Source organism: Diplotaxodon limnothrissa, linkage group LG7 (genome assembly GCF_057381915.1).
Source record: "Diplotaxodon limnothrissa isolate DT_005_m linkage group LG7, D_limnothrissa_male_GT1.1, whole genome shotgun sequence".
Lineage (NCBI taxonomy): Eukaryota > Metazoa > Chordata > Actinopteri > Cichliformes > Cichlidae > Diplotaxodon > Diplotaxodon limnothrissa.
In genome coordinates, this window is record NC_140602.1 from 16,352,704 (window position 1) to 16,424,792 (window position 72,089).

General features: G+C 40.3%; 3 protein-coding genes across 3 annotated transcripts in view; all 3 read right to left on the reverse strand.

Moving 5' to 3' along the window:
- The window catches only part of LOC146628078 (tumor protein p53-inducible protein 11-like), a 46,535-nt gene extending 44,781 nt beyond the window's left edge, over positions 1 to 1,754 (reverse strand). The window contains exon 1 of the mRNA XM_085359344.1: positions 1,642 to 1,754. The gene's annotated coding sequence lies outside the window, so the exon portion shown is untranslated. The remainder of the gene's footprint in view (positions 1 to 1,641) is intronic.
- Positions 1,755 to 20,671: 18,917 nt separating this feature from the next.
- LOC146628079 (tripartite motif-containing protein 14) lies at positions 20,672 to 27,519 on the reverse strand. The gene is made up of 7 exons (XM_085357560.1): positions 27,285 to 27,519; positions 24,641 to 25,584; positions 23,425 to 23,520; positions 22,274 to 22,522; positions 22,149 to 22,171; positions 21,634 to 21,788; positions 20,672 to 21,497 (listed from the first exon to the last, which is right to left on the reverse strand). The coding sequence occupies exons 1-7, from the start codon at positions 27,517 to 27,519 to the stop codon at positions 20,953 to 20,955; spliced, it is 2,247 nt and encodes a 748-aa protein (XP_085213686.1). The 3' UTR covers positions 20,672 to 20,952.
- An 11,047-nt stretch (positions 27,520 to 38,566) lies between these two features.
- On the reverse strand, positions 38,567 to 57,642 carry LOC146628080 (LHFPL tetraspan subfamily member 3 protein-like). The gene is made up of 2 exons (XM_085359517.1): positions 57,216 to 57,642; positions 38,567 to 38,820 (listed from the first exon to the last, which is right to left on the reverse strand). Exons 1-2 carry the CDS (start codon positions 57,640 to 57,642, stop codon positions 38,567 to 38,569), a joined length of 681 nt encoding a protein of 226 aa, XP_085215643.1.
- Positions 57,643 to 72,089: the final 14,447 nt, after the last annotated feature.

Here is a 72,089-nt window from a genome sequence, read left to right on the forward strand (position 1 = left end):
GATGGGGGGGGGGAGCTCCATTCATGAGAACAGCAATCCAGTGATGCAATTTTAAAGGCTTCAAGCTGAGAGGAAAAGCCCTCATTTGTCTCCTCGTGTGACATTTTGAAATATTAGATTTTTTGCAAAAGCTTCTGAGGCGCTTTCATCATGCTGCTTTTTGTCTGACTCATACCAGCATCATGAGTTAGGTGTTCAATCGCTTGTTGCCTTGCAAACAAGGGCGTGTCAATAAGCACGCATGAACCGAGTAGCGGTATCACTGAGGGAGGGGAAGGGGGGAAAAAAAAAAAACCAAACAAACAAAAGAAACCCCACCCACACACACACACACACACACAACTCTTCACCATCTACCCTTCCAGCTCAACATGTTCAGCAAATTCAGCAGGCAGAAAGTGGAAAACGCACTTTTAGTTTAGATTTCAATCAGCAACTCTCAGGAGAAAAAGAAGCGAGACTTTCCCCTCAGACAACTAAACACTCACAGCATGACTGTTTATTCAGCATCTACTGAGGGATTGCTGAACTCTGCTTGGGACAAGTCTTGACACACCAATTACTAATGTGACCCGCAGGCGTTAAGCAGGCTCCCACACACTGAGGGATTTTTAATTTCCTACAATGAGGGGCAGCTCTTTAAACACACGTCAAATCAGTAGCCATGCTTCATCTTAATTCATCTTAATTACAATTTCAAAAGAAAGCATAAATGTGGACAGTGTACACTTGCAGAAATTCCTTTCATTTTTATATTACAAACACTGCAGCACACTGAGGCATGCATGCATGTGTCCTCTCTTCTCTTTATAATAAACACAGCTGCTTCTGAGGCATTTCTCAAGAAAACACATTTAGATGTCATTCTAATCTGCCAGTATAGGAAGATATTAGTTTGTTGTGGCTTTCAATGCCCAACCACTCTAGTTAAAATGAGTTTCCACCTCTGTCATTAAGCCAATGCCTTAACTTGTTTAAAAATAATAATAAATGTATAACGAAATCCATAAACTTGGAAGACTGCTATTTAAAACCAAGCCAAAAGAAATACAGTATAGACTGTGTCGTGTTGAATAACGACAGTAAAATGCTTTTAAGCCGGATAACCAAACAATTATTAGCTGCTCCCAAACATGTACTGGGTGGGGTGCAGCAGCTCAGACGTTGCCACAGATAGTTAGGAAGCTAATGTATAGCTAAAAATTAAATACTAACACAGCCTTTTATCCTTATAGCTTCAACGCTACGCTAGGAATAGCGTTAAACTTAATGAGGTGGGGTTTGACAGAACTGTTCACCACTTTCAACTTCATTGTCCCCCGGCTGTGGTAGCATACTATTAAAGCTTTTAAGAAAGTTGAAATAAACGACTCATACAACAGGGGGAAAAAAACTAACGGGTGCGAACAAAATTTAAAAAAAAAATAAAAAAATAAAAAAATAAACCTCTTTCAGGAAGGAAAGAAAAGCTTTCCGAGTCATGCAGCGCGTAATGACTTCTATTTTATCTGACAGTTAACAATTAACTCTCCGAGACGAAAACAAAGCGTGAAGCATCTTAAAGTAAAACTGTAGTTCGTTAAAAAGGAAGAGGAAAGACGGGAAATGTGCCCAAAACACGAGGACGTGTGTGTAACTTACAGCTGGAAGCGGAGCGGTATCCAAAGTTTGCCTCAGAGGGAGACGTAAGCTGCGGTTACAGCGGGAGAGCAGAGCGGGCTTTGTGGAGGTTCATCGCAGCGCTCGGCGCTTTCACAGACCCCGGAGCAGCAAACAATCGTCAACCGCGCTACCGTAATAACCGGCGCTCACACCAGGGCGCACACGCACATTCTTCTACCGTAATACACAGAGTAGCAAAAGCCCGCCAGAGTGATCCACAGGCCAAAAATTTTAAAAGCAAAATAAAGAATGGTTTAATGAGTGTGCTGATCTGTTATTCGCGGTAAGTAAAAACATAAAAAACCTTGAAAGTATTTTTACTTCATTTGTTTGTGTTTCTTTCCTAAGTTAGTCTTTAACTTAGAAAAGTTAAGTCTAGTAGATGACCAGTGGCTCCCTGTGACTTTGGGGAAAAAAGAGAAATGTGGCATTAACGTAGTTAAAGTACAAAAAAATCACATAAAACCCACTGCAGGGTAGTCATATGCGATTAAAGATTATAAGTGCCACCTACAAGTAATTCTGTAAGGCTAAATGTGCTTATAAGACATTTAGCAGCCTTAATTCTGTAAGGCTAAGCAGCTTGAAAAGAAAGCTGCTGGACTTCAGTTTTTTGAAGACATTTCCACCTCCCATCAAAGAAACTTCTCAAGTTCAAGGTCATTGAACTACCATGGCGAGTACACAAACACATGCTTAATAGACTGCTTCAACTTCATTATAAGGCTCATATATTTTGAAGCTCCATAAAAATCTTGGGGATGGAGGAAAATCTCCCAAAAGGCCTATTATGTATAGAAATAAAAAATAAAATTAAAGTCATTACAGGCCTTAAATCTTTCACAGTAAGAGGTAAAGTGTCAGGTAAACGCACATCAGAGCTGTTGCCATTTTAATATTACTGTTTTTCAGAATCACAGAGCAATAGCAAATGCTATAAACTAACTATGCAGCCCTTCACTTTCATGCTGTTGACTGGAATTAAGCTAAACTGCCTCATCGCCAAAATAGATACCCAAGTAGAGAAAATAGAGTAAAAATGAATGCATGCTCCAGAATAAATTACGCACAAAAACTAGGCACATAGAGAGAAAGCATATATGGAGATAAACTATTATTATTATTAGCTCGTCTGAATAAACAGTTTGCACAACTATTTGATCAGAGAACCTTCCTCTCAAAGAAAGGCTCACATTGATTAGCCTGCCCAAAGAATATGCTAGATAAATGGGTTTTTTCCAGTTGCTGAAGACTTTGTGTAAACTCCAAATGTTATTTAAGTGAAAAAAAAATCAACACTAAGAAACATAAATAGGCTATACTGTATAGAGCCTATGATACGAAAGAAATCAGAGAGAAAGCGAGTTGCTTCCTTTGCCTCAAAGTTTTCCCCCATATTTATGTTGTGATTCAAAGCTTTTCCCCTAGGTTGGGAAATAAAGTAAACACCCCAATCCCAAAAAACACCCTGCGCACTCACTGATGGCATGCTTCTGCAGAACTATGAACACTTTTATTTTGGTAATAACATTTCTCTGCTCGTACTTTACTCATACTTTACAAGCTATATGTGTACACATATGTACAATTTTGCAACCTCCTATTTCCTCATACTATTTTCACAGCTTACAAGGAAAAGGGCAGGTTTATTTGTTTTTATCTTCTGCCTTTGTAACAGCTTCAACAATACTCATCCAGGTGCTAATAAAACACGCTGCGAGCTTTGAGGTGCTGCAGTGTTGGAGGAAGTATCTCTGAGGATTTGCCTGATGTAGCTGCCAGAAGTGAAGTAGCACACATTAATCAGAGCGGCTTCACGTTGCAACGTAGCCCACACAGATTTCTCTCACATACAGCACAGGAAACACAGGTTTCTGTACATTTTATTGCAACACCACAGAAAGACGAAATTAACTGGATGTGTCACTTTTGGTGCATATTCCCCCCCCCCCCTTCATGTTTCCATGAAAAATGCCAAGCATCACATTTCTGATTTGTGACTGCTCGCGTAAACTCCAGTTAAACACTGAAAACAGACTCGAAGCCGACGTGAGACAGATATCGTCTTCCATTAATAGCAAAAAATGTTCGCTTAAACACAGCAGGGTGTTTACGTTAACTAGTAATCGCAGTCATGGAAAACATCTCTGCAGATCAGATTTATTTCTGTGGCATTTTTGCTCGCCTGATTATTGCACACACACACACACATGCAGTTCCACGGTTCAGCCGGATATTGGTTACTCAAGGGAAACAGTCACATTTGACACTGAGCAGTGACAGGACTGGTTGTTACAGGTAAATGGAAGAAGATGGTAGGTGTTGGAGTGAGCAGATTGGTGTGAGAGGACTGAAGATATGGGCACATAATGAGGGAGAAGACACTGATGGAAAGCCACAATGGATTGAAATAGAGATTTTTCTCTTTTATCCTGTCCATTTTTCAGTGCGTGCCTTTTTTAGCCTGCAGACACAGGAATGCAAGCATGTTCTGTGTGCAATTTGAGCAATGAACAAGAGAATATGGGCTCTAAGAAAAGGGGCTGGTATGGGGGAGGCATGTGTGCTTTGTCTTCACCCACACTCAAACCTGTCAAACAAACAACACTCTTCTTACACCCCCAATGTGTAGCGAACCAATCAGGTTCCAGTATCACAAAACTCAATGTTTCTGCCTCCTGCCAACTCTTTTCCATATGGGATTGACTGGAACAAGGTGTTTGATGAATGTGGATAAAGGCACGGGGCTTTAAAACCTATCTTGTTTTCTCTCACTGATTTTAAAAGGTAGGGTTCACGTCAACAAAGCAATTGGGATGGCAACGGGAAGAGAAACAGTTTTCTGTTTTCACTGAAGATAAAAAGATTAAAATAAAACATATATCATGTAATCCTGGAAAATCAGGGTTTGTAGCCAAGACAGCTCGATTTCTTTACTAAACAAGAGGATACAAGGCTAACAAGATTCATTAACAATGATGGGGCACACATGGTCCAGATAACAAATCCTTAAAGACTAGACTTAGGCCATAAGCATCATATACTAAACACCTCAACAGCCCCAGGTAACATTGGGGTCTTGTTATCAGCTCTCTTCCAGGCACCCTACGTCCTCATCTAATCAAGTCTGACAGCCTCTCAGGCATTAGTCCTAAATTCTCCTGCTGTGCTTCATCTCACTTCATGTCCTACGATTCCAGGGTGTTTTAAAAAGCACGATGACTCCTCGCATATGGTAATCCTGTTCCCTTAAAAATGTATGAAGAGATTCCAAAAAAATAAAAAAAATCTTCCTTTCCCCTTAATCCTTCCCTTTTTCTATAGCGAGCAGGATATGCTGTTAAGGAGCAATGCTGTGATGGGCTATTTGCTTTATTTTGAGGCAAGCATCGCAACAGGAAAACTGTGCAAAATCGATGAGAACAGTGACTTCCTGAAAAGGAGCCAATACTGTCCACAGCCAATAATGAAAGCTGAAAGATATGATGAAGAAGACAATGAAAAAAGGAAGAGGTGATTTGATATGTGAACTTTTTGAGCAAATGTACTGGAAGTTATTGATTCTGGTGGATAAACCTCCTTGTTTTTAGAAGCAATACCCGATATTTCTAATTATTAATACAACTGTCCCGGTCTCCTCTTTCTTGTATAACAAATAAGAGGGTTGGAGAGGTTTCTGCTGGTTTGGATGTTTATCAGAGAGACTCGCTCACGAGGCTCGACTTCGGTCCAATAGCTGCTCAAAAGTGAAAAGAGGCAAAGGTCAAGTATTAGTTAAATGCAGTTTTGAGCTACAGTGCCTCTTCCCCACCCATTCTCTCTGCTTACAAGCTTGTTGACCCCTCTCCCACCAGGTTGGACCAGCGCACAGCGAGTTAATCATTTCCTTGGCTCATTCTTTGCTTTCAGATTAATCATTATTTTCTCTATCTGATCCTGGCGTGAATTGGAAGAACCTATAAATTCAATAATAATCAGGTCATAAGCTGAATTACTGCTCCACTGAATAGTGTCCACACAAAAGGTGACAGAGAAGAAAAAGAGAAATGCTGGAGCAGTTATCATTGGAGTACACAGATGAGGTATTCCAAAAAGCCAGAGATCTGCAGCCAATGAGATTACACAACAGAGTTCATTTAAAAAGACTTCAAGCACATGGAAATAATGTTTCGATACAAAAATGAACGCTCGGTGTGCCGTATTGTGCTGCTGCTGGGGGGGAATCCAACTAAATATTTAAGCTTCACTTCTTATGGAAACAATAGGGTTCCCTCTTTCAAGTGTAATTAAATTTCCTCTTTACTCCAGCCAAGAGCTATTTTGAGACTCGTGTGCCTATTTGTTCCAAGAAGGATAAAATATTAGCAAAAACATAGGTCTACTTTAGATTTAATGTGATGATGAATCACATTTTATATGATGTATGAAACGAGCTGAGCAATTTCTCAAGAGCGTTAGGAAAAAAATTGAAAATAACAAACAAACAAGAAAAATGGGTTCTTTCATTTTAGGTGCCTACACATCTCACCGGTAAGAAATGCTAACAACTTAATTAAAAACAGATTAATTCTAATTAATTCCAGTTTGAAATGAAAAGACTGTGCCAGCTGAATGGCTGGACTCAAAGCTTACAAAAACCAACAGTGTTCGAACCTTTTTAAAGCAATGAATGCAGGTATAAAAGATATTTTTAAGTCTTAAAATACCAATATTTGTTCAGTTTAGGGGGAATAAAGCCAGGGCTGTGCAGTGTTTTCTAATGGATCAACACGCTCATCGCCTTCTAGGATGAGTATATGACTTCCTGCACACAGCTACATGCGTTGTTTACTTAATATTTCATCATTAAGGTAGAAAACTGCTTGGTGGATCATTTCACAGGCAATGTCGGTAAATTTCTCCACTCCTTCCAAAAGCACAGAGGATAAATGAACACCAATGCAGCATGCACGGAAACGGAGAGCCGTTTAAATATTTTATTAGGCCACTTTTGTTTTGCTGGTAGGCTACAACACAGTGTTTAACGAGATACCACTTTGTTGAGACTAGACCAAAATACTTTGGAAAATACTGCACGGATAGACAGGCAAGCCACCCCCTTCCTGCTCACTTTGATGACTGCTTCACGTTTCATGTCAGCCCACCACGATAACTCCGCTGTTTAGAAAAATGTCTCCACAGCTCTTAGCCACCTACGTGCTTGTCCTAAAGTTTACACATAGCCAAAGTTGAGCAACATATTTTAGGAATATTTAATTTTTTCTAAAAAAGCATAACAAAAACTAACAATGTTTAGTGTCAAGTAAGATCAGGTATTTAAATATACCTGTTGAAAATGTGCATCTTTCAGCAAAACATTCAAACTGACAGGTCATTCGATAACCTGGGTTATCTCCTCTCAGTGCAATGTTCTGTTGGGAAACCTTGGATCCTGGCACTCATATGGATGTGACCACCCATGGAAGGGAAAACTACACAAAAACAGTTTGAAAACTTCAGTGGTTCATGGATGTAGTGAAGGAAGATGCTACGGATCAGGTGAGATGAAGGCAGAGGATCTGCCTGATGACCCCCCTAAAGAAATCAGCCAAAATAAGAGAAGGGGACCAAGTTGTTGACTTTGCCTCAGAACTACCTGACCTGTCTACAGAGGTCACATCCAGCTCAGAGGATCAGCTACCAATGTCAGGCTATTCCAACAGGGGTTATAAGTGCTTTGAGGACATGTGAGCTACTTGGGTAATATGACAAAATGAATGGTTTTAATGTTATCGCCGATTGGTGCATGGTCACCGCATAATCCATGTATTATTTCACCAATATCACTGGGAGATGGTTAATGGTTCATGTTATTATTTAGTTCAAAGCACCGCGGAGCCACTAATGTAGCCATAGAGTAACTCGCCTGCATGAGCACACACAACATTAATGTGTCATTTCAATATCAAACAGCTGTTAGCAGCTAATAGGTTGAATTGTCAACAAGTGAAAGTGCTTGGATGATAAATGTATGCAGGAAAGAAGGAAATAATGTAGCCCTCCATCAGCAATCAGTGAGCATTTGATTAAGACCAAATAAAAGTATAAAATATGTGTCAGTGAGACACCAGTGAGGCAAGAAGATAAGAGCGAGCAGCAGAATATAGCAGATTTAAAACATTTTTTTTTTAAAAAGTCCAGCCTGGCGCCCACGATGAACTTTTAAAGTTGGGGGGATGAATAGGAACAGACCTGCAAGCTTCGATCTGGTGCCGTGAGTGTCTGAACAAGGTTTTCTTTGTCAGAGTTCACACCTCAGCAAACACTTCACAGTTCAGTTCAGTCCTGTTTGCATCAGTAGGAAAGTGGCATTTTGCCTCGGTCCACAAACAAACGTGTAAAGTTGCATTTCATCTTACTTAAGCTCAGAAAGTAAACGCTTTCAAAAAAAATCTGCATTTCAGGAACACAATAGTCAGTAGAACCTTTAAGTCTCCACCAGGCCCAAATTGGGCCTTGAAATACAGCTGAGCAGGGTTCAGACAACCTCTACTCATCAAAGATGTTCTCATGTAAAGGCACACATTGATTTGTTCTGTACCCTGCTGACGGGGCGGGCGTTTTATTGATGAGGATACGAAGACTCGGGGAACTGTATCTTTCTTTCCTCTCCAACAGGAGGTGAAATAAGATCCAGGCTGACACTCTGCAGGTCCCTTTGCTTCCTGGTGGAATATATGACAGCTCTACAAGGATAAAGAGGGACAGGAGTCTTATCATATACTTCAGTTCGCTCCCTGCAGTTCTTTATGCGCAGGTCAAGATGCTCCTTTGAAGCAGAGTAAAAACTAAAGGCAAAGTCCATGCAGGCTGCTGCTGCTGGGTCGAACCATATTTGGAAATAGTTCTGAGTCTGTATAAACCTCAACAGAATGGAATATTTTTCATTTTTTTCCCCAGTAAAAGCATGTCAAATCAAATTTCGAGCGCTTTAAAACTACAGAAGCTGGCAGGGAAACAATAACTGTCTTGATATCAAGAAACAATGCTGCATGAATAATAGAAAAATACACAAAAACATGAATGTTTACTCGTGGCTTGGTTCTGTGGGTTGTAGTGTAAATATGTGCTTTGTCCTTCAGAGTGAAATATCTCAGCAAATATTGCACAGACATTTGTGGTGTCTCCCTCTCTAGGTTTAGATCCACACATAAAAAACATGCCACTGTGATCAGCCTGAGCACTTTATGTTTTACTACAACCGTCCAATGTCTTCATGCTAACGTGCTAAACTTAGATGGTGCTTGGAACAAAAAAAGGACTAGCTGCAGAACATCAACACGTTCAGATTATGACCGTGAGCTTTTTAAGCTTAGAATCTTATCCTCCAGGAGCAGCTATTGAGACTTTCTTATATGCAGAAACATTAAATGTGAAAATACTGAGTCAAATCAACAAAATACTTCACTGCTCTACCTTTCTGACAGCATCCATATCTACGTCTGCAACCCGATGCTCCAACACTTGCCTCTTTCACTGCCCTACTTTGTGATTTAGGTTGTTAAGATGAGTGCTGTTTCAGTGCTTTGTTAAGTATATTACTTTTACATAAAATCTGTCGCCTAATGCATTGGTAAGGCACTCAGGGCACTCCAATGTGCCATACTGTGTGGCAAACACCACCTACACATTTGTGATAAAGTCAGTTGAAATAAAAAGATATTTTGTGCAGCTGCTGAAGTGCAATAAAATCTACCCATGCAGTTTGATGCTGCCACGCTGGTCCTGGCCAGCTCGTTCTCCTTTGTAGAGGTGATTTTTATTCATTCTCAGGTATATAAATGACAGGCAGGGATGGAAGAACGTGGGCTAAGAATGTATTCAGCTGTGACCAGCCAGCTGCCCTCGGGGACACAGACATTATTCACATTTCACCAAGAGGCTAAATTTGAGATGTGAATAAATCACTCAAGTCAGCAAAAGCTCGGAGGAGATAAATGAGAGTGTGAAGAGGAAGCAAGAGCGAGCGAACTGTGAGAATTCATAATGGGCCAAAAGATATTTGAAGGGGGAGAAATAGCAGGAGAGGTGAAGATTTCATTCTAATGAGCTTGCTTCATTTTAAGAATTGATTATACATCTATCTATCTAATCTAATCTAAAACATCTGCGTATTACAAAGACAAATACTCCACAGTCCACTGAATGGTAGCTGTTGAAAGGCTGGACTTAACGTGATCTGTTTGCAATATGTGAATTATTGCTTTTCATATAGACAGCCATAATGTCATGATTCATATCGAATATTTCCGTCTGCAGGCTCACTAAGCAACATGCCAATTACCTAGAAAACTGGAAGCTGTTCGCCTCCATCAGCAATAGAAAAACACCCCGGCTAGTTGAAAGAAGGCTCCGGAGGCAGGCAGGAGGAAATAAAAATGGTGATTGAGGATGTATTGCTTTTACACCTCCCAAAAAAAAGAGGCCTGATTGCAATGGGCAGAGCTGATGGCTTCATCTCCCGGTCACAATGCTGCTGTGTGTAGAAATGTCAAACATTTTTTCATCCACAGCATCTCTTACCGCTTGTCAATCTGCTTCGAGTGAAGAGGTCTCATCACTGACATTTTGATGGTGTAGGTGTGAGATAAATGTGATAATACTTCTCCCAGATTTCCCATTAAGAGTTATGTTCGTGTAATCAACGAGCGTTTGCGTGTATTGATTGTTTCGTTTACTGTAATTGATTTATCATAGCTGATATAACCCTGCATGTTGTTCCCCAAAGTACTTTAAAACATTATTAGACCAAATGCAAAGCATCCAGCGGGTGAGCGCCAGACTGCAGAAACCAGTACCTAAAATGTCTACAGACACACTGGCCTGTCTGCCTTTTAATAACATGCTTTTGTCCAGCTGTAACATGTTTGGAATATGCTGAATTCCTCGCCAGGAGTTAGAGGGGATTCAGACTGAAATAGCCCTGCAAGGATGGTTTGTTGCTTAAAGATGATTTGTGTGGTAGTAGAGTCAAAGTAATGTGCTTAATAGCTTGAAATGAGCATAATAAGGGATCTATTATGCTCAGTTCAGCCTTCACATTTTAATTCTTGAACTCTACAGCTGTAACTTTTCTTGTGTCGCAGTTCAACATCATCTGTACCATGTTTCACTGGATCTTGGTGAAAGCGCACAGTTTAATCACTCTCAGAAACACGCAGGATTTTTCTGTTTGTTTGTTTTATTCTTCTCCCTTTAAGTCAATTTTCCCCTAATTGGTTGCCTCTGGGAAATAGGAGGTTTGTACAGAGGGTGGGTGGAGCTTAGCTGTGTGACAGAGATTACTTTTTCTGCTCTGTTTGACATCAAAAAGAACCAAGAGCTACATCTCAAACTCTAAACGCCTCTGTTGGCATATTAAATGTTAAAGTTCAGAACCGTACAATATCTTTTTCTTTAGAAAAATATTGAATAAGTATAGTTTGTTTTGAATGGCTACCAGGAAAAAGCCTCTTCTCTCTATAACAAAAAAAAAAGATGGCAGCATGACTTAGGTTTGCAAAGCTGCGTCTAAACAAACCACTAGACCTCTGACACAATGTCCTTTGGACAGACGAGACAGAGTGGAGATGTTTGGATATAATGCACAGCACCATGTTTGGCAAAAACCAAGCATAGCACAAAGATTTCATACCATCTGTTGAACACTGTGGTAGAGGGGTGATGATTTGGGCTTGTTTTGCAGTGACTGGACTTGGGTACCATGCAGTCTTTGAGCTGACCATGAACTCCTTTGTATGCCAAAGTATCCTAGAGCCAATGTGAGGCCACCTGCCCGGCAGCTAAAGCTTGGTAGAATTTGGATCCTGCAACAAGACAATGATCCTGAGGACGGCAGCAGAATGACTAAAAAAAGAGAAAAGAATCAAACTGTTACAATGGCACAAAATCCAAACATCAACCTGAGCTGTGCATAAAGGAATGCCTGCAAATCTCACGAAACATAATCATCAAAAAATACCTCCACATGTAAGATACTGATAACATTTTCCAGTTTTAAGTCCTGTGAAAACTTTCTGAAATGATCTGAAAGTCTGGCCTATGTCTAATATCAGCATGTACCACTACATAGCTGTACAATACAAAGGCGTAATCAGTCCAGTAGGTTTTTGCAGCTCTGGAAAGTGACTCCTGTTGTATTGTTCATCACAAAAGTTGTCACGTAAAGAATAGAAACACGACATTCCAGGAGGTATGAATGGGCACAGGTATAATCCAAGCACCTGGAAGCACATTGCTGCACAGCCCACATTGCAATTAGCTGCAGCAAAAGTTAGCAAAGTTACACTTGTTGCCTGATGACGCTGCATTATTTCATCAAAGGCTTTCGTACACTGCTGTGTCAACAGACTGGGTCCTATTCTAATGAATAAATGCATTTTTATGCAGGGCTTGAGTCAGTCGGCAAATCAATGCAGTCTCATTTGTTCACTACAGCCAGTGACCAGACTGCTTAGCAAAGCAAATAAACTGGAAGTAGTGGGCTGCAGCTTGCCTCTTCCACAAAATAGCAAAATACACAAATGTATACAATCTCTGAAGTATGAATTTTATAAATTTGTTATAAAGTTCTTTTTAAAGTTGAAAGCAGTCAATGCCAATACCTTCCAGGCCCTCTTCCTTCTAAAGTTATATACTCAAACACATCATTGCCAGATTTTAAATGTTAAAAATCAATCACATGGAAATATCCATAAAGTTGGAATAAGATTAGGTGCCAAAGGTTAGACTCATGAAGTGAAATCTGCCTTTTAAACTCTCTTATATCCAGGGTCTGGTTTTCTGTTTGCTCTGAAGTATGTGGTGCCATCACGCCAAGATCTAAAGAGCTCTCCAAGGATACTTGAGTCTGGCAAAGACTTTTAAAAGATCGCCAAATTATTTCAAATAAATCAATATGGATTTCAGTCATCATGCAAAATTAGCCCAAGACCAGACTGATGGAAAAAGAAGTTTCCAGGAACCTCAAAATTTCACAAGACTAGAGGTAACTCTTACAATGTTTGGTGTCAAAGTACATTTTTGTTTAACAAGAAAGAAACTGGATGAGTCTAAACTGTTTGGGAGGTGCGCCAGGGCAAAAAATAACTGCTGTCAAAACATGAAGATTAGAAGAAAAAGAAGAAAAATATGTTAAAAACCCAACGTTTTAGAAAACTTCTTTGGACAGACAAATTTTAAAAGTGTTTAGGCACAGTGACAGGAAATAAACTAATATAATTTGAGGCCAGTTTGGTGCTGCTTCTTTGCCTCAGGGACTGGACAGCCTGCAGTCATTTATTCATCTGTGAATTTTGTCATATCAAGTCGTGCTTAAAAATAACGAGGCTGTCTGTCTGAAAGATGAAGCTGAAGCAGAAGTGGAGCTTTCAACAGGATTATAAGCACACTAGAAAATCCACCAAGAAAAGCATCAAAAAGAATAAATGGAGGGTCATGAAATTGTGTTGAAATGTTTTGTTGGGAATTAAAATGCAAGAATACAACACCCTTAAAACATCAAACTTGCAGGTGAGGGGATCTTTAAAGCAGGATTGGTCAAAATGTCCAGTTAACTGATGTCACAGAGCCATTAAAAAGGCACGAAGTACAAGAAGTAAGGATAAAAGGTATAAACCTGCTTCCAATTTCCATGGATGATCTTACTTTTCACATGACTTCATGATGCAGGTCATAGGAGTCCATGTCTGTGATTGAAATAGCAAATTATAAAAGGTCACTCATCTAAGACACTCTGTCTTTGACTGTCATATTAATGAATTAACAGTAGTGGAGACATTTTTATTTGTGAATGTAGTCGTAGACAGTCAACAATTAACCCAATACAGGAAACATAAAACAGTAGAAAGACACAGAAGGTCTGTTTCTCTGTATCTGAGTATGGAACAGCCAGCTTTGGTCAGAACAAGACACACTTCTAGAGGTTAAAGCAGAGACATCAAGAGCCACTCCTGTTTCTGCTGCTGGAAATGAAGTTGATTAAGATTAAGTGCCAAGAACAGCCTCATCTCTGCAAATACTGTTTAATTAAATGCTAATAAGGTCAGTGCAGTGTGCCAAAGGACAACAGATGGACAAAAAGAGCCAAAAAGTTTATAAAGGAGCACAGATGGTTGGAAAGAAAATCTGTCCAACTCTTCGCTGACTGACAGTTCAATGAAGTGTAATTATCATCATGGATTAAACCCAGCACATTTGGCACGCCATATGAAGACAATATTCTTCTTCTTAGCATAATATAGGGATTATCTTTCAATAAAGCCAACGATGAACGGGAGTAAAATGTAACATGAGACACAATGCTGTATCACAACAGAAAGCAATAATAAATAAATATGTATAAGGGACAGCATGTATACACAGTTTTGGGGAGAGTTTTCATACATGCACTTTGGGATTTGTTTTGTTTTGCTCCAGGACAGTTGGACATGAAAAGTGGAGAAGGCAGAAATACAGGTTGAGGTCAGGCCAGTCAAGTTCTTCCACACCAAACTCACTCATCTATATCTTTATGGACCTTGCTTCATCCACTGGTTAGATCATGTTATATTGGAACAGGAAAGGGCCGTCCCCAAACTGTTCCCACAAAGTTGGGAGCGTGAAATTATCCAAAATGTCTTGGTATGTTGAAGGATTAGGAGTTCCTCTCACTTGAACTAAGGGGTCAAGCCGGAAAAACAAACCCACATCTTAATCCACCCTCCACCAGATTTATACTTATATTTAATGCAGTCAGACAAGGAAACCGCCAAACCCAGACTCATCTGTTAGATTGCAGGAGTAGAGAAGCATGATTGGTCACTCCAGAGAACACGTCTCGACTGCTCTACAGTCCAGTGTTAGCGTACGTTACAGCACTGCGTTGACTCTTGACATTCTGCTTGGTGATATGAGGCTGCGATGGAGCTGCTTGGCCATGGAAACCCAGTCCACGAAGCTCTCTACGCACTGTTCTTGAGCTAATAAACAAAGTGGAAGCTAATTCCCAATCATTTCCAATTAACAGCTGAAGGGTATGAGAGCAATTGTGTGACTTGCAAATGTGACAAAACAACCAAAAACTAAGAATTTTTAATCTCAGAGTTAGAAACTATAACAGGCAGCAACATGTAACTAAATAAAACATCAAGCATACTGAACGTCAACCTCTCGAGACAGCCTGAATCCCTTCTACTAACACGTCCTTGAACGAGACACTGAATCCCAGTCACTTCCTGAGGCTCAGTCTGAGCCTCTGACCTGTATTCTGACCTTCCTGCTGAGGGGCAAAGTGAAAGAGCAGCAGGACACATATATAAATAAACGATGTGAAAGATACTGCTGATATTCTGAGTGATCATAGACTGGGAGAGTGGGACGGTAGGTCGGATGAGGAGACAAACTGGCACCGCAGCTGACAACAAAAAGAGGGTAACTAATGGTGCTGCTGTTTCTTTGTAATCTGCTACCATGTCAATCGTTGAAGACAGAAATAAATTTACATTATAAAGAATCTTATTGTTTGCCATTCGAGTGTCTGCACTGTGCGTGATTCTTAATTCTCCACAGAATACAGAATAAAAACGTTCTTTGTACATTTCCATCATAGCGACCAGCCATGCAAACAGATGTGAGATTTGGATTTTTATCACTCGCCCAGCCCTGCCTGTCGGACAGATGCAGCGATAGACTTTCTCATGAAAGTCGTAAGGCGTTCATTCTGTAGAAAGTAAATTGATTTGCCTGGGGAAAGGTGAAGGAAGAAAATAGGCACGCCACTCAACAATAGGCTCAGCATTTCTTGTGTCTCAGATTTCCACGAACTGTTCCAAGCCTGGCAGATGACCAAGTCAGACACGTGAGTCTCCCAGCTCACCTGAGCTCACCAAGTGTTGCCATGCCAACAGAAGACATGGCCACATGGGTAATGTACAGACTGCACCAACCACTGGTCATACTTCACATTAAGTTTTTATAGTTCCAAAAATTCTATGGTTAAAATTCACACAGAAAAACACAACACAGAAAAAATGTTTTTGGGGAATGTGTGTAACTCTAACATTAAAGAGTTATGTGACCAGTATTCTGCCTATGATATTTCCTTAGCAGGTACTAAATTTATATCCTGAGATAAAGAGCTCATAACATATCAAACCATGATTTATTTGATAGTCACACCCTGACTTTTTTCATGGGAATTAAAAAGGTAAGTGCATTCATTCATTAACTGATCATTAGCAGGAAAGACATCAGCAATAATCTGAGAAACAATTGTTGCTGCCCACCAATTTGGGAATCCACAAGTGGGGGACATTCAAGACAACTGCCAATCTTTGTAAGAGTTTCAGACTTCCCAGCAAAATCACCCCAAGGTCAGACTGTACAATCCTTCAAAAAACCCAGCAGCTACATCTCAGACTCTATGGGCTCAATTTACCTTGCTGAATGTTGAGGTTCATGGCAGTAAAAGATTGAACAAGCAGTCTTTTTCTAATTGTACTAGAGAAAGACTTGCCTCTCAAAAAAGAAGCTGCATCTGAACAAAGCACTTCTGGAAGAATGTCTTTTGGACATCTCATCTACATCTCATACCAACTGTAAAGCACGGTGGTGAACGGGTGATGATTTGCGCTTGTTTTGCGGCAACAGGGTCTGGCCACCTTGAGATCACTGAGTTGACCATTAACTCCTGTGTTTAGTACTCTAGAGTCAATGTGAGGTCATCTGACTGACAGTTAAAGCTTTGCCTAAAGTAGGTCAAGGAACAGAAGAAAGGACAGAAATGAAGCAGCAAATATACAACAGATTGGCGGAAAAGAAAATAATCAAGGTCTTGCAATGGTCCAGTAAAGGGAGACTCAGAATATAATTACTTCAAGTTATTGCTGCTAAAGGTGGTTACACAAGTTACTGAATTGTGGGGTGCACTTGTATTATGACTGCACATCTAGTTCAAAGTAGTTGGACCATTTTGTTAAAATAAAAATGATTTAAAGGTGACTTATTATAGTCATTTACATCGTGATATTTATTTAGAGTAGCTTTGCATGATGGACAGATCAAAACCTTTAGAGGGGTCACAATAACTACCTCCTGTCTGAAAATTTGGTCACATAATATGAAGTTTTCATTGTAACAGAACAAAAACAGTAGCAGAGCAGAATTAAATACAATTTTAAACACAAGAATGAGTTCTTTAAGGTTAGCTTGATTCTTAGGATAAGACTATTTTTTGTAGTTATGCTCTAGTCTTTTCACATCACTGGCAGGCACTACAGTAGCCAGTAATGCATTCAATTAAAAAGACGTTTATTCAGCCTGTTTGAAGGAAAACATCAGATCAAAGACTTTTTTTAACGAGCACCCCATGACACACGTGTCTTCTTTACACCAAAACTGAAATTTAGTATCTTTGGCTACAGTAGCTAAGTTTTCTTAAATATAAAATAATCAGAGTATTTGATAGATGGATTAGAAAGCACAGCTGCACCATGAGAACGTTTCTGTTGCAGAGAATACTTTTTGCATCCAGATTGTTAGAAAAGTGTTTGATAATTGAGGAAAAACCTTGAGGACAACAGTGAGTGCTGTTTCTCTGTGATTCATACTGAAAGGTTATACATAGGAAGTGTAAAGAAAAACCATAGAGACACCTAATTATGCCATGTTACTGTACCATAGATGTAGATTTTCATATGCTCCAGGGAGCTACAGTATCCCCATCAGTATAATGAGAGTGTTTGACTTATCTTGAGCCAAGAGGTAAAGGTCGACTCAGGCACATTGCCCCATGAAAAATGCAAATTGAAGTGGTTACTGGTCCTAGCTCAGTAAATGAGGCAATTTGTGCTGCACGGTCCTATTATTTCCAGTTCCACAAAGAACAACCTTTGATGTGACCTAGAACAAATTTAAATGTTACCAAATATCAAACTTTGAAAGCGAGCTTGTTTAACTTTTAAGGGGGCTAGCACAAGGTCACCAGCAAATAGAAAACAAAAAAGGAGCGAGAGACACAGCGGAGGAGGAGTGACATTCTGTGGCATTAAGAAGACAGTTTAAGTGGAAGTCTTGCTGCCTTCCATCTGTTTGACCATCTCTGACCCTCAATAATTTCATGCCATTCCACTTTCTTCCCTGATAATGATGATAGATAAAAGCTTGCCATAAAAAGGGAGAGTGCCGAGTCAGAAGTCGGAGGTCTTGCAAATAAGACCTGTTTTGACCCACTTATGGTGCTACTTTACTATGAACGAGCAGAACAGAAGAAGCATGTTCCTACATTTGCACAGGAGATTATTGCAAAAGACTTTTCTTAATACTTCCCCAGGTCTAGAGCTCTTCGAATTAAGTATTGATTTTAAAAGCTGATTTGAAATTGAATGTAAATAGCCATGCGAATGGCTTTCTTTACTTTGTAGGTAATCTGTTTAAGTCAAAAAACTATTGGATACAAACAATGCATTTCCCAAAGTAAGCTCATTACTTTCCAAGTGCTTATAGTCATTTCTGTGCCTTTTCAGTCATATCGACGGAATTAAGTAATTACCGTGCACTGACATGCCACTGACATGGTAATTAAGGGATTTGATTCTATTCCCATAGATACAGCAGCCAGATATAGAAGAGGGGATCTTAATATGAAGACATTTTGACAAGTAGACACTTTGGCTGTTATGTTTTAGATGTGGGAAACAATGGGGATCATTAATGAAGACCCCGTCCCTTTATTTAGCCACACAGAGATTTTTAGGGCTTCACATCACATTCATTTTATTTCTTAAAGAAGATGTGCCACGTTGTTCTACACCAACACACTATGTGCTCTCAGCTTATCTTATTGAGGGATAACAATTCCAGAAAAGCTTGCTGAGCGTGGCTGACAGACCACTAGATGGACAGGGAGAGGAGAATTTAATTATCCCGACTGTTTAAGCCTCCTCCTCCTCTTGATCTCTCACAGAAATGTCTCGCATCCTGCCTCCGTGTGCAGGCTAGAAACGACTGAGAAATAAAGCAAAACCCACGTAGGGTTTGTGATTACCTTTGGATCGTGTGTCTGCAAGTGTGAAATTGCTGTCATGCTTGGCTGGAGCACCTGCTCAGATTCAGGTTTCTTAAATGTTTGAAATTACATCAATAAAAGTCAGAAGAAGCTGTTGACATTGTGGGGAAATGTTTTTGTTCAACTATGTAAAAAGAACTGTAGCAGTTTTCCCCAGGCCCCATTTAGACTTTGATTCGTTTTCAGTTATATTACATTTTAGGGCTGGGCGATATGACCCAAAATTCATATCTCGATATTTTTTAGCTGGATGGCGATATAAGATATATATCTCGATATTTTTTTTAAGCCATAAAGTAAGAACAAAAAGAGTTCTTAGTCAAAGCTGTGTCCCAGATGTCACACAGGCACTTTTATTAACATACAGCACAGATGTACATGAAAAATTACTCAAAATTAAATTATGAGCATTCATTAAATAATAATGCTCCATAAATAAAAGAAAACAAGGTTGTTTTTGTGCTAAACAAAGAGCTCACAATTGTGCAGTCAAAATGTAAACTAAAAGACGCTGAGCGTAATAACAAAGACAGACAGATTTCACAGCTGCTCTGTTCCCAAGTTTTACTGTGTGACTGATAGCCTGGAGTTTGAAATCCGCTTCATAACCGCGTCTCTTACAGGTGCCATTTATGGTCCTTATACACACACAATACGGTAATATTACGTTGATGCACAGTACGTATCACTCCGCGAAGCTCCTCGGTAGCCGTAATGCGCCGACAATCTATCAAGCGGTGCAGCTCCGTAGCTTACCAAAGTCGTACTCAAACATTTTTGACAGATTGCTGAACGCCGTGTACCACATAAAATCGGTTCGCGGCCACCAAGCACAACCAGAATTCATACATAAGGCGCGCTATCAACTTTTGAGAGAATGAAAGGATTTTAGGGTTAGCGCTGTTAGCTCGTTAGCGCGGTTAGCTCGTTAGCATGTTTAGCTCGTTAGCACGTTGACGCCGTCCAGCCCCACGCATGGGGCGATGCGCCCCATGCGTTAACGGAGATTTGCCGTGTCCGTCTTGTCGCTGCCTGCACGTGAAGCGATGGGGTAGGAGGGGGAGTTGTCTTCAGTGAAGGCGAGGCGGAGTAACGTTGCGTAGAGACAAAAGTGGACGAAAGAGAGGCAAACTTGCGGCTCCACAACTATAATTATAACGTAACATAGACTATATCGATATAAAGGATATTGTCACATCTTATATCTCGTATAAAAATATATCGATATGTTTTAAAAACTCGATATATCGCCCAGCTCTATTACATTTGCTACTTTAATAAGTTTGTATCCACTGTGATCCACAGACAGCTGTCCCTGAACCACTGGCATTCAGTCGCTCGACCAATCATCCAGAAGGAGTTTATGTAAATACCACTTTGATCCCACTCAATGACGTCAACTGCGCAGACCCCTAGTCAGAATAAATGAGCCACAGACTTTGCAAAGAAAAGGACAATTTAGCATCTGCTTCGGTCTGCCATCCTATCAGGGGTTTGTGTCAAAGGCAGTGTTTGTTGTCAGTAAAGCTCCCATGCTGTGGGAGCAGTGAAATTTAAAAGTTAACACGCCAACTGTCACCTGTTGTGGGGAAACACATCACCCACTCGCACACCTGTGTTTCTATTTAAAGGCCCATGGGAAGAATCATGGCACGCAGTAACGCAGCTTTGGAAACTCTGACAGTTTATTCCAGTAGAAAGACAAATGAGTCACAACAGGAGCAATAAGGATGACAAAGACGAGATATGTAAAGTACAATCTGAAGATTTAAAAAAAAAAAACAAATATTCAAAATAGAAACACTATCCAAAATATTTGTGTATTGATCATCATTGATAACTTGCCTACCACTTAAAAACGTTCTCATTTGTTGATACATCATCTCAAAAAAAAAAAAAAAAAAAAGATTAAAAAAGTGTGGTCTTTCTATTAAAAAAAAAAAAAACTACCAGTGATTGGCTGTTACATGTAAGGTATATTGAATAGGATTTCTATTTATTCCAGTTCTTTCAAATGATGTAAAAATCACATTTACAGATCTTTGCAGAAGTCAGGGATTGTATGCAGTGTAGGACAGATCTATCATCCATGAGAAAGTTACACAACAGCACATTTTACTAAAATAGATTAACACTTAAAAAAGGCACCACAGATTGATGAAGTTTGTAAATCAATCAGCAGAACTGATATGGTGCTTCTGTGCAGTTTAAGACTTGAACAAATCACAGATAGACAAGTGTGTTTTAGACACAGAAAAGGCTGGGTAAAGAGGATTAGTAAACCTCTGCTTGTAGGAATGCATTAAAGCTAGACTGCCCCCTGGTGTCACATTAAAGAATGATAAAATACCATCTTCAAAGTCAAGGAACACTCCTACCCTTTGCAGTCCATCTGAATCCACAGGAACTGATACTTTATTATGGAGGGCCTCTACCTTCCTTTTGTCACAGGCCAGGCACCAGGAGTAACTGTTGAACCCCAGACGAGAGTTGTCCTTTTGGCCTTTCCTCTCCATCTGAGCCTCACACAGCCCCACCTTCCATCGACCATCATCCACGGACACGCTCACCTCCCAGTACCAACGCCCCCCCTCCAGTGCTAATGAGGAAAGGACCTGTGGGAAGGAACTGAAGCGAGCCTCGTGCTCCATGTAAGCCTGCTGAGCATCGCTGTAGGTCACCGTTCTGCTGTTATCAGACAGCTGCAGCTTAGGATGGGCCGTATCTGAATCCAAGAGGGGTATGGTGCCATCTGTGTACACGATTAAAGAGGAAGAATTTAGATGAGAAAATTAAGACTAACTGAATATCCTAACATGTATTTAGTGCTGTGGCGTAATTAGCTGTGTGAGCTGTATAAACAGTAGTATAAACAAGACATGACTTACAGAGGAGCCTGTTAAGATCTCTATCTTTGCTTTGTGTATTGATGACAACTGTGTCCAGTCGCTTCTCTGTCCACTGCTGCAGACACCTCAGCCGGGGACGATTCACTTCCTCCGTGGCCTCAAACTGCTCCACATAGCTCCCCATCTCACCACTCCTGATGAAGGAGAACTGAGTCAGTAATGAGCCCTAAGACTATCGTGCAGCAAATTGCACATATAAATCCAATCTCCATTTCTTAGATGTGTGTACTTAGTGTGTGGGATTTGTACCCACAGCACAAAAGTGTCACATCGCTTTCCAAATCACCATCCCTGCTGATTGCATTGCAAAAGAACTTTTAAAGTCAGCTTTTACCAACTAGGGTGAGCTAACTAGTACTTTCATTAAAATAAAATAAACGACTATGCAGCATGTTTACAAAACTGATTTTCTGGGAGCACATTCAGCTAGTGAAATGTTCAACAAGCGGACAATTTTACTGCTGCAAAGCAGAAGTTAAAAGCATATTACTTACAGCTGGGCAATCTTGCTGTATTCCTGCAATGTCAGAAAAAAGAAAAGGCATTTTACTATGCAAACATTAATAATTCAGCAGTAAATATATGCATATATTTTTTAAGCCAACAAAAATGATCTGACCATGATGAAGGCCTGGTCCTTAAAAGAGTTGTCGCCTCTGGTGTCAGCCAGATTCTCCAGCGTGTGAAGGCCTTGTTGGATGGATTGAAGGGAGCTATGGAGGTGGCAGAGTTTCTCCTCTAGTCCCCCCAAAACTCGGTTCTCTTCCTTCTTCACACACTGAAGAGCCAGTTGCTCCTCCTGCTCCAAGGCCTCTTTGATGGTACTGTACTGCTGCTTCACTCCTGCTTGTGCTTCACTCAAAACCTCCTAGACAGGACACAGTATAAATATATGTAGTAGTATTGCAGTAGTATTGCATTTCTTTGCTGTTAGTTATTACTCATTTCCGATTACTAGTACACCGTACAACACTTCAGAAATGCAAAGATTTCAACGTAAGATGCTTTTCCAGTCTATTTAAATTTCAAACATGGCATTTTTATGTTTTCCTTTTTTGTATTAACTGGTTTCCTCAGCTCAAAATAAAATCCAGATTGAGCAACAGAAATGACTCAAGGCTGCCTCCTAAGAGTCGGAAGGAAGTGGCAACACTTGGTAAGTCGTAAACAGAATGGTCTCTGCAGAAGAGTTTGCACGGTCAAAATAACAGGCAGGGAGACGGACATCTGCATGGACCCTCACAGTCATGGTAACATTTATCCCACTTGGACTTTAGCATACTTGCAGATGGGAAAAAGAATTACTTTAGTACGGCCACTCACTTCAGTGTTAGATTCTATTTAAGAGTTGCTGCAACTTAATAAAGCTTTGTGCTGCAATGTAGCACCCTGGGACTAATGCCCTAAAAATACAAAAAAAAAAACAGCTCGTCAATTAATCACTTGAATGAATGACTATTACTCAAGGAGAAGTATTTAGTTGGGGGCAGCAATCAACCATGTAACCCTAACCTAAAAACCTTAAGCTTAATTTCTTTACATTCTCAAACAAAGCCGCCTAATATTTGTATTACTTGTATAAAGTCTTCCTATTCTGACATGAAACAAAGAACTGGAGAAGTTTATTAACTAATTTTAGCCAATTATATGCACTTCTATAAAAACCCCTTAAATTTCAATGCAATGGGTGTGAAAGAAAATCTCTTGTAATTCTTAGCGGCTAAGCAGAACGAACATATGTATATTTAACAACATACTTAGCCAACTCACTTTGAAAGTCTCTTTCTTCTGAGCGAGCTCAGTCACTCGGTCCTTCACTTGCTGCTCAGCCTCTTGCAGTTGTTTGATCTCTTCTTTCAGGTTTCCCTGAGGAAAAATGTCCACAAAGATTTAAAAACAAGTCACGAGTCTATGGCTTTGATTATATCTATATTTAGCCACAAGTGCTGTATGCTCACAGCTGGACAGTTACATGTTTTTTGTTCTTCAGGCTATGTTCTTCGCCACTTTGAATTTGAAGCAAAGTAGTTTGAGCAGATTCTCCAAAATATAAAGTCCCAAGACGTATTTTGAGAAAAGCCTAAAATGATGAGGGTTATTTTTAATAAGCTGGTAGCTTAGATCAACTGAAAAACATTATTTTGTACTAAATTAGATACAAATGGCTGTTGCTTGTAAAACCATTAAGGTATCCCTCTAAATCTCTGATTGTCATGTTCTCAACTTTGTGAACCATATACATTTTCCATGTGAATAAACAGACCTGTGTTTTATCTGCTAGGGGCAACAGTGTAAATTGGAAGATAACAGACTTCCTACAATACATCTAGAAGTTACATGACGAATGATTAGTTAAAAATGGCTGTCAAAATAGCAAGTAAACTCATAGGAACGGTCATTCTATATTCAAATAATCCGCTATCATAAATGGTCAAACAAAAGACTGAAGATACATGACCACACAGAAAGACGAGAGACAACTAGATAATTTTGAATAAAATTAAGAAACCAAATATCAGGAAACAGAAGCAAAGATTACTTTAGAGACCGGCTCACCATTGCCAAATATAACCCTGCTTACAGATCATTATGGGCACAAAAAGTGATTACAGTGGTAATGATTTTGTTTGTTGCCTATCTGCCTTGTGTTTGTGTGTTAGACTGCGTTATTCTTGCAGTGTTTGTTTTAACGTTATGCTTGTCGGAACAAGCAGATGAGTTGAAATATTTTTGGATGTGTGCTTCTTTTATACTCCAGGGGCGCATTAACGCAACCAGTCCAAAGTTAACCCAGCTCAGCACCTCATCTTCTGATATCTATCAGATCAAATATTTCAGATGCTCGGTCACTGCAAGGGATTTCCCACAAAACACTATATTTTTGTTTTTACCCCATGTGTATCTGTGTAAGTATTCCTCATCCGATTATCTTCAGGTACTATGCATTGAAATCAGATCTCACGTGCATTAAGTCAGCAGCACTCACCCTGAGCTCTCTCTCTGCCTCCCTGATGCTGATGCATTCGTGGTCACGATGGGAACCTATGACGGTACACACAGTGCACACACACACTGCACACTGCCGACAGTAGATACGGTTTATCTCGTGGTGATCCTGACACCTCCAGAGGGAAATGTCTTCCACTGGAGAAACCAGGGTGTGATTTTGGAAAACTGGGGTGTCCAGGTGGGGCCGCAGGTGCTCTGAACACATGGAGGCCCCGCACACCAGACAAGTCTTCACTGCAGACTGACACCGAGTTTTAGGACAATAATGACAGGGCACAGGGCTGGCGCTTTTGTTTTCTGCCCTGGAGAAGATGCCAACATGACTTGAGGATCCTGAAGCAGGTAAATTAATTTTGCTTGGAATCGGAGATGACTTGCCAGCATGGTGCACAGGAGGCTTATCTTTTCCTGGAGTTGAGGTTGCAGGAAAGGTGGGAGTTGACAAAGGCTTCTTTGGTGTCACACATACCCCAGTTACTTGCGGGTCTTTCTTGGGGGTTGCAGGAGGAGGTGCATCACATATGTCGACTTCATTGTCAGAGTCATCCAGTATGATGGCCTTTTCTGATTTATGCTGGACTGAGATGGCTTGTGGCCCACCGCTTGCAGATGCTCCATTGCTGTCAGAGTTCTCCTCGGAGGATGAGTCATCACCCTCTTTAGATTGGGAAGATTCTGGTTCTACTACTTTCTTAGATGTTTCCACGGCAGTTGACTTCCCAGTGTTATTTGACAAGGAAGTGGTGGGAATCTCTGTGTCACTGGGCCATGCACGGGGGCTCTCGACAGTTGTTCTCTTTGCTTCAGGCTGTTCAGGTACAGGTGCGCTGGCCTTCCTCTTTCCGAGGAGTCGGCTGGTGAGCGATGGCCTCCTTAAACTCGAGTCAGATGTACTTTCTTCATTGTTACTGGTGGATGAACCTTAAAAAATAAATAAAATATAAGTAAAACTGTTTTTAAAGAAGGCTGAGTTTGTACTAACTACTTAGGAGTTCTGTGATGATGTTGCCTTGTAAGGAAGGAAGGTAAGCAACACAGATGTAACTGTTCAGTGCATTAAAGGTTTAAAGGTGCTGCTTACACTCATGATCACACGTCAGAAACAGACTTTTAACCCTGCTGTCTATTTGCTTTAAAAGAGTTCAAACTTTGATCTCAGAGTTTTAATTGGACTTTCATCTGTGACACTGTAAACAAATGCCGAACACTGCTCCCATTAAATTACACAAGAGCTAATGCTTTGTTTAAAATATTCTGTTTTAAACCTTGTGACAGCAAGAAACAAAGGAAATTTGCTCAAGAACTGTAATACAATCAAATTCTGAGGTACCTGTATTTCACTTGAGTGTTAAATGTTATACTACTTCAATTAGACTTTATTTAAGAATGCATTATGGGTTTTTACTCCCCCAACTTTTATATGAAAGGCATTTTACTGGTGATTACTAGGTGAATAAGTTATTTAACTATTTACAGCTTTCTCGCTCTGTGTTAGTCCTGGCAACCAGGATGTACCTCGTCTTTCACTCGTTGTCAGAAGGGTTAAGGATAAGCTCTAACACTCCCGTAGGCCTATGTCGGATAAGTAGTTAAGAAAATGGATGGACATTGAAATGCTGAAAATTGTTGCTTAGTACTCAAATCTAAATCTAACAGTCTCACAAAAACAGTTAAATATGAATATTTCTAACTACGACAGATTAGAAGATTAGAGCCCAAATGGTATAGCAGTTGGCAATGATGTATAATGTATCATAGATAGAGTGGTAGTCCTCTGTCTGTTGTCCTTTTTAACAACATAATATAACACCAAAGAAATGCTAGAAATAGTATTATTGATTTTCTTTCCTGCAGGCTCCATCCACTGTTAAGCACATGTATTTGTTTACCTTTATTTACCAGCACATCCCATTGAGATCAGATTTGTTTTACAGATGAGACCTGGCCAAACAACATGACACAAAACGCAACAACTTAGCACTGTTTGCAGTAGGGATGTGCATGCCTACTCGACTACATGACCAACAGACAAGTGGTGCGTTCACCTGAAGCTGCCACTGGTACAATTGGGCTCTAAAAAAAAAAAGACACCAAAAATATAGTCTTTTAACCTAAACTGTGAGTTCTTCATTTCACATAATCCATCAATAAATGAATACAATCGAAAAATATGTTACTTTATCTGTCACTGGTCATACATGCACATAACAAAGTTCTGGTTTGCTAAAACCTTTTTTCCCGCAAATTAAAGATTAGACCATCATGTGCTACTAGTTTTATAGTACTTTTACGTCCCCTAAGGTTGATCAAATGGTATCTTCCATTTAGAAAGCGCAACCTATTTGCTATTTATTAAGGTCTTTGGATTAGAAGTAAACTAGTGAACATTTACTAGCTACAGCTAGAATGCGATTATAAGTATGCAGTAGTCTGTCTAGTTGTCTAGTTTACAGTACTGAACATATGCGTAACGCCCATTTTGCTTGTGAGCGGGAGACCTCTGACGTTAGCAGCTAGCTAGCATTAGTTTATAATCCCGCTTTCACGTTTGTAGTTTTAAGGGCCGTTATTTCACTCGTCCGGTTACAATTTAAATGTTAACCTAATCACCTTAACAGTACCTGCAGTGCTGCGAGGCTGTGCTTGTCCTCGTATCAAACTGCTATGAAACGGCAAAGTCTGGTACTCGGTTTTACACCTCCACTCCGGACAATGGTACGGCCCGTTCGGGTTAATGCTCCACAAGTCTCCAATGCATCGCTGGCAGAAACTGTGGTTACACTTCAGAGTAACCGGGTCCCGGGTCAGCTCGGTGCAGAGAGGGCACCTCGCTGGAGTATCCAACGATGCTCCCATTTTGTTTTGCCCTGTTTACTTTCTATTTCCGCGACGACATGCAGCAGAGGCGGAGCCAGATATTTGAATCTCGCTTTCCCCCTTTGGCAGGGAGTTAAAGGTACAGTCTGTCGAATGCAGATGCATGCAGATGTGATATCTGCTCTGAAGTTTGATCTTAATTTAATTAGCACTTTTTTACTCTACTTAAACACTGAAGCGCTTAATACAACATGCCTCATTCACCAAGTCATCAACCTTCTTAGATGGCCTGCTCTCCATCCGGTGCTACACCACCCAATTTAATATCTCAGAAGATGAATATGAATACAGCCTTTTTATGCCAAGCTCATTCTGTGGGATATCTTTTCCACAGTGTGCTCTCTGTCCCGCATCTCTCCTCTCAGCCCCAACCTTCCCCCCAAAAACAGACGGCTACACCTTCCAGAGCCTGGTTCCACCAGAGGTTTCTTCCTGGTAAAAGGGAGTTTTTTTTTAATTCCCACTGCTGCCAAGTGCTCACTCTTAAGGGTTTATCTGAATTTTGGTGTTTTTTCATTATTGTTGTAGAGTCTTTACCTTGCAACATAAAGCGCTTTAAGGCAACTGGGTCTTTTATGTTGTGCGATATTTTAAAAAACTAAAATGAAGTAAGCAGCACTTTTTATCTTTGTCTAGAATATCTCAGATAGGATGCCGAGGTATAGGACTGTATTGGAGTTTTGTCCCTCATCTCCCTGTTCCACAATTTAAGACCTTTATCATGGTTTAAGTCCATGAGTCCAATTCTCTGTCCAGTGAGTGAACTTGCAAGTCACCACAAGGTCATCATAAGCTGTACTTGAGCAAATATGATGAAAACTACCCCAAAGAAAAACCACTGAGGTGACAACAGATACCCAGGTACTGGTTTTAACTGACTTAAGTTAGTGGAAAGAAATTCTCAGAGTATTTGGGGTTTTTTGCTAGTTATTTTTTTTTATTTCGCACAAGGGTAGGTATGTCGAAAAGAAACACACTATGTGTGAGTTTCATAATATGCTCTAAATTGTTAGAACTGACAAATGTGTTGAAAAGAGATGCAGAAAAAAAAGTTGATTATCAGACAGAACAGCCACTGGAAATAAGTTACCAGAATTCAAAACAGTAAGAGCATAAGAAAAATAAGACTATATGAAGAGCTCCTGTTATCCTTAATTTACTTAGCAAGGGTGTTGGAAAAGTTGAATTTAAATGACCTATACATGTCTTTGGCATACTAATGCAAAAGCTGTACACACATACTTTGTTGTGTGTTTATTTTTCTGATGTATCCCACATTGTCCCACACAAACACACGCTTGCCCTACTTTTAGTTTGTTGGGAAATTGCCGCCCTAGTTCCTGTGCAACTTCCTTCCAGTTTTTCTCTTCGTTTCCTTCATGACGCATCCTGTTGCAGCGAGTTTGACAGAAACTATATTTTACATTAAATGATCTGTGTTTAAAAAGAAAAAGAAAAGAAAAGAAATGTACAGTGACAGAAAAGCTCAACATAACACTTGATCATTCAGTTAAAATAAGAATTACTGCAGTGATTTTATGCCCTCACACACTGAGCTGCACTGGAATATAATTAAATCTAAATGAAGCTATTCTTCATCTCACCCCCGTATACCCCACAGATTCCCATAAGGCACATAAGCCATACACAGCACAACTCCTGAGTTGAAAATCTGGCAGTACTGAGTGCTTGAAGTCTGAGCTGCCATAAGGGGGTTGTTGGTGTTAAAACACTAGATGGGAACAATAATTCTCTTCTTTCTTTCTTTCTGCGTGGAATTTCTTTTGCTTTTGCGCTCAAAACATGTGAGACGGATAAAAACAGACTATTGTGAGTGAGAGGTTAATCTTTCATAATCTCATAGTGGTTGTAGCTCTCAAACATAACTGCATTTTTTATTTGGGTTGCCTACAACATGAAGTGAGACGTGGCCTTTTATGGCAGCTGAATTATTAAGGAAAGTATTTGGGAAAAAACTATTACCCTTTTACATTTATAAATAAATAAATAAACATAAATATAAATAAAGAAATACATACATACATTTATTTTCAAATACTAATGCAACCGCTAAACACTCTATAATTTTCCTTCTTTTAAATCTAAATTTGTTCTTTCAAAGCTTTTATTTTGTAGTAGCAGCTTTATCTCATTCAGTGATAAAGAGTTCAGTGTACTGGCTCCTTAACTTCTATTTGCATTTAGTTTTTTTTAGAGTGTAGCTGTCGCAAAGAAAATTTCCAGAAACAAGACCTGACCCAAGTGTACCCCGTGCACTTGCAGATGTGACCATATCACTGATGTAATTCTGTTTCTTTTCAAAAGAAAAATTATAATTATGAAAGAGAACCCTATTGAAAAATGCAGTCCCTTAAAACTATGACACTGGTTCGATATTAGTTCCTTGTAAGTCCCAATCCTTCAAACAGCAATTCTTTCTGCCACTCTGTGCTCCTGGAAAATGAAGGAATGATTGCAAAACCAAAACAGGAAGATGGTGATTGTTTGTTTTGTTAGTAGCTATTGAAAGCTTACCATAGATTGGTTGGATTGTAAAACAACTGGAATAAGTGTGGAAATTCTACCTGCAAAGGAAGAGCAGCTCCAATATGGAGTCAATTAAGAAGTTTAAAGCAAGTGTTACATTTTTAGTGTCACTGAGTTGAGCGAGTCCACTTGGGTTTGAGTAAATTTCATCACTAGACATTGAAAGTGAAACTCTGCATAGATGTCCATGTACCCATTAATCTTTTGTGACCACACTGACTTTTCTGCAACACTGTACATTACAATGCACCCATTATGCATTCATCCATACCATATCCCTCCAATAGAGCTCTTTGATCCTAGCTTACTGGCTGACTTGTACTTCTGAGTTTGTCTAGTAGTAGAATTAAGGCCTGTCTTCTGTTTAACCAGCTCCTAGTTTGGATTCCTACTCTTCCACAAAATGTCTTCTGTCCTACATCTCTCCCCTCACCCCCTGCTGGTCACCGCAGATGGCTGTCTCATTGTAAGGTCTTTACCTTAAAATATAAAGTGCCTTGAGGTGACTGCTGTTGTGATCTGGTGCTATATAAATAAAATACAGTTTAATTGAATCCTTCTTCCAAACTCCAAGCAGATTTGAACAAGTAATAATGAGACTTACTAACCATCTAAATGTATACAATGCAACAGAGAAGCCCAAGTCCCAGGAGAAAAGATGCTCAAAAGTGAGCTAGTTTTAGTTTTATTAGTAACTAAATCTGCATAACCTAAATGATACAGTGGGTAAATGAACGGACAGGGGGGAGGGTGCAAGGCTGCTTTAGCCATTTAAACAGCAGAGAATAAACCATAATGTGTATTTTTTATTATTATATATACTGTCACATGTCTCATCCATTTACATGGTTTGCCCTTTAAAAACTTCATAGCTTTGGTTAAAATAATAAATTTTAAAAAGCACAACAGAGATTTACAGTGAAAACCTTTATTAAGTGTTAATATTATTTTTTAAGGAACCTCTTCCAATGCTGTAAGTTAATCATCTTTTCCATATTTGCTAATTGGCATCTACAGAATATCTATTTACACAAGAACACACCCACAGGTGAGGCTGGGACAGGCCTTACTAATTCATTATTACTTGAGTTCAATACTCAGGCACACCAGTCACCCCACGTTATACTCCCACCCCCTTTATGTTACCCTGTATGTCCCAACAAAGCAAAGAGACAAAAGGAGTCAAAGAGGGAGAAACAGAAAGAGACCTGGACTAAGACATAGACCCACAGATTTAGATTAACAACAGGACAACTGTGTGTGAGGCTGGCATATTGGTTCACTAGACCAACAAACTATTGCACACACCACATTCACACCAGCACTCACATACGTGCATGCACTCCCTCAAATACCCACTGACCTCCTTACGGTATGCACTCATACAGAACCACACAGTCATACAGTAGCTAGGAGTCCTGCAGCAGTCCTAATAGCCACCATCACAGTGTAGATACACAAACTATAAAATATTAGATTTCTTCTTAAACTGAAGCGCTGTGCAAAGTTAGCTAGCGGGGCATTAAATGGACTTAGTTAAAATACCTATAACATCTTAAATATTTACTGTACATACTTTGTAATACAAGTTGTGTCTGTTTTAGGTGACAATATTCTTATAAAAGAGTCTTAAATATCCTTTTCTCTAGTAAAGTGAGGGGGAACAAGGGGGGTGGGGGCACATAAGCAAATAAAACTCTCTTTTAAGTGTCAAACCTAAACACAACAGATTTACATAAACCCGATATTATCTGAAAATGAGAAGTTTCTTCTTTTCACAAATAAAACATGATAGGCATTCTGACGTTGACACACACAGCTAAGTGTTAACATACTTTAATACTTGTAATTACAGAATTTTGTTTATTTTTTGTTTGAATGTAAAATCTTGTGTATGAGTTGTAGTCAATGTTCCCTCTAAGCTGCGCGGGTGCGCAATTGCGCACTGCTGGCACGGTCTCTGCGCACAGAAAATCTGCGTTGCATACAGAAAAAAAATCTAACCTGAATGAAATTAAAATGAATACTTTAACAATTCTGTTTTGCCGTGTTAGTCAGTAAGTACTGGCTGCTCCTGTATGGGATTACAACGATGCCACCTTATCCCATAGTCCAGCCAATAATGTGATTCACATTTGTATATACAAAGCTAATCAACGTCGCTGACAGGCTATGACAGCGTCCTTATGTGCCGACACCGGTGTTTTAGCTAGCAAAGCGGCATGGCGTCAATGACAACGTGTACAACCACTGGAGATGTGAGCAGGACAAACGGAACAATTGACGGAAAAAGTGTTGACTTTATACCAGTTTTTAAATTGTGTTGATAGGCCATGTAAAACCAGAGTTCTGATAAAAATATCTGCAATGTTTGGTTTTCTTCCTGAATACTATCGTTGTTTATATTTAGTGCAGGAAGAAAGGTAAAAACTGCGTTTTATAAGGAAAACGCTCGAAAGCCCTTTCCACCTGTGAGCAAAAACAAAACCAAAAAAACCCCACTCCTTCCTATTGGTGGAAAAATGTACCATGTCGACCAATCAAAAAATGATATGGCAACATGGCATTTAGTTGTTTAGGAAGAGGGAAGTTTTAGGAGTGACGGCGGTGTTTTGAGATGTGAGAGATTTGCGACATTTAGCGCAAATCTTGTGCAGTTAGTGTGTAGTGTAGTCAATAGTTTTGTTGTGTGCGTCAGAACAATGAGGTGACTGCTGAATGTTACAGGTGTTACAGGAGTGATACATCTCCTGTTGTCAGGCCTGCAGCTATCAGGCTGTTGTTCTCCTTTATCTCATAGTGGACAGAAATTATTTGTTGGAGTGGCACAAATGATTTGTGTGGCATCAGATTTGATGCAGAACAGCTGATTGTTCTGTAAATAGTTTGTTTATTTAAAAAACCGCCTTGGCTGCATTTTGGGTAAACAGCTGCAAAAAATGTTGTTGTTTGCATAACTCTGTTACTTTTTTAAAGAAGTAACTATATAATTAATTGCCCAACATTGGTCATTATATACTGTATTTTGCAGACAGAGACTTACAGGACTCTCTCCCAGACCACAGACTCATACTCATAATACAAGTCAGAGCTTTATAAAAAGAAAAAAAAAGAAAGTTGTGTTTTCAAAATTGGAGTTCAAGTTATTTTTACTTCCAATAGTGTTAACATGCTACACAGGTCATGAACAAGATTTCTTTTTAATTTTCATTGTAAGTGGGCTAAAGCAGTTAATTAAAAGTAGTCTAACATAAATGCTGTAATTTGATTATTTTAATAAACCGTGTAACTTGGATGGATTCAATGCTGCCGTGACCACAGTGCACACGTCTGCTGTTGCTCACAGAGGTCCAAGGGACCGCTCAGGGAGTTTGTGCGTTCGCTCAGACACGTGAAAAATTAGAGGGAACATTGGTTGTAGTGTGTGTGTGTGTGTGTGTGTGTGTGTGTGTGTGTGTGTGAGTGTGAGTGTGTGTTTGTGTTTTGTCTGTGCTCACAATGCAAGTGTACAATGTCAACCCTGTGTCTTTGCAGGTAGGTAGTGGGTAGTCCATATACTTGTCGACAGATTAACAGTCTCTGCCCCTTGCCATGGTCTATGAAATGTTGTGCAAGGCTCGGACACATTAGGATAGAAGTGCTTTGGGCTCCATCTAAATGCTGGGGATGACGTTAGGACTGTGAGCACAACGGTGAGCACAACATCAAAGGTAGGTTACATTGGGGTTTTTTGGCAGGTAGTTGCAAAAGGCAGGCTGGCTGGTTCAACAGAATTCCTTTCCACCACACACTCGGACCGCCTCCCTCCTTTTTAAGCTGATGTTGATCGACTGGTACTTTATGAAAACAGACACGTGGATCTTCGGGAACCTGCAACAAAGAAAGTGAAAGACAAAGTGTATTTTGCAAGCTATTCCAATTTTTACAATTGTTATTCAAGAGTTATGCTTACACATACGTACACCATGACCTTGTTAAGATGAATAATTCTGGATAGGGAAAAAGCATTTTATCTATACTTCATTGCCTTGCAGAGCAAATGTGTGCAAATTATGCTTAATCAGCAGTGTTGCTCATTTGTCTTTGTTCTGTTTTGCATGGCTGCATGTAGAGTATTGTGAAAATAATCACTGAGCTGTTTGTTGCTTTTAATTGTTACTCTGCATGCTTTGTGAACTGTTGCTTGCATGCTTCTTTTTAATCCTTTCAGTAAGGTATTACTCATTTTTGAATAGCTTAAACACTGTACATCGGTAGGACTTTATAGAATTTTATAAATGCAAACCACTGATGTGCTGCAGCTGCACTGATTCACTGATTTTTTTATATTCATAATTGCAGTGGTCGTATTTATGCATAAAGCATGGTTCATTTGACACGTCCTGACACATTAGAGCCATTTATGTCAGTTAATTTCTCAGTTCGCTGTCCATGTTTTTGTTATATATTGCCTGCACGTGCATCTTTGTCTTAAGACATTAAAATGTTTTTTTGAGTACATTTGTACGGTACTGGGGTTCTTTTTGGTAAATGGACTGGTTCTTATATAGCGCTTTTCTACTCTTCTGAGCACTCAAAGCGCTTTACACAACTTGTGCATTCACCCACTCACACCCATTCGCACAAGCACATTGTTCTAAGTGCTTTCTAAGTAACATTCACACACATTCATACTCCGATGGATGCATCGGCGAGCAATTCGGGGTTAACATCTTGCCCAAGGATATTTGGCATGCAGACTAGGGGAAGCCAGGAATCGAACCACCAACCAGCTTAGATGTGCAGTTCATGACAGAGGGACCAACAAAGCCACACTGGCTGACTTAAAAACAAATGTTGGTTGAAGGATGGGATGCCATGTAGCTCAGGCGGTAGAGCAGGTCATCTACTGATCGGAAGGTTGGTGGTTCAATTCCTGGCTTCCCCTAGTCTGCATGCCAAATATCCTTGGGCAAGATACTAACCCCAAATTGCTCTCCGATGCATCCATTGGAGTATGAGTGTGTGTGAATGTTACCTAGAAAACACATAGAAAAATGTGCTTGTGTGAATGGGTGAATGCACAAGTTGTGTAAAGCGCTTTGAGTGCTCAGAAGAGTAGAAAAGCGCTATATAAGAACCAGTCCATTTACCATCTTAGCATGAGGAGGAGGTGCCAGGCTGTTGTGGCTGTGTACAGTTCTTCCACATGCTACTGAGGCAGCTGTGTGGTAATTGAATACAATTGTTAGGTTACCAATGTCTCTTGTTTCCTCAGACTTAAATCGCCCTAACCCTAACCATATGTCACACCATTTAAGGGGGAATAAATAGATTTCCAATAGTAGTTTTATTGCCAAGAAGCATTGTTATATCAACGATTTGTCAGCAGCAGCTGTGTTGCAAACTATTTTATGTGTTTAACCTCTTCATATATTACAGTTTTATCTTCTTGTGTGACATTCTTGGTTGATTAGATCAAGGGTATCGAACTCCAGGCCTCAAGGGCCGGTGTCCTGCAGGTTTTAGATCTCACCCTGGGTCAACACACCTGAATCAAATGATTAGTTCATTACCAGGCCTCTGGAGAACTTCAAGACATGTTAAGGAGGTAATTTAGCGATTTAAATCAGCTGTGTTGGATCAAGGACACATCTAAAACCTGCAGGACACTGGCCCTCGAAGCCTGGAGTCCGACACCCCTGGATTAGATGTTGCCAGTGTCACCTCTTTCATGTGAATGTGCAGGAGAAACTGTCGGTTAACTGGGTTAACGTTATCAGGGTGATAATCAGCTTGAAAACAGAACAATGAGCACTTATCCTGATTGCCACTGTTAGGCTAAGTGAATCCAGATAACAGAAAGATATCCTGGGTATGCTGAACTCACTTTGTGCTAGAGGACCCAGGACACAGCATAAGAAACAAAAAGCAAGCTGTACTGCAACTCTCCTGAGAGTTCATGAGAAAGCACCACCAGGTAAATAAACAAAAAAATATCTTCAAACCTAACTAAATACAAACAAACCCACAAGCGACACAGAAGGAATAAACAACACACAATCCAACAAAGGCCACAGAGAAGACAGGAATAGTTAAACACAAACATCTGATTACTGATGGGAAACAGTAGGAAGGAAAATGCACTTAACAACAGGTAAAAATAACCAGGGAATCAAGGGAGGCAGTGAGGGAACGAAACTGATGCAGGAAATGAAAGAAAGGGAAACAACCAGCAGAGATGAATACCAATCTAAATACAAACACTTTACAACAAGTACGGGGACAGGGAAACACAAAGGGACTGACGCATGAACACCGAACGGGACACGCGGGATCAGATAAGGACACACTGAGGCAACCAAAACACAGAAAATATAGCAACCTCAAATAGGAACCTACTGATGCTTCTAGCCAAGAAACATTTATAACCCAAGATCTTTCCATTGATTTGAAATATCGTGTTATTGTACTTTAAATTAACGATCCATTAAGGAGTGAAATGTAAATTACTTTTTTCATTTACACTGGATTTACACCTCTATGGTGCCTAAGGACACAGATAATATTTCAAACATTAAAGCACAATCAGTTCATTTAGGAGGCTTGTGTAATATAACAGTTAAAGATGTATGTTTGTGCTTACTCACCTAATGATTTGATTAGGCATTCCCTCCATCTGAAAAAACAAACAAAAAAAAAAAAAACAGAGAAAAATATAAAACACTTCTAAAAAATATATGAAAGCATGTCCAACCAATGCCACGCATATGATTTGATGCATTGCACACAGACACCAGTAGATGGCACCAGGGATGAGAGAACTGGTTAAAGATTTTTGAGCTATAATGAAAAGATTCTCCCACGCCCTGAAGTAAGAGAGAAGTAAGTGGTGCATTATCATCATCAGAGTATTATTGGTATGGTAAAGCTAATGATAATGATAATGCCAAGTTTTCATTTCTATGATTTTGTCTATAAATCTTTTATAATTTATTTTTACCTTTAACTGTAACTCGAAGGTCACCAGAGTTTAGGACAAGATAAAATAAATTGCAGATCTGAATTATTTATTATGATTGCTGTTTTTATTATTACCAGCTGCATTCACAGGCCATCAAACATAGCACCCGATGATGTTACACACGCCAGTTTTCCCCAATCCCTTCTGCTGATTAACAAGTCTTTTCTTTTACTAGTTCGTGTCCATCCTTCCTCCTCACCTCTCTTTAACAGTTTGCCCATGGCTGTCTGGTTCCATTACAGACTACAGGGCATGGACATGCAAATCGCATTTCCCACTGGGAGACATTCCTTTACCCAGGCCTTTCCACAGTACCTCACTGTGTCGAGCTGTGATCGTGATGCAGAATTACATACAGTATGCATGCATGCTTACCAGTACAAGACAGGCCTTTTCTACATGTTTCGTAAGAAAGTGAGGTTATATTTTGATAAGAAGTTTGCCAGATACTCACACAGTCACAAAACCGTTGGAGACGCAGCAGAAATGTGACTTGCAAGTTTGACTAATTTGGAAATATATCTGACTGTATCCTCACACATGTTCAGAAGCTCAAAGCTCCTGTTATAATATCCCCAAAACAATAATAGAGATCAGTTTAAAATAATTCATTTACCTTGACAAATAGGTGCAAAACAAACTAGCAAAAGAGATTACAATGGCATTCTCTTGCAGAAGAGACAGTGTTCATAACTGTAATCAAAAGAGAACAAGAATCATTTTTTTTAGCTGCCTGACTCGCAGGGATGTGGTGGGGAAAAAGCTTATTAAGGGGTTAAAACGGGTGCTCATTAATGGTTGTAATTATCCGAAAGAAGGCTTATGCCAGTCCCTTCGTTATATTCAAAGTGTGCATCTGAAGCTTTCTAAATTTAGCTTTGCTTTTAAAAAGGCTGCATCAAAAGCTCATTACTTCAAAATTTTCACTGGGCGTGAACGCAAGAGTGCACTGACTGTAATCCTTTCATGGATTTAGTTCATCTCATCTCTTTTCAAGCCTTGTTTATATTTTGTCACCTTGTTAATGAATGTGCATTTTCTATTTTCAGTCTGGTGAAAGTCACTTGGGCTGTGATGAATCGCGAGCCGACTCTTGAAGCAAGCTTTAAAACGTTCTTGCTCTGTGTGTGTGTGTGCATTTGGCAGTCCCCACCAACACAAACTGCATTAAGATGCACTTTCAGAGCAATTTATATGGCACCGCTCTGCCAAAAAAACAACAACGAGAAAGAAAAACTGATTACTTCTCAATTAATGATAAAAATGTTAAAATATTTGGAAATTTAGTGGGATCAGTGCCTAGTTCTAGAAATATTTACTGTAAGTTTAAATACATTTTTCAGAAAGGAAAAATGAGCTTCAGCTATTTGATGCGTCATGGATGAGGAAACTTCTCCAACTATGATGGGTTTAATAACTTTTTTCACATCAGCTTTTATGAGTAAGATGTTGCTTTAAGTTTTCAAAGGAAGTCAGTCATGTCTTATTCTCACCCTTGCTTTCAGCCAGCAGCTCCTCTGTCATGAGGCCGTCCTGCCGGTTCCCCAGGACGAAAGCCAAGAAGGAGAGGATGAGGGCGTCCAGGATGCCCATGATAGCCAAGATATAAGCCCAGCGAACGGAGCACGCGCCGAGGCTGTACTTGTCAGTCTGCTCTCCGCACATCCGCCGGACCTCGTCGCTGTCCCATCCATCAGGATAGATCATACAACCCAGCACCAGACAGACACCTAGTCGGAGGCAGAGATGGGCAACGTGAATCAAACGAAGAAAAATAAGGACAAGCCAAGAATACATATGAGCATAAAGGAGGAGAATATAAGGGTGGGAATAATGGTGTTTAATAGTAGTGACAGATTTAAAGTGTTTTGACTACTCAAAACATTATGGATTTCCCAGCATCCTCAACCTTTTACATTGGTGATAATATTAGATTTATTGCTCATAATTCTCTGTTTTGTCCCAAAGTGTTTAACTTAATTTAACCTAACAGATTCTTCTCTAAGGTAATGCTGCATCAGAAAAGCACAAGAAAATGAGGAGCCCGTCTAATTCTTTCTCACTTATTGCCCAAAGGGTAAAATTTCTCTCATCTTCACTTTGAATGAGGTCCTCCTCTGAGGTGGTGCTGCAGCAGAGCAGCAGTAGACCTGGAAAAAAAAAAGCTGACTGCACAATTATCCACAGCGCATTGCACATTAATAATAAAACAGACTCCCCACTTCTTTATTCCCTGAACACCTAGTTGCTTTCAATGTTTTGCCCCTGAATGCTGTTTGTTTGTGTATTAGGTTTGGGGGTTTTGAGCGTTTTTCTAGTTTATTACCCATGAACTTTCAAACACTTACCTGCAATATGTGTGTGCCACTGTTAGGTTTAGTATGGTATTACAAAATAGGGTGATCTTTTCTTTGTTACACTACAGGTAACAAAGAGCATTACAATTTGTTTGATTCACAACACGAAGAGTTGTGTTCAGCAGCAAATATCTCCGAGAGGTAGTTTGATGCTGATGGCGTAAAAGAAAAGAACTACAGCTGCCTCTGAGTTTCATTGGCTTGAATTTAAGACTCTTAGACTCACATTTTCTTAGTTGATTGATTCCTGTGGCCATTTTGGAAAATTCTTATCTTAATATTTTCCCCCTTAAAAAGAAAACACAAAAAATATATAACCAAATCTGGGGTATATGACAGTTTGCTTTAACTCTTAAATGTTCACACTTTGATTGGTTTGTTGTTTAACTGACTGATGTTGCCTTCTCACAGAAAAGATAATAATAGTTTGTAATAATAGTTAATAATAGTTTGGTTGTGATTAGTATAAAAGACTTAAGTAGCTACTGTGAAAGAGATGAGCATTTCTTACTTGGTTGTGAAAAACCAGATGTGAAACGGAATGGCAGGTCTGACTGGTAAACTGGACACTGATTGGCGATTCACAAACCATTAGCCAATGAGCGTGCAGTTTTGTACCCCAGATCCACAAATACTCCCATTTGAAATATTTATTTCCTAACTAACTTCATTAAATAACGTTATTTTTCTAAACCAAAGCTACATCTATGTTTTTGTAACATCTGTGCTTATGTCTGATCTGTTTCCCGTATGCACAGCCTGTGCATAGCAGCTAACAGTCACTCGCACAGCCACACACTAGCATGTCGTTAGCAAGGAAGGTTTTCACTGTAAGCGAAGACACACCAGTTCACCAAAGTGCACTAAACCTGGTCAAACACCTAATGAAAGCACCCTTAACCAGCCAAGTTTAGCATTTTAAAGACGCTAACTAAGGGAAAGTGGCTAAAGCTAAATAATTCAGAGTCAGTCAGAAGCTAGCAGCCTTGTTATGAGCAAAGGATCAAAAATGTTATAAGGAAAATTATGGAGAGGTATAAAGCAGAAAATAAAGGTGGGTGTCTGTTATCTGATGGGGTGTTGCATAAATCTGTTGCACCTGCTTTTGTTTGGTAAGGTAAAATATGCTAGGTGCAGCGAGTGTACAGCAGCTTATTTTCCATTAATTATTTGTACCGCTTTCTGACTGCAGAGCACTTTATTTTCAATTGTACTTAAGTGAAAACAGATCATGTAAACTAGTGTAGTTTTGAGGGAAATGGTTAATCATTTATGTTACTATGAACCTTCTTGTTTATTTAATTTTACTTATTTTATAGTGAAGAAAAGTTGATTTTTGTTTGTGTACACAGTCAGCTATAGTTTTTTAGAAAGAAAATCAGTGAACTCTTACCAACTGTGCTTCTCCTAGCAGGGGGTGTGTAGTGTACGTCATTCATCGAACAGAGGGAGTACCAGAGAAGGCCATTTTCGATATTCACCCAGTCAACACGCATTACTATTCTTTGTCTCCTTTTTGATGTATTTGCTACAAAGGTAGCAAGCACTTTTCTCGATCTTTCTGGCTGTCTCCTGTGTCGCTTTGGCTCAGTTCAACAGGATCATGAATATTAGATTGAACCACAGGAGGATCCCTCTTAATAGTTTTGTTGCCAGTAAGATGGAATAGGAGACAAATACTGAACGTGTGATGGGAAGAAGGACAAAAGATAACACTCACAGTAAAATATGTCTCAGTCACTACTGAACTCTATTTACTACAAAGTCTGCCTCTGCTGATAATCATCTCAGAGGGATGCACTGGACAGGATTATACCAACAGAGGGTGCCACATATGTCACTCTTGTTTCCAGAAACAGCTTGTGGTTAGAGGAGGAGCACATGTTCCCTTCATGCACTGTAACAGAATGCCTGCTATGAACTAATCCATAATCACACAACACTACAGAGAAGCCCCATCCAGCACAGCACTGCTTACATAATGAGACCTTTTCTGTGAATTTGGATTCCCATAAAGGTTACCATCAAGTAGTCTACACCCATATCATAATAACACCAAAATAAGCAAGAGCGTTGACTTCTTTCAGTTAAGAGGCCTTTAATAATAATTTAAAAAAAGATTATATGATTTACGAATGTTCTACAAGACATGTGGGAATTCTGTTAGTGGATCAATTATTAATCGGAAGTAATATGTAAATAATACATGTAATGGTGCTTTAGCTGTAATTATGGGCTCTAGAGAGTGACAGTGGATTCATTAACACAGGAATTTTAGAAAAGAGAAAAAAATTATGACATGGTTAAACGCCCTATGCCAGTTGGGATGGGGTTCAACCCTCGAGTAACCCTGAACTGGCGAAATAGAATGAAAGGACAGACAAAAAATGTTGGAGTAATGGAAGGTTTTGGCTTTCCCCAAAGGGACAGCACCAGGATTGTTTTTCCATATACATTTTCCATATGCAACTCTCAAAAAGAAAAAAAAAAGTTGTACATAAACCACATGAAATAAATGAAAACCTGATTGATTGTTTGTTTTCAATGTTTTATCTGATCTGTTTTATGTGATGCTAATTGGGTGTTGAGTGTTTGGTTTGTGGACTGTTAATGGGACAAACCAGTAAAAACACATCACCTTAAAAACTGTGTCTGCAATTTGTAGCCATGCACTCGAAGTTCATAAACGGTTAATAAATTCATTAAAAACAGGGTTGGCTTGCGGATATATTAAAGTGGGTTAAAAATAAATTTGCTGAATGCTCATAAACTGCCCATGAATGATAAATAGGCTCTCATAAAGTAAAAAAAAAAAAGAGAGACAAAAACCATCTCATTATCTCTGTGAATCTGCTGGCTGCACCCGCTTGCACTGCACTGAAGCAGAACTTCATGCTGCAGTAATAAATGGTGTGCTCCGGCTCCTCGCCACAGAAATAGCAGCACACCTAACAGAATGCAGCTGTCAGTCGGAGCGGAGACGAGACATTAACTGACGGGCATTATCCTCCCTTTTGGCTTTTTTTCCTTGTCTCCATCTCGTTCCAGAGCGGCAGACAGGCACAGAGAAAGGGAGAGACGGATGATGAGGCAGGGCGAGGCAGAGGCACGCAGAGATATATAGGGAGAGGATGGAGGAGGGGACGTGGTGAGAGACTGAACCCTTGCCATGTTCCACTCCTGTGTGTAGCCGCCAGCAAGTACCCAGCACCACTCCAACGTCATGAGCGCTGGCTACCATATGCTGGAGCCCCTCGACAAGCAGAGCTATTCTCAGCATTTACTTGTTTTTGTTTGGAGGGTTTTTTTTTTTTCTTTTTTGCAGGTTCCACATAAGCACACGCCTTCCTCTGTTTGTCTTCTCCTTTTGGGGAAAATTGGGATCAGGCAAGTGTAAAACTGGACTGTGAAATGCTTGTTGGCTAACAGCAACTTACGTAAGAGACTGTAGGTAGGGCAGATTAGGTGCAAACAGCACTACAGTAGAGTTTGAGAGCAGACCGACAGATGGTACAGAGCCGTGTGATGGCAGCAGATTCGTCAGAAGCACATTGGCTCATTTTTCCCAAAGAGACAAGTAAATCCCATCGATACGGAAAGACCTTTGATTTATACTTTTCCCTTTTCATAATCTCCGCATGTCATTTAAGAGTCAAGGTGAGCAGAGGTCTGAGCAGAGGTGTGACCACCAATGCGGCAGCTTCATTGGATTTGTGCATCTGGTTCGAGAACAAAGAAAAACAAACCTGTAATCTGTTTTGCTGTAACGCTGTCAATGCGGCTGCATGTCTGACTGCATCATTTCACTGTTACGGCATGTCATTGATTGACCTGGAACTAAACAGTTGTGTGTATTCCCAACTCCCTCCATCACTCAAACGCCTGCGACATATCTAAGCCATGAAAAGGGATTGACAATTTTCAGCTCCCACAGTCCTTTGTGGAATGTGTTTTCTCCTCTCCTCATTTAAACAGCTGCGACAAACTTAATTATGCATGCACGCATAAACTGTAAACTGTGCTATCTGACGCTGCATGTGGATATGACCCTCGCACATAATCGAACACGTGCACGCTTCTTTTCGTTTAACATAGTAACACTTAATGTCTTTTTCACAACGATCAAACCCCGATGATGAGTGTCGGTCCAGAACTTACATTAGTGAAATGGTGACCTAATTATTGAGGAAAATCTAGTTCTGCTCAAGGCGTTTATTCTACACTCTTTTATGCTCTTTCATATAGAAATCGACTATGTTTAAAGTGGAAGCAACATAATGACTTAAATCCAAGCTGGTTCTCCAAACCTACCGAGTCGCCCCGTGTGAAAAAGTAATTGTCCCTTAAACGTAACAGCTGACTGTGACGCTGATTGCAAGAACAGCAATCAATGAATTTTGGCTCACATTCTTCTTTGCAGAATTGTTTTAATTCAGCCACATTGGAGGGTTTTTGAGCATGAACTGTTTAAGGTCATGCAAAAACAAGTCAATCTGATTAAGGTCCAGATTTTGACTAGGCCACTCCAAAACCTTCATTTTGTTTTGTTTTAACTTCAGTTCTTGAACTCCAGGGCGTGAATTAGTGGCTTGATATTCACCTTCAGGATTTTCTGGTAGAGAACGGAATTCATGGTTTAATTACAGGAAATCGTCCGGGGCTTGTAGCAGCAAAACAGCCCCAGATCATCACACTACCACCACCATGTCTGACTGTTGATATGGTCTGTTTATGAAATGGTGTTTTAGTTTTAAGGCAAATGCAACGGGACAGAAACCTTCCAAAAAGTTCAACTTTTGCCTTATCAGTCCACGGAATATTTTCAGAAAAGTTAAGGTCTTTTCTGGTTCACTGTTCTGGGCTGTTCTGTGACCTCCTGGATTGTTTTGTTCTTGGAGTAATTTTGGTATGCTGGCAACTCCTGGTAAGTTTTACCACTGTTCCAAGTTTTCTCTATTTCAGTGTAATGGCTCTCACTGGGGTTTGATAAATCCTAAATCCTTAGAAATATCTTTGTAATCCTTTCCAGACTGATAGATGTCAATGACCTTGTTTCTAATCTGCTTTTAAGCTTCTCTTGATCTTGGTGTCATGTGTTGCTGATCTTTTAACCTGCTTCACTTTCACACAGTTTTTATTTAACTGACCTCTTTATTCAACGGCTCTGGCAATAATCAGACCTGGGCTTGGCTATTAAAATTGAACTCAGCTTTCCCCCAAAATTTGGTTAATCACAGTTAATTCATGATTTGACATGGGTGGAAATTGCCAGGAAGATTTGGAAGGTGTTTGTCCCTTAAATAAAATCATCATTTAAAAACTACATTTTGTATTTAATCAGGTTATATTTTTCTAATACTAAAATTTGGTCATCTGAAACATATGTGTGTTGGTGTATCTGATATCCTTGTGGTGGTGTTGTTCCTGCCTTGTAGGGGGAAAAAATCCTTTGTTTATATAAAACTCTCTTATAGAATAAATGGCAACTATTTCAAGTGTTTTCTTTATTCATTTATACAATATAATAAATATATTATCAAGTTAGGTTTGGTTTTAGTCTAATTTACGTTACTCGTCTTGGCTTTCTCGTGATTGTTTTTAATAGTATTAGCCAGACTCTGGGCTAATGCTAACCACATGCTCAGACAACGTTATGGGTCAGTGGCAATTTTTTCCTGGATCAACATCATTATGATGACAACAACAATTGGATATCAGTGCAGTAAGAATAAAAAACATGCAAAAAGAAAAAAAAGGAAATCAGAAAGGGGGTAAATACTTCTTCACTGCGCTGTATTTTCATTTGTAGTCTACATCTCATTTATCTCAACAGATTATCAATGTCAAAACTTCTACATCTGAATCCAAGAGCAAGTAAAAACAGATAACAGATGCCTCACGGTACCATTGAATGATCACAAAGAAACATATGTAGGCCTTGATATCCATGTGACGATGATCTGCACTGTCATAATTTAATACTTGATTTACTCAGTCCAATTCTGTAAGCTTAATTTTCAAATGACGAGGGTGTAAAATGAGACTGAGTAATACAATCTTTCCCATGGCAAATTCAGCCTCTAATGTGGGCATGATGAATCCCCTTTTCACACTTGACAAGACTTTTCTCTGGCTCTATAGACGAGTGAATGAGTACCCAAGAAAGATGGCCTAAAACCATGACAATGATATGCCATAATTGCTATTAGATAACTGGGGTAATTAAGGATGTATGATCCATATATTGTGGCTAAATGGAGTGTGAAAGTGTGTCTCCACATAGTATAAGCTTGCTTCATGATGCGGGTTTATGAGGAGGAATTATACATGCAATGAGAGAGCTATTAATAATATTTAGATAGAAAGTGTTACTGTTGCAGCGTTTATATGTGGCTGTAGGAGAACTGATCCTCTTATATCAGGATCTTGATATACTTTAAGACACCCCAGCTGGGCACAAATATAAGAAAGTTCTTTAAAAACATATTTCCAAAGTGTCTGGGATACAGTGGAAAGTGGAGCGAGATAAACTTTTAAAACTTACTCTGACAAGCTCCCCTGGAAGATGAGGAACATGCTCATCGAGATGAGCTGTCTACAGTCCAAATCTATTTCTGCTTCAGTTGCTGGCAAAACTTGATGGTTGCTGGAGGGGAGCAAGGAGCTTCCAGGCACTCTGAGTATTCCCCTCTGTCAACATCTTCAGCAATTTTCTGCACATCGAGCACATAATACCCACAGCTTACCTATCAATTCATTTGAAAGGATTAGAAGGAGCGGGCGATGGCTTATTTCATCGCGTTATCTCCGTTCTGTGTCAGGGCAAGTCTTGCAAATACTTTTTAACCATCTTGTAATGTAGCAAATAACCTTCCTTCAAGAGCAAATTGCATTTACAGCATACAGGATATGCTACGGCAAGCACTCTGACTTCTGCTACAGGGAATAAAACTCTACAAGAAGGAAATCGTTCCCAATATAATTTTGGCTACAGCTTCAGAATAAACCTGAATCCCAAAAAATAGAGATGGGGGTAAAAAAGCATCTCTGTGTAAGCAGAGAGGACAAAAAAGATGCAGTGTCACTTCCACCACCTACGTGCTAATACACAAAAAAATCATTTAGTCAATCACTTACAACAGGCAGCTGGATTGCACTGAATAATAACTCTATTGTGCGCGTGTGTGTGTGTGTGTGTGTGTGTGTGTGTGTGTGTGTGTGTGTGTGTGTGTGTGTGTATTCCTCCCTAGAGCCCTTGTTTTGGGTCAAGGTCAAGGTCATATTTGTTATATCAATGCATCATTTTCAAAGGTTGAACATTCCCATAAGAGGCTACCCACTATTACTATGACTAAAATAAATGTACGGTGCGCTTAATTTTCTGTTGCATCAAATCTGAAAGCACTGCAGTTCAGGCTCAATAACATCAGTGATGCAATTTTTATTAAATAAAGTAGATATACTAAACAATAGATGAGGGGTTAAAGGGTTCAGTTCTTAGTAACTGTTAGTCTAGCTATCTAGGATATTGTTTAAATCCCTCCTCCCCGTCAGAGTGTATTTCCCCTGATTCTTACGCCATCTGGTCAGAGCCTCATTATTACACATCAATTGAAGTTAAAAAGAAGATCAGCATGTAAATGCCCTGCAGCAAGCTAGACATACAGTAGAAAAGGCTTTTCTTGGAAATTATCAGTTGACTGCACTTAAGAGATATGGCAGCTTAGGTGAGGATACAGAGGTAGAGAATGCAGGCAGCGGGGGAGAGGAATCATGGGAGGAGTGCGGAGTAAACTGCAGTGAGCAGAGCAGGAGGGAGTCAGGCTGGGGTGATGGGCTTATGTAACAGGTCCAGATGCAGCTTGTACCTCCACAGAGGATAAAGATTGGCAAGGGCAATGGGGATCAAAAGAGACCTTTGAGTTCTCTGTGACAAATACTCACTGGGTCACCCGTTCGGGGACCATGGAGGCAAAACAGCAATGGCTTAGGCAGGACTGTGATCTCTCAGTGAACATTTGACAATGGGAGCATTCACCCAAGACAGAATGAGAGTCCAGGACAGAGCATCATCCAGCCAGGAGACAGTGGTTTGAGCCCAGCTGGAACCTTTTTGTTTTGGGTATGCTTAGCTTTTTTCCTCTTGCTGAGTTTTTTAGGTTTTCACTTTCACTCACTGATTAGGATTAGAGACCAAAGTTAGGGCTGTGCGATATGACCAAAATCTTATATCCCGATATAAAACATCTATCGTCCGATAACGATATAAATCACAAAAATGTAACATTTTCTGTAAATTCTGTGAATCTCGGGTAGCTGGGCGTCGTATATCTGGAGTCGAGTGTTTTACCGATACATTAAACTATACATTTTTAGACATAGGTTGTAAAGGCCGCCGTTTTCTTTGTGAGTATTTATTACACAGCGTGCTGCGGGGAAAAGCCTGTTCTAACGTTTGAGTCTAAGGTTTATTTTTTAGCACCTGACGGCTCCTTTTTTGCTTCTCATCGGTAAATACTCTGCATACTCTTTCACGTGATTCAGTTTATTTTGAAAAGTCTCAACAGGATCTTGAGCTTTATTGTGAAAGGTTTATGTGGAAAATAAACAAGCGGACACGTGATGGTTTTACCGTTGTTGTTGCTAACAACAACGCATAAAAACAGGCGCTTGTCCGTCTGTAGTGTGGTTATATTAAATATAAGAGAAAGAGAGAACTTTAAGAAATTAATATAACCACTACAGTGACCATCAAAACGATGAAAAAATATTGCCGTAAACAGTTTATTTTGCAACAGCACGAAAGAAACGATAGCGTAAAATGAAACGATAGACGTTTTTATATCGTCATTCGATATATATCATTATATCGAACAGCCCTAGGTCAGGTTTTACTTGAGTCGGTTTAAGCAATTAAACCCACTTGGCTATTTTCAAGAAGAGATCATTGTTTGGTCATTGTGGTGCAGTGGTTAGCCCTGTCGCCTCACAGCAAGAAGGTCCTGGGTTGGAATCCATCATCTGGCCAGAGCTTTTCTGTGTTTCTCTCCAAGTACTCTCAGTCCAAACATGCAGTTAGTGGGATTAGGTTAATTGGTGATTCTAAAGTTACCATAGCTGTGAGTGTGTTTCTGTATCTTTGTGTCTGTCTTGGCCTATGATACCTTGGATACGCTTCAGCTGGATAAGTGGAAGAAAATGGATGGATGGGATTGGTCAAAGCTCACTGAAAAGTGGTGACTTGAGAGTGGCATACCTGTTTTACTAATGCTGTTACTCGGTGTTTGATGTGCCAAAGAACACATTTGGTGTAAATAAACCAAAGCTAAAAAGCATTAATGAACACTGATGAACTGAAAATGAAAATAGACTAGTCAGGCCTGCTGTAGAGAGAAAAACATGTTGATTAAAATATGCTGATTATGCATGGTCAGTGTTAATGTTATCATATATATATATATATATATATATTAGGGGTGCAACGATATTCGTATCGATATTGAACCGTTCGATACAGTGCTTTCGGTTCGGTACGCATATGTATCGAACAATACAACATTTGTAATTTATTTTATCAACTTTCCTTCTGACGATGCTGTCTGTGTTGAGCGCTCAGTGAATCTGCGTTCGACTACTCCGCCTAGGCTGCACTGTCGAGCGCAGATCCACTGAGCGCTCCACACAGACAGCATAGTCAGGAGGAAGAGCGCAGGGCAAGCTAGCGAGACAGAAGTTAAGCTCTCCTTGCAAGATGGACCTCCCCCACCCTCATTCAGATCTGGCGTTTGGAATTATTTTGGTTTTCATGTGACGTATGACCCTGAAGGTAAGCGAGTCATGGACTAAAGTAAAACAGTATGTTGGATGTGCCATGCAATGCTTAATTACATTGGTGTGAACTAGTGTGTTAGCGCAGTTAGCTCGTTAACATGTTGGCCATCTAGCCCCATGCACGGGGCGATCGGCGGTAGCTCGTTAACGGAGATTTGCCGTGTTGTGGCGTTAAGGTCATTTCAACGAGATTAACCTGAAAGCACTAGTGGGAACACAACGAATATGACTGCACATTTACGCCGACATCATCCTAGTGCAAAGACAAAAACAACAAGCATGCTACTAACTTTAGCCGAGTCATTTAGACAGCTGTTAGCACGTGATTCTCCTTATGCTGCTGAGAATATAGCCCAGAAGAAGCGGATAGTATAGCTTTTATTTTGGAAAGAGACATTTCTCTGGAATAAACTCTCTTTTCCAAAGATGAGTGATTCCTCAATCAGATACAGGGCTTGCAAAATCGCTAGCCCGACGTCCCGGAGCTAGCGATCTTTCCAGTCGGGCTACAAAAATCTCTCTGCCCTGCCCGTCGGGCTATTGTAGGAAAAATATATGTCAATGCTTTTGCATTCTTTCAGAAATGTAGCTGGGTAATTATGTCATTGGCATCGGTGAGCCACTGTCAATATGTGACATATTGAAATCGCGTTTGAATTTGCGCTTGTTTTTTTGCTTTCACTTTGCAATGACAGTACTGATCTGTGAGTGATGATAATTTGTGCACCAATTCCTCTGACATCGTCTTATTAATCGTTAGCTTACTATGCAAACATGACAAGTGAAATCTCCCGCAGCAAGCTTAAACATGTGAGAGGTTGATCGCGCAGAGAATCGCTGAGCTTATGTGAGTCCGTGTGTAAAAGTAGCAGGATATATATTTTAGTTCTGCTGAGCCAAATAAGACAGGTCGGGGTGAAGAAGTGACAGCCAAAGAAAAGCTTACCACAAAACGGAGAAGTTATGACAAATGAGACTATAAGGCAAAAAGAAAGTGCAGCTTTATGGTTTCATGGACAAAAGAATTTCTGTGGCTGCAATATGACGAGCTAAATAACCAGGGGTGCACAAAAGTGGTCCGCAGGTGCGCATTCGCTGTCAAAATAAAAAACGCGCACAAGGGTTAGGGTTAAATTTAAAAACTGTACTTTTGAGTTAAAATATATATTTATAATTTTAATAAATGACAAATTAAAAAGGCATGAACATTTTTTTGTATCGAAAAAATATCGAACCGTGACACCAAAGTATCGAACCGAACCGAACCGTAAATTTTGTGTATCGTTGCACCCCTAATATATATATATATATATACACACATACATGCTGCATCTGCACCTCCAAAGCAAATATTATTTTTAGCTGTTAGACAAATGCACCCAGAAGTTACATGTGCATCACATATTCATCACTACAGCATGCAAAGTTTTTTTTAACACTCTAGGTCACTGTGCCCTTGCCATCCCACCTCATCCCTCCCCCTGTGGAATAAATCAGCAGCCTCCCCTGCCGGAGCTCTGGCCTGAGCTAGGCCACTTCTGAGATCACAGAGATTAACTCCGGCAAATCTATACTCCACACCCTGCAGCGCTACAGGGACACTGAACACAGGGGAGTCATGATGATGACTTGGCTGGCATTTTGAGTTTTGTATTCCACGCTGCTACATTCAAACTCACAAAGTGTGGGCTAATTAATCAGCATTGATCTGTTGGTTTTTATCTCCAGATAGGCAGTCTTGCGGTTTTTAAATTAAACCAGCTGTTCTGTAACCACATAGTAGAATTAAATCAGCAAGTATGCATTACAAAAACAGCATAGACCTCGCTTCCGTATGTGCTGTAATCACTTCAAAGAGGAGCGAGTGCATTGCATGCATGCAAATTACCATGCTTCAATGTGCAATGTGCATGGTGGTGTGTAGATACGGACTGGCATTTATATGGGGCTTTTATAGTCTAACTGACCACTCAAAGCACTTTAATCTATGCACTGTGTTCATCGCTCATTCACTGCCAACAGTTAACCAAACATGTCTCTGGACTGTGAGAAGATATCTGGGCACCCAGACAGAGACCACGTGGGCACAGGGATAACATGCAGTGTCCACACTGGAAGGTCAAACCCAGAACACTTGTTTCTGTGAGGGAGCAGTGCTGACCACTGCACCACCACGCAGGATAATATCCTTCATCGATCTTCTTTGCCTGTCCACAATCAGCAGGAGTGTGAGCTGCATACATGATAGTTTAGTTGCCTTCCTCTGACTATAATTAGATGGTTCAAGTGACCGTGTGTTTTTTAATTACAAAAAACTGGGGGATGGAACAGTGTTAACGGAGAGGTAATTTGAAAGCAAAGTACCTGGGTGGACGTGAGAAAAATGGGTAAGAAAGCAAGCAGATCGTTCCTTGATTTTTTGATGTGCAAGGAAGACAAGTGTGCCAAATAACAGCGTAGAAACAGAGCTAAATACAGACTGTTTCACCTTCGACTCTTGAGCCGGGTGCTGCAAAGGTGTGGATTAGTGCATAAACAGTGTTGTGCATCCAGTTTATTTTGCTGCAAAAAGGTTGAGTTTCACTGCTGCGCTGAGAAGAAACAGCAAGAGGATAAATCAGTTCTGTAACTCCTGAGCCAGTTTGTTTCACTTTACGACCTCACCGCTAGTGCCAATGTTCCCACACGGCCATGGTAGATTTCAGCCAATTTTCAAGCCATTTTTAGTCTGAAAAAGATTCATATATCTGTTTCGAAATCTCTCAGATCTCCTCCTTTCATTTGTCATTTCATTCCCGGTCCCCTGGCATAAAGAGGTATGAAGTTTTCCTTTCTCACTGGTGTTATAGTGAAAGGCACTACTGTGTGTTACTGCAGTAACAGCAGAGAGTGCTGTCCTGTGTTGTTTCATGTTGTTTCTCAAATCTGCCACAGTGGGTATCTATTTTAATGTACTGTTGAGACACATTACTCTGTTTAGTACAGAGTTGCAGCAGTGCAAGTGACTGGGCACAGGGCTGTCTCTGTCACGTGTTTAACAGACTGCAGCAAAATCTCAAAAAGGGCTAAAGAAGGATACGTTTCTGTCACAGCTGCAATCATAGTTACACAAATGGAGTTGTGTGGATGACATAAAATACTGATAGAAAAAAAAGAGATGTCAAAAATGGACAAACAACAGTTGCCGGGAGACAGCTGTAATGTGCCATAAACCCGATTCAACCTGCAGCAAGCAGTGATCAAAAACTTTGAAAATGCTGAAACTGAATGTATAATTTTGAAGAAAATGTATTATCACGTTTTGAAATTAAATTTAAAACTTCTAATATTTGAATATAAATGGAGGTCTTTATATGCTGTATGCTGCTATAACATAGTGATTCATAACAGCAGCTTGAAGGAGTTGGACCTTTTTAGCACAATGCTAAAAAAGTGTATCAGTCCCCGAGGAGGGATGGACATGCATTAACATGTAGAGAAGTGGAACACATCTGAAATGTCTAGAAAAAGCATCAAAATCAGTCTTTTCCTCAGATTGCTTTTGAAAGTCTGATTTGTATCTGGACAAAAGTTCTCATTTGCAGCGTTTACTCCAGAGAGCTGGAGCATTTCTGGTCCAGTGGCAGTGACAAGTGCAGCTCAATGACTGCTGCTCTCATGCTGAGCTCCAACCACTTTCCACCTCTACATTCAACCAGGATTTAAAGCTCCTTTCACAACAAGCCTCTCAATAGAGCAGATGGACTATGGGAGTAAAAGCCAACAACAGCGAACGGAGATAATGATACAAAGAGAAATATGTGGAGAGAGACTGAGGTGACCAGAAAGACCAGCTCGTCTTCGCTGAGCTCTGTCGTCTCATTTGTTTTCTGTCTGCCTTCTGTCTCTGACCTGGATTTTTTGTTTACCTCAAAACCTTTTGTTATTTGGTCCTTATTATTTTTTCTTTTTCTCATCACCTCGCGTGTTCCTAATATTCTCACTGTCCTTTTTCACCACTGCTTGAAGCATAGAGGTTTGAAGTTTTGATGTGATGATCCTGTTTGATCTGTTTGAACTCGGTGAGTTTGGTTTGATGAGAAACTAATCCCATATTCAACATGTGACACTTTGTTCCTTTTCTAGCTTTCTGTGACTCACGCTCAACTACTGTGACTCAGTGTGCTTCAGTGAGAAAGTTATTAACGAATGGATCAGGAGTTGCCAGTTAGTTAGGCAGCATGGTGGCATGGTGGGAACTCTCCGTGTACTCCAGCTCCCACATTCCAAAGACATGCAGTTAGTGGCAATAGGTTAATTTGTAACTCTCAATTGCCCAAAATGGTTATCTGTCTCTATGTGTTAGCCCTGTGGCAGACTGGCGACCTGTCCAGGGTGTAACCGCCGTCTTGCCCTAAGACAACTGGGATGGCCATCCCTCTACCCCCCGTGACCCTGACAAGGACAAGCAGAAGAGAATATCTGAATCAGGAGCTGAAAACTAAACTTGGGGTGTGGTTGAAAAACCACTTTTACTAATAATACCTAAGTGAAGTAGTTACAGGAAGATGGCCAGACTGCTTTGAGTTAAAAATAAGGTGGCAACAGCAGCTCAAATAACTGCTCTTTGCAACCAAGTCATGCAGAAAATTAAGAAAATCTCTGAATGTATAACAACTTCAAAGCAGACTGGCTATGGCAGCAGAAGAGCACAGTGGGTGATATATTCCTGTCAGCTGAGATCTAGAAACTGAAGCTGCATTTCACATTGATTCATCAAAATTGGACACCAGGAGATTGGAAATACATTGCCTGGTTTGATGAGTCTCGATTTCTGCTAAAACATTCAGATGTGTGAGAATTTGGCATAAACAACATGAAAGATTGGGCAAAATTGGGCCCAACCTGGTTTCTATCTAATACAGTGTCCAGTGAGTGTATATATTAAATATTTGATCTAATTAAGCACAAACTGTCTTTTTATGGACCGCTAACTTGCCATGTTAGGAAAGCAGGAATACAAGCCCTAACTATTATTTTTAATTATTGTGATACAGCATCATCTTATGCAAAATAGAACTACCTCAATATAAAACATAAAAACCTCTTGAAAACCCATGACTCCTGATTGTGCAATAGGTCCTCCTGGCAAAGTGTGTCATTTATGCATCAATTAATCATCAGAGGTAATTATGCAAATACTACAAAAAGCACACAATTTTGCACATACGTTACTAGGAATGATTTCTTGTTCTTGAGTTATTCTTGAGTATCAATAAAACAAAGAAAGAAATATTACAATAAACAAAGAAGTCAGAAAGTAGAAACCTGACCTTTATGAAATTGCAGTCCTTTGAAAACGAACCTGTTTATTCCAAATAGGTCACCCTCTGTCTGCACATCATTTCCTGCTTTACAGAGCTTTGGTGTTGCTCATTCACGTGTATGACTCACACTGTTTCTTCTCAAAAACAGACACTGCAGCGCGAACTACAGAAAAAGTCTGTCAGCCCGGCCGACAAGGCAAAGTACGCACGTCAGTCTATAAAACAGTGAAGTAATTATCGCTGACCTCGCTGTATATGTAGTTAATTGGTGTGCAGACCCCTGAAGAACTGCAGTTAAAGGCCAGAAAAGCGTACATCATATATTTTGCTGTCTTTAAGCTCTATGAGGGGGGGTAGAAAGGTTGTACACACCTATAATTACATGCCATGAACTTTTGCAGGGGCACAGACAAAAATGGCTCTGCTGAGGAGAGTAGAAGGGTACGAGCCCATCAAAGGCCGGCTGGATGCTTGAGCACTCTCTGCACTCAGCTTTGTTTGGCCACGGTGGGCATTTTGAGACTTCTAATGTGTCCTGCTGGTTCACTTTCTCATCAAACATTCAATGTTTCTACCCGGACTTCACAGAAAAGATGGCTAGAGATGCGTTCTCACACGCTGATTCGCTGGCGAGGAGCATTGTGCAACAGCGTGAGTTTTCTATGTTAAGTGTTTTATCCACCATCCTCTGACCTCAGCCCAAGGGGATTTATGAAAGCTCCTGCAAAACCGGCATACAGAGTACCACTTAAATTACGTATACGCGTCAAGTATGACCTTGATTTTCAGTTAGTGTGCCTGAATAGACCTTTTACTCAATGAGGCATGGTACTGTTACATGCTGTGTTTTCATACCAGTCATATCACCCAGTAAAAATGTCTATAAGACACCCATAAGGATGATTGCTGGAGAAGAGAGAAAGGCTGGTGCCATGGAGCGGAGAGTGCTCTGAATACTGACTGTGTCCTTGGCCAATCTAGCAGCAGGGATGGGTGACAACAAGCTACCGCTGACCAGCTGACAGGTTTAATTTCACTTTGCTTTACAGGTATGAGATTTGTCATATACTGAGCTACCAAAATGTTTTAAAGTGAAAGAATAAGATAAAAGGAAAGAATTCAATGAAGAACCCTTTTGTATTCACTTTATTTTGTACTGAGCTGCCATTCATCACCATCTATGACTTGCACAGGAACTGCCAGTGGGCCACCTGTCTTCTATAAGTGAAGCCAGCTGAAGGTTAAGCTGATTCTAAGCGTAATAAAGTTTGACAGTGCTAAACAGTCACACTTGCTCATTAGGCATCGCTGTGCCAACTTGCTGTGGTCAGGGTCTCTCCTTTTGGCTTTCTCTTTCATCTCTTAGCTGCAGAAGCACAAAGCCCAGCGGTCTTCTTATTAGACGGGCTTATTGCGTTAATTCAGCCCAAACATAACACACTGAGCTGGAGCCTTTCCAAATACCCCCTCCCCTCCACTTTGCCTCATTTCTGTTTGTTGCAAACAGCAAGCCAACTGCTTTGACCACTAGTGCAGCTGAGCTAGGACCGATGTTTGGCAGCATCTGAACTCTTCAGATGATCGAGGCCTCTGCTGCCGCTGACATCAGCCCACCGTTAGTGAGAATACACTGCCAGCGGCTGAAAGGCTGACCTCGACTTATTTTGAAAACCAGCTCTGACATATAAGAGCACACACGTCTTCTGGCTGCGAGGGCAGGCTGAAGATCATTTGCATATAACAAGTTACATTAAATTGGGCTGCATTGTAACTATACATGTGATGTGCTATATTACCAACATAGCATGTGATTTAATGCTTATGTTATGTTGTTCTGTGGCCTTTAGCTAAAAGAAACTTTTTAATCTAAATTTGTGTGTGCCCGCCAAGCTTCATGCACCAAGCTATCTAATCACTGTGGGAATAGGTGTGCACTTTCCATGTGGTTTTGCATTACAAATAAGACAAGACCACATATAAACATTTTCAGTTGCTTACGCTAAAACACTAGAGACTCTGCTGTGATTATATTATTACAATATATCCCATGAAATCCAAAACACTGGATTAAACTTGAAGTCCAAAGGTTCTCATTGATGCAGGCACGAGGTTTTTGAAATTGTTCAAATGTAAGACAAATACAAGGAAGAAAATGAATCAAAGTTTTTAATAGTTATTAATAATAAGCAGCCTTGTTTATTTATTTTTAATCATGAGCTGGACAATGTTTCATATGTTACTAAAACTGTAATCCAATCCATGCTTTCAGAAAGAAACTTGTTCGGGTTGTAAATACCCCAGCGATGTTGGTCATGCATTCAGCAGCCCTTCAGCACCATGGACAGCACGGTCTGCTCGGGAGGGCTGACTGCCAGCTCCCGGGGAGATCCTGGAGACTGTTTATTTTCACTCTGGCCGCTCCCAATTAATTTATCTCATCAACTCATCAATCAAAATTCGATCCATCCCAGTGTTTTGAGCCTAGCAGAGCATACACAGAAAACAGCTGGCCAGCTTCTAAGCTCTTGCAGGCATTTTACATTTAGGCAATATATTCATACTTAAAAATACGTTAAAAAAAAAAGAAAGAAAAAGCAGTGGCGGTGAGCTAGCCTCCGAAAGGACACTTACCTGATGCTGCTTGCATCCAGCCACAGATCTTGTACACGGTGGATGTGCTGAGGAGGAAGAAGAGACTGAAGCAGCCGATGCAGGTGACGACCAGCATCATAGACATTCCAATGAAGAAGGAAGCGGCCTTGAACGCACCAGAGGGGATAGCGGAGAACTCAGTGAAGCTACCCTGGCAGGTCAGGTCTCTGGAGACTCCGTCTCCAATACAATAATGAAAAAGGCCGAAGTAGCCGACCTGCGGCGTATCCATGCCATCTCCAATCCAATAGGGCTGCGAGAAGATGGTCACGTTAACAATACCGAACAGAATAGTGAAGATGGCCCACAGAAGTCCGATCACACGGGAGTTGCGGACGTAATTGGTCTGGTACAGTTTCGCGGCTTCTGCTGACGGTAGCATTGATGCGGCGGATCCAGGTATCATTTTATGCAATCACGAAGACTAAATGAACGCTGCGATCTGTCCGAGAGCAAAGCGAGGGCTTAACATTTAGAATATAATCAGCTTCTTCTTGTTATGATTATTATTATTATTTAACCTAATCAACGCTTAAACAGCAGCGAGAAGAACGTGAGGAGCGATGCCTGTGCATCTGCAACACAGCAACATCTGTCAGGCGCGATCAACTCATGACGTCGCATAAAACCAGGCGGTGAACCAAGTGAGGAGCTGAAGCGGAGAGCCTGAACCCTGCCTGTGACCGACAGCTGAAAAGTCAAAGACTATAGTGGAACAAACGGTCTCTCACTGCGCTCGCTCCGTGTGGCCGTCGGACGTGCACATCGCTGCCGCACTTTTATAGCTCAGTACTGCCCTCGGAAAGCCTCCCGACATCTAAAGGCATGTATTCACATGGACCTCAGCTATAGCCTATAACATATGACGCGCACGTATCCTCGAAGAAACGGCTTCAGCCTGTAACGAGCAGCCCGTTATGTCTCCGAAGGTGGTCGCACATACATACATAAGGCCCTTATTCTGCTTAGGAATCAATGCAACCCGATCACAGTTACCATTCAGAAAACACGGCAGCCCCTCTCTGCGTCGTCAACGATAAACGTGTTGGTTATGACAGCATCGCGGGGCTGTCGGTGATGCTGGGACTCGGAGAGGGAGGGGCGCAGAGACGACGCAGAGGCAGTCCGTGCACATAGTGACACACACCTTCTGGATAACGCTGCGTCAACGGCCAGTGGACTGACGAAATATGAGTGCGACTTTAATGGTCTAAAAGTGGAAAGATTCAACGCGTATGAATGTATTTTTATTGCTGGATGATACTCCACCGCCATCCTCCCGACCTCCTGCTACCAGAGGCACCTGCCGTTTTGCAGGGGAGGGGCAAAGAAAGGAGAAAAACGACTAACACTCCTCGGTTTCATGACGTGTGCTGGTCTAATGCCGAGAGGTTATGTAACAGTTCATGAAACTGCAAACAGGGGGGTGATCAGCTTAATGCACGGTTTGTGTTTTGCTACTGAAAATGCAATAAAATTGCAAAGCCATGTTGACTTTCATGGATTAAATACTAAAAAAGGGGGGAAAATTGTTACAAGTCCCCCTTCTTGGGAACTAAGGGAACGATCAAATGATCAGGTGAAATAAACTTAGAGAGCACATTGCCATGATGGGTTTTTTTAACGCCACCCTTTGTGTAGTTTCAGGGTAAGACAAAAAAAAAAAAAAACAACAACAACAACAACAAAACAAAGCAAGTAAGCAACTAAAACAATTCAAATATGCCGCTGTGGAACTAAAATGAGCAGCAACATGCACAGCAAGCTATGTGTGTCATATATTGTTGGATACCTATAATAAGCCTGGCAGAATTATCAAATAAAGAGGTCAGCCTATGAAAAAATCATCCCTGTGAGCCAAAACATGATCATTTTTTCTTTTCTTTTCTTTTCTTTTCTTTTCTTTTCTTTTCTTTTCTTATGGTCAGCACAACAGGCCACACACCTATTCAGCAAACCAATCAACAACCAATCAGAAGAAAGCTGACCTGAAGGGAGGAAGCTGAAAGGAGTTTATTTTTAGACAGTGGATGAATTGATGGGCTACATCAAGGTCTAGTTTAAGGTTTATGAGGCTTACATTGAACTGTGAATTATGCAAAGCTACACTGTAAACCTGAACAAGTTAGCAGAGCTTCTTCAGGTTTTTTAAGCTGATGAACTTAAAAGGTGAAGCTTATCCAGACTCCAATATTTTGACTATATTTGACATCCACCTTTTGACTACAATAACCTAAAATGCAACCCAAAACAACAAAGCAAAAAAGAAGGGGAAAAAAAAACAATTTAATAACTTTCAGGTTTAGGGTCAAATCGACCTCAGGAATCAAAACTTCCCAAATATGACTGCCACGGTATTTAAATAAATAAGTAAAATGAAATTATGCAAAAATAACTGTTGATCAGAGTGGATCAAAAATAATAAGTTGAACTATTTCAAATGGAGGAAAATGTTAGATGAGCATAAGCTATTTGAGCTAGTAGGCCTGTTTAAAAAAAAGGTTACATTACTTAATTTATTTAATTACTTTGAGTATTTGGGTTTACAGTGTACTCTGTTTAGGTCAAGTGTGACAAATATGCAGAAAATAAGAAACCAGGAAGAGGGCACTTTTTTTTTACAGCACTCTAATGATAGAGTAAAAAATAACATGAATGCAGTGAAATTAAATTATGCAATTTTTTTTATTTAAAAAAAAAAAAAAACAATGAATAAAATCTACCAGGTTCAAAAAATAAAAACAAACAAACAACAACTCAGACTAGTGTAGATATTCCATGTTATGATCTATGCATTTATGCCTCTGGTTTTTAGTAGAATTAAATACATTAGCACTTCTTTACCACTTTAACACAGCTATCATGAATGCATTTTAAGTCATTCTCCAATACAGGCTACATTCTGCATAGAAATCATGGTCATTTATGTTTTCTCTTGGGGGCTACTCTGCACATTGCTAAGGGATTAATGTTTAAAGGATTTACTGTTAAATGCAGAGTTGTTGAAAGCACAGACGGAACGCTGTGCATTCATCAGGCTGAGATGCTGCCTCATGACATTAGTGGTGTCACGTCCCGCTGATGTTTTATTCCTACAAAAAGGCAAAACACATAATTCAGCCACAACATAAAAATCTCTGACAGATGAAGTAAATAAAACTGATAGTCTTACATTATTATGATGATTGAGTGAAAAATCTTGGAATACATATAGATGTTGACTAAAACCACCTCCAGAAATATTGGTGCAGATCTCCTGTCCATACTCTGATGTGTTCAGTAGCACAAAGGGGATGTAGGTGGTTTTAATCTTGTAGCTAATCTGTGCATTTTCCACCTGTTGTGAAATGAACAGTGAGTATATGTGTTTTCATCTTCCATATCCCGTGGATGCATTAGCCTAACGCAGGCATCCTCTGAATGGATGCCAGAGAGATTTAAAAGCAATGATGGAAGAATGTTTTGTTAAGATTAAAATGCATTCTTGAAAGTTTTATTGAGAGATTTTTACATATATAAAACTGCATACAGCATAAACGGCTAAACTTCAGGTTTTGTTCTTTTTAGAAATTACACTTAAATTACACATTCACAGCAGCATAATGTCAGAGCATTGTGTAGTGAGGACTTAAAAGCAGGAAAGAGAAGCCAAAAGCACACTGCAGAGATTAAATCCAAAGCCCATCACAGAAACAACTTGGCTGAAGGAAAGAGGGGAACAAAACAGATGTCTGTTTTGTTCCCAAACAAAGGAACCAGGAAAGACTGGGCTATATGAGACCAGACACAGGGAACAAGCTGAAAACCAGCTCCCAGGTTGGATTTGGGGGACAGGCATCCTCTCTACCTCCTCTCGATCAGGCTCAAATCATTCCCTCTTCATATCTAGTTATTTAGCACATGTAGTCATGGCTGGATCAGGTGGCCCTGAATCCTCACTTACACTGCAGCAGGGCACAACTTCTGGGGGCTTCCCATGATGCACTGTTTCTTCTTCACTCACCTTTTTCACACCTTTCTTCATTTAAAAAATAGTTATTATTAATCTCAGGCTCTCTTCCACAGTATGTCTTTGTTCTGTCTTCTTCCCCTCACCCCCAACTGTTTTCTCTGTCATGCAAGACGTCTGCACCTACCTGAGCCTGGTTATGACGGAGGTTTCTTCCTGTTAAAAGGGAGTTTTTCCTTCCCACTGTCTCCAAAACACTTGCTCATAGAGGTCACCTGATTGTTGGGTTGTTTTTCTGTTTTCTCTATATTATTGTAGGGTATTCATCTTAAAATATAAAGTACCTTTGGGTAATCATTGTTGTGATTTGGTGTTACATAGATAAATCTGATATAAATTTGTAAAAAGTTGAACTGGACAGAGAGGAAGCAAAACTAAGACGGGACAACAGAAATAACGATGTTAGCATATGTAAATATTTAATTCTCAATCCTCGATGCATATTAACAGATGATCATTAAGCACAGGTGGACCAAGGCATACATAAGACAAAGGGAAGCACAAAGAAATATTAAGGAAACTAATGGCAGACATAAACCAGAAACCGAACTTAAAACTCAACACCAGGATATATAAATGAACACAGTAAGAGCATTTCACAGTTGCACAGTTGACATGAAATTGAAGGTTGAATTTGAACCTAAAGTCAAAAGTTGAAACACCAGCATGCTATTGCCCATCGTCCACTTTAGTTCCTGTACCACAGTCTTTTCCTTTTAAGATGATATAAAATACTGTACACCTGGTCTTGCCCAATAGTTTTCCAGGCTTTCTGCAGGTCTTCCAAAGTTGGACACTTGGAGATTTTCAGTAAACCACTTAACTTTGACCAATAAATGACTCAAGCAGAAAAAGGCACCTAACTCATCAGTTGAAGTTTTGTTGTATTGACACAAAAAAAAAAAAAAAAAAAAAAAAAAAAAAAAAACTTAGCAAAGGTCCAGTACCTTTAGGAACTGCAGAAACACATAATTTATTCCCATTTCTTTGCCAACTGAATCTATGGAAAATGCCAAAAATAACACCGTCTGACAGACTTAAAATAATATTTATGCATCAACATTCTTCATGAGTGAAAAGACAAAAAATGAATTGTCTTAATACAACAACAACAAAAACTTTGTGCAGCAGATGAACAGTATCGGAAATTCAAGTCTGTAACATATAGTTGAAGCAGTTGGGCATCAAATCAGATTCAATTCAATTCAGTTCAATTCAAGTTTATTAATGTAGTGCCAAATGACAACAAAAGTTACTTCAAGTAGCTTGACCACGTAATGTCCAGACTACAATATTGTGGAGAAAACCACAATAAAAAAAAGAAAAGAACGTGACAAACAAAGACATGTTAAAGATTTAGAGCAACAAATTATTAAAGTTAGTTTGGAAATAATGATAGAAGAGGAAAAAGTCAAAATAATTATTGGCAGTTATTAAAGTAGTATTAAAAATGCTTACACAGTAACGAATTCCTTACTAAATGAGTTTAGAGGCTGAGAAAGTGCTTTGGCACCTTTATGGTGCTTACAGGGAGTGCAGAATTATTAGGCAAATGAGTATTTTGTCCACATCATCCTCTTCATGCATGTTGTCTTACTCCAAGCTGTATAGCCTCGAAAGCCTACTACCAATTAAGCATATTAGGTGATGTGCATCTCTGTAATGAGAAGGGGTGTGGTCTAATGACATCAACACCCTATATCAGGTGTGCATAATTATTAGGCAACTTCCTTTCCTTTGGCAAAATGGGTCAAAAGAAGGACTTGACAGGCTCAGAAAAGTCAAAAATAGTGAGATATCTTGCAGAGGGATGCAGCAGTCTCAAAATTGCAAAGCTTCTGAAGCGTGATCATCGAACAATCAAGCGTTTCATTCAAAATAGTCAACAGGGTCGCAAGAAGCGTGTGGAAAAACCAAGGCACCAAATAACTGCCCATGAACTGAGAAAAGTCAAGCGTGCAGCTGCCAAGATGCCACTTGCCACCAGTTTGGCCATATTTCAGAGCTGCAACATCACTGGAGTGCCCAAAAGCACAAAGTGTGCAATACTCAGAGACATGGCCAAGGTAAGAAAGGCTGAAAGACGACCACCACTGAACAAGACACGCAAGCTGAAACGTCAAGACTGGGCCAAGAAATATCTCAAGACTGGTTTTTCTAAGGTTTTATGGACTGATGAAATGAGAGTGAGTCTTGATGGGCAAGAAAGGGTATAAAAGAAGAAAAACTAATGACATGGCCACCTTGTTCACCTGATCTGAACCCCATTGAGAACCTGTGGTCCATCATCAAATGTGAGATTTACAAGGAGGGAAAACAGTACACCTCTCTGAACAGTGTCTGGGAGGCTGTGGTTGCTGCTGCACGCAATGTTGATGGTGAACAGATCAAAACACTGACAGAATCCATGGATGGCAGGCTTTTGAGTGTCCTTGCAAAGAAAGGTGGCTATATTGGTCGCTGATTTGTTTTTGTTTTGTTTTTGAATGTCAGAAATGTATATTTGTGAATGTGGAGATGTTATATTGGTTTCACTGGTAAAAATAAATAATTGAAATGGGTATATATTTGTTTTTGTTAAGTTGCCTAATAATTATGCACAGTAATAGTCACCTGCACATACAGATATCCCCCTAAAATAGCTAAAACTAAAAACAAACTAAAAACTACTTCCAAAAACATTCAGCTTTGATATTAATGAGTTTTTTGGGTTCATTGAGAACATGGTTGTTGTTCAATAATAAAATTATTCCTCAAAAATACAACTTGCCTAATAATTCTGCACTCCCTGTATTAAATCAGTCCTTATTTCCTACTGAGCACCAGTGTTGGTCAAGTTACTTGAAAAAAGTAATCCGTAACTAATTACTGATTACTCCCCCCAAAAAGTAATCCTGTTACTTTACTGATTAGTTGTTTTCAAAAGTAATTAATTACTTAGTTACTTAGTTAGTTTTTAAAAACACGATTTACAACCTGAAGAGGTGATAAAGCGATAGATCTTTCAGCCCAATTCTACTTTTTCTACATAATCCATCATACAAAATGTAATCAAATGGAAAAGTCTCTTTTTTTTAACTTGTTTTATCAGTTTTAATCTTTTAACTTTATGCATCAAGCAAAAATTTAATTATATGCAACATTCTCTGACTTGAATAAATTAGTTTAACATTTAAACCTATTTTCTGTCATGGTCTCCGTGCCTGCCCGGTCGGCCCCACAAGGCTACAATTGCTGTTTCTGTTCTCTCCCTCTCTGCCTGGGCGGAGCTCACTGTGGGCTCCCGCCCTTGGCCCACACACACACCTGACAACACTCACCCATCATCACCGGGAGCACTATTTGAGGCTGGAACACAGATCCTCTCGTTGCTGGATGATTGTACCCCCAACGTTAGTGTTCTCACAGCTCTTGTGCTTCATATTTGTGATTAGTTGGTGACCTGCCTTCTCGTCTGCCTCAGATCTTCCCCCCGGACCTGCGACCTCCCTGCTGCGGGAACGCGTGTGAGTGTGAGCGAAGAAGACGTGAGCGAGTTACCCTGTGATTCCCCCGGAGTTTTGGATCCCTTCACTGTACATATATTGCACTGGCACTGTAAATAAACTACACCTTGGAGATACCTTACCGCTCTGCGTTTGAATCCCTGTACCAGATCGTGACATTTTCTGCACATTCCAGCACATAAAATAAAATATTTTTTGTGTTTACACTCTTTCAAATAGATGCAAGTAAAACACAGCAGAAAATAAATAAAGTCAAAGACTCAGCGGTCCTGTCGCTCTATTTTCACCTGTAAAGCAGGACTGGGGGTAGGCGGAGGTTTACCCTGGTGCAGGTGTGCCGCGGTCAGTTGAAGAATCCGCGAGTTTCTCTGTGAGTTTCCCATTACGTCGTTGCGCACTCGGTGCTTGCTTGGAAGTTTAGGAGTTTTTTTTGCTGTAAAAAGTTTTCTTCCCACGCACGATGGATGCTAATGTTTTTTTCACTTTTTATGGAATCAAACTCAAAGTAAGGTCAGTACTTCCACACTTTAAACGCTGCACGCTCATACTCTCTCCCACAGATATATGATCCATTGTCGATCTGCACACAGCTGTTGTCACCAACGGCACACTTGCTTACGTCACTGTCATGAGACATTCTCGTAAAAAAATCATGGTTTTAGTAACGCAGTAAGGCAGCGTTCCTACGGGAAAGTAACGGTAATCTAATTACCGATTTTGCAATAGTAATCCCTTACTTTACTCGTTACTTGAAAAAAGTAATCAGATTACAGTAACGCGTATCTCTGCTGAGCACTACGGTTTATTTTAATGTTACAGGTCACCATCTGCTTTCATATAGGCTTGAACATCTCACCAGTTTTAACCCACACATTTGAATGCCTTATTGCACTTTTTAATAAAAAAGCAGTATTATAGTATAGTATTATGTCTTGCATACATGACATAGTATTTGCCAATTTTAACTGCCATTCTCTCATATTGTGTACAATTGACCGTGATTTGCCTAATTTTTATATTGCTTTGTAAGAAATGTTTACAATTTAAGTGTGCTGAGGATGGGAATTTGCAGCGTAGGTCAGCCCTGCTGTACCACTGAAGTTTCGAGCGGACTGGTTGGAGCAAGGATTAGCTTGGAGTTATTTGCGCATATTATAATACTGTACAATATAATTTTTAGTAAACGTTTTTTAATTACGTAAAAAATATGCATTTACTATTTTTAATTGGCGTTTTCAGCTTTTTATCCATCTGCAGGGGCGCCACCCACAGTATGGAAACGACTGCATTTAGCTAACTTTTAGCAAGGGAGGGATAATCGCTTGTGCCACAGTGGAAATGTGTGTCCAAAATGTCTCCACAATGCAGGTAAGTGTTGTCAAGCCTGCACGACGTTTCAGAGTTTATATTAAAAAAAGAAAAACAAACATTTAAGCTAACTCAGCGAATGAAAACGTGTCAATCATGATTTTCATCAGCCGTGGAAAGAGCCTGTGAAGGTAAGTATCACAAGTTTGTTTCTTTTGCCTAATTAATGGATGCTGACAAGTGTTTCCACCACACCAGATTTAAGCCACAGCTGCTGGTTTTCAGAACAACCGAATTAAGAGTTGGCCGGACGTTTTAGAGCAAGAAAAACACATGTATTAGTTAATTACCTGGTACCCTTATGTATGTATTTATTGTTTCGCATGTTAGTCTGCTGACAAAAATAATAATAATTTAAAAAAAAAACACAAAAGACTGTTTTCTTTTAGTGCTATTTCTGACAGTTTGATAGAAAAAGTCTCTTATGCTGGAGTACATGAACACAGTTTTAAACAAATCACATTAAGCTAGCCCTTTATCGCAGCAATTATTTTGATATTTGAAGTTGTAAACACAGGTGTCTAACGAGACAAATCTTTAATTTATAGGCAAGGAGGCACACAGTGGTGTTAACAATGAAGTGGGAGCAGACGAATCATGAGAATTTAAACAATTCACGAAACAGGGAACAAAATAAAAATCTGGAAAGCTTTACTGGAGAAAAGCAAAAGGCAGTGATTGGCTAATAGGAGACAGATGTGGAAGGCCACGCAGGTGAGACTAATCGGGGTGGGGGCATATAATCACAAAAGAGGGGTAAGATTAACAGGGCTGTGGAAGAGTTATAAAGTAAATCAGTCTCCCTCCGCTCCTGTGCTCTCTTCATCTGGCTCTGCTGTTTTAAGAACCTCTGTCATCAGGCTCCCCTTGGAAGCTTCCTTCAGAGTGTCATGTTTGTTTGTTTTTTTTTTTTAAACGAACTGCTGAAAAACAATTACACCGTTTCTGACGTGTCTCTCCGTTTGTGATGAAAGTATTTTTTTCACAGCTTTGTAGAAAGAATAGCCAAACATAGTGCTTTCCTACTGTTTCTAAATCTGACCATTATTTTTTAAATTACATTCCGAGGTAAAAATGTGTTGGGTTTTAGATTTAATATATTTATTTGAATATAAATATACTAAAATGTTCTAAAGAGATTTTCAAACATTTTTTAAGATCTTTAATCAGCTGCAGCTTGATGCAATACTTCTTCTCACCACCAGGGATCAGTATAGCCTAGCATTAGATAGCTGCACACGGTAGACTCAGAGATTGCAGATATACATTATTGCCAGAGCTCAAATACAGAATAACTAATGTGCAAAACTGTTTGTGTGACAAGCTTTATGAAGCTCTCTCTAGAAGATGATTTATGATGTCACTAATCTCTTGTAATCTATCATCTGCTCTGTGTGAGAGTTGTGGCTCAGATAGAAAGGTCGTGCCCTTCGTGCTCTGTGCCTTCTGGGCCATGGCGCTTCTTTAAGCCTGGTGCGCTGCAGAACAATATCGGAATAAAGAAATTATTTGGTACCAGACTTGACTTTCCTTTCCATTGCATAATGATAATCTGCAACACAGAGCAGTTAATAGTACTGTAGCAACATGCAGGGTGTTGACATCACAATTAACATGATTTTGGACACGTGGTGCAAAGCAAACATGCAATTTCGGATGCTCGCAGGGTCAGAATTGTCTGGTATTGAGAAAAGTCAAGCTACTCACAAGGCTTCCGCAGTTAAATTAGATTACTTTAGATGAAAAATGAAAGTGGGCTGAGACAAGGTAGAGAAAGGAAAGGATGCAAAGTGTGTTATGACTGTGAATCGGTCAGTGTTGGCTTGGAAATCGGGGAGAACTTAGAGGCAAGGCTGGGAACAGTGCCTGTGGGAGTTGAAGAGAAAGAATGGTTGGTGGAGGATAAGAGAGATCTGCATCCAATTTTAGGATGAAAGATAGGCTTGTGTGTGTGTGTGTCTGTGTTTGCATGTTTGAGAGAGTGAGTGAATGCCAAAAAGAGAGAGCCTGGGCATGCTGAGATAAGCACTGGTCGTTGGGCGGTTGTTGTTTTCAGGGCATATGAGGACATTATGGTTATGTTTAATTGTTGTGTAGTGATACGGGGCTGCAAACAGCTCTTTCTGAAATGTCGACCCACAATGGCGCCATTCTCGATAAGAGTCTTCCCGTGTCTCAGTCTCTCTCTCCCTCCATCTGCTGCTTCTCCTCTGCATCCCACAAGCTCTTTTTTTCTCCAGGAATTGAGTTTGTTTTTTCTGATGTTGTTTACTTGTTATTTTTAAGCGTAGTCACAAATGTTTATCTTATCATCTTTATTCTGGGAATAGTACATGTTCATGATCTCTTGCGGCGGTGCTGCAGTCACTGCTGACAGGTCCACTTCATTGCGTAAATCCTGTGCTGAGACTATTTTGGACAGTATTCCAGTGCTCTTGTTTTGCTGTGAGCAGGCACAAAACACTCAAAGTCATTTGCTCTGAATTGGATGTGCTGTGCTGAGCCAAAAAAAACAAAGCAAATTGTCCTGCTTGTTGTCCTGACCTGTTGCACCATCTCTGGTGTGGGTTCTTCCAACTGTGGGTTCTTCCACTGGAAACTGCTGTTTGGTCTCTGATTTGGTCAGTCTGAGACAGAGTTAGCTGAGCTCGAAGGGAATATATATATATATATATATATATATATATATTTATTAGAGATGGACCGATCCGATATTACGTATCGGTATCGGTCCGATACTGACCTAAATTACTGGATCGGATATCGGAGAAAAATAAAAAATGTAATCCGATCCATTAAATATCACGAAAGCACCTCACAAAACTTGCAACACGCCGTAACTCACCTCAGAACGTTAGCACGTCGGAGCAGTATGCATCACGTGATAGAGCGGCTGTGGCATGCGGGACCTGTGGTGGTCTGGATAGCATGTGGAGCTTCGCTAGCAACCCGGCATTTCATCTCCGACAAAGTTATCCCGAGAGAAGTAAAGCAAGTTTGTAAGTCCATCTCTGAATGTTTGTAAATCATTCCTGCGTTAAGCTTAACGAGCGACTGCCTCTCCTGCTGCTACTTCGATCATGAAACTGCTTAACGATCAGCTGATCGGCTTTTCTGTCGCGAGTCCGTGTCTCTAGTTTGCTTTTGGCCCACTTTGCACCAGAAAGAGGAAACCAGCGGCTGAACAACAGCAGCACGTTTAAGCTTGATCAGCTGTTGTTAGAATGTATTTAATATTAGTTTCTACTCGAGGATCTTTTTCTACGTAGCTGACGCTGGTAACTGTGCAGGGGCGGATCTAGCAAAGTTTAGCCAGGGGGGCCGATAGGGCATTAACAGGGAAAAGGGGGCACAAAGACATACTTTTCTTTCTTATTCTCATTTAAAATGTCTAGCTTTTAATAAATAATTATCTGACACCCAAAGTTTTAATTTGATGCAAAATGAATAGAAGTCCATTACTGTATATAGTGACTATTAAGTCTAATATATATACCCTAGTAAGCTATAGTACTTTTTCCTTTGGGAAGGTACCATCTGTGCAGTCTGCAATTTTGTTGAAGAAAGATGTTGAATCTATTTAATATTTCTTGAAAAATAATTGATTTCTGTGGATTTTTTTTCACACTGCATCAAATTAAGGTTGATTACGTCGATTAAGCATCATGAGGTGGAGCGTGAGGGGTGGTTCCCTATTTTTTATTTATTTATTTTTGTTGTTGCTGGGAGTTGGAACCCTATTAGTTAGGTTGCTTAATATTTATGTTAAGTACTCTTTAAAATACCAGAATAGGGAGGATGGTGTAGGTTTAAGTTTATTAGATTGATCAGTATTGCTGAACTATGAAATTTTTTTTTTTTGCATACAGGTATAACAGAATAGCTTTAGTGTAGTTGTTTTTTTAAACTTGAGTATGAACTTATACAAAATGCAGCAAGATATTTAAAAAACGGTTTTGTTGATTAAAAAACACTATATCGGATTCATATCGGTATCGGCAGATATCCAAATTTATGATATCGGTATCGGACATAAAAAAGTGGTATCGTGCCATCTCTAATATATATATATATATATATATATATATATATATATATATATATATCCATATCCATAGGTCCCTCATCCTATTCATGTAGCCCCTTCCGCCAGGGTTACTTGCGTAGTAGCATTCCAACAACGCCCTGTTTTCGTCCCTTAACCATAACCAAGTGGCCGGCATAGTGTACAGGAACATCTGTGCGGAGTATAACCTGGAAGTCCCGAGGTCAAAATGGGAGATGCCCCCAAGGGTGGTGGAGAATGACCGAGCTAAGATCCTGTGGGACTTCCAGATACAGACGGACAAAATGGTGGTGGCTAACCAACCGGACATAGTGGTGGTAGACAAACAGAAGAAGACGGCCGTAGTGATCGATGTAGCGGTTCCGAATGACAGCAATATCAGGAAGAAGGAACACGAGAAGCTGGAGAAATACCAAGGGCTCAGAGAAGAGCTCGAGAGGATGTGGAGGGTGAAGGTAACGGTGGTCCCCGTGGTAATCGGAGCACTAGGTGCGGTGACTCCCAAGATAGGCGAGTGGCTCCAGCAGATCCCGGGAACAACATCGGAGATCTCTGTCCAGAAGAGCGCAGTCCTGGGAACAGCTAAGATACTGCGCAGGACCCTCAAGCTCCCAGGCCTCTGGTAGAGGACCCGAGCTTGAAGGATAAACCGCCCGCAGGGGCGTGCTGGGTGTTTTTTTTTTATATATATATATATATGGTTAGACTACACGCCTTTGGAACAGAGGATCGCAAGTTTGATTCCTGCCTGGGGAGTCTGTATCCAGTAAGGGTCCTAAGGTTAGACCCCCTATGCTAAGCAAGCCTACCGCAGACATGAGCGAGACAGATAAATATGAAGGCATGCCGGCTCGGACGTCGCCTGGATCAACAAGGTCCGCGTCAGGTGTTGAGGAACCAGGGCACCCTGACGAAAAGTGGGCTACTGGAACAAGAAGGCATCGGTGGGCAAGGGACGAAAACAGGGCGCTGTTGGAATGCTACTACGCAAGTAACCCCGGCGGAAGGGGCTACATGAATAGGATGAGGGACCTATGGATTCTTCGATACCCAACATCCACAATGACGGCGAAACAACTAGTAGCTCAGTGTTCCAACATTCGAAAGAAGGGACTGCTCTCACAGCTAGAGATTGACGAGGTACAACACAAATGCTACGGCAAGGAGGAGTCAGGACGCCAGGTCAGGGGGGAGATATCATCACCCCCACCCGAGATTGGGTACATAGCCCCAAGTGCGATAGGAGAAGGATCGTTGAGTGCGAGAGGAACTGACCTGAAAAATAGGATCATGGCCAAGCTTGAAACCTGGATCCCCGTAGCTGGTTACCAAGATTACGTGAAGTACCCTCAGAAGGTCTGCTAGATGATGTTAATGCAGCACTACGGGCAATACCTACAACCACAATTACCGACACTAACAAGCTGATCTACAATACGGCAGCAGTGATCAGTGAGATGCTTGGCTACAAGTTGAACAGCGACAAGGGGCAGTACCCTCCATGGAGAAGGAGGCTAGAGGGCAAGATCAAAGTAGCACGGAGGGAGGTTAGCCAACTAACGGAGGTGCAGAAAGGTGCGACAAATAAGGTGCCTAAGAAATACAGCAAGCTGTCCATACCTGAGGCCTTGGAAACTGCCAAGCAAAGACTCACAGCCTTGGCCAGCCGCTTGAGGAGGTACACCAGAGAGATCGAAGGCAGGAGAATAAACCAGCTGTTCTCCACAGAACCAGCAAAGGTGTACTCTCAGTGGCAAGGGAACAATAAGAGAACAGCACCACCCAGGCTGGAGACGGAGCAATACTGGAAGAGCATATGGGAGAAGGACGCAACCCATAACGGCAATGCTCAGTGGCTAGAGGATCTGAGGGCAGACCACAGCGACCTCCCTGAACAGGGTCCA

What these genes read in the sequence shown, in the direction of transcription:
- LOC146628079 (XM_085357560.1), bottom strand. Translation starts at nt 27,519, where the DNA reads ATGGGAGCATCGTTGGATACTCCAGCGAGGTGCCCTCTCTGCACCGAG. An exon ending in AGGACCAGGCCTTCATCATG is followed by an intron (nt 22,172 to 22,273) that starts GTCAGATCATTT and finishes CTGACATTGCAG; the next exon opens with GAATACAGCAAGATTGCCCA. An exon ending in AGATCTTAACAGGCTCCTCT is followed by an intron (nt 21,498 to 21,633) that starts GTAAGTCATGTC and finishes TCGTGTACACAG; the next exon opens with ATGGCACCATACCCCTCTTG.
- LOC146628080 (XM_085359517.1), bottom strand. Translation starts at nt 57,642, where the DNA reads ATGATACCTGGATCCGCCGCATCAATGCTACCGTCAGCAGAAGCCGCG. An exon ending in CTGGATGCAAGCAGCATCAG is followed by an intron (nt 38,821 to 57,215) that starts GTAAGTGTCCTT and finishes GCCTCCGACTAG; the next exon opens with GTGTCTGTCTGGTGCTGGGT.